General features: G+C 44.8%; 1 long non-coding RNA gene across 2 annotated transcripts; it reads left to right on the top strand.

The window, feature by feature from the left end:
- Positions 1 to 29068: 29068 nt before the first annotated feature.
- On the top strand, positions 29069 to 69931 carry LOC135386962 (uncharacterized). Of its 2 annotated transcripts, XR_010420739.1 has the most exons (4): positions 29069 to 29228; positions 30070 to 30216; positions 69595 to 69712; positions 69767 to 69931. It is a non-coding gene; the product is annotated as an uncharacterized LOC135386962 (long non-coding RNA). The 2 variants fall into 2 exon arrangements; XR_010420738.1 differs by having other exon boundaries at positions 29070 to 29228; positions 69595 to 69931.
- Positions 69932 to 72089: the final 2158 nt, after the last annotated feature.

Below are 72089 nucleotides of genomic sequence, written 5' to 3'. Positions count from 1 at the left end.
AAGCCTCGTTCCCAGGGTTAGATCTGAGCATCTGAGCGTGCTCCGTCTTGAAAATGTGTTCCACCCTGCCGTGCATACCGCGGGGTGGAACACATTTTCAAGATAGGGCACAGTCAGATCTAACCTTGAGAACGAGGCTTAGACGGAAGTGAGCACAGTCTCGAACAACTGCGGGGGGGGGGGGGAAGGATACCCCCTGACCCCCCCCCCGCGTGTAATGTGACCTAACCTAACCTAACCTCACTAAGAAATTTGCAAATTACTAGCGTACGTAAGACTTCCGGTTGGCCTCGTTCCCAGGCTCAAGATGACGGCTTGCCCTCTCTTGAATACGTGTGATTTCCGCATACCGCGAGGCAATCCCACGTGTGCAAACTGGAAAACGAAACAAACGCAATTGGCAACACAAACGAACCTCCACATCCGCATAACAACGAAAGTCCATGAGAATGCGAATAGCGCGCCATAGGTGACACGATCGGCAGCGAACATACGAAAAATTATTTTAGGCCCGTGCTTTGTTACAAAATCTTGCAAAACATACGTAGGTCAACACTGTCACAGAATCACCAAATGTTGACAAGAAACTTACACTTACGCATAGGGTGTACATTGACTGAAACACAACGAGAACTACGCATTGAAAAACATCCAGGTCATGTAAATTCACATTCCGAAAAAAATGCACAACAACGCTCCTTGTACATACTAGGAAGGGAGTTGCCTCAGGACAGAAGCCGCCGATATTTCGAACAGAGACTGTTCTTCTTCTGGCCCAAAAGGAGAACAGCCTCTGTTCTAAATATCGGCGGCTTCTGGTCCAGAAGAAGAACAGTCTCTGTTCGAAATATTGGCGGCTTCTGTCCTGAGGCAACTCCCTTCCTACATCTCTACCGGTTCTGTGGATTTATACCCATCCTTGTATACACAACAGTACAGGTCCCGACAAAAGTTTACGGAACACGCGAGCGATGTATTTTCTCCTCGGTACGACACCCTAGCGCCAAGCGGAAGCTGGCGAAATAAGGCCAGTTCACTGCCTCAGAGGGGTAGACGACTGCGCTCTTAGCGACACACAGCGGTAGTTTCCTTTATGATTATTGTTGTATGTGCCCGCGAAGTGAGTTGATAGCCTCTAACTCTGTGGAAGTCGTGGGCGCCTTCCCATCCGGTGACTATGCCACGGGCAATAAAGACATGGACTTCGACGGAGGTCACGTACCGATGCAGCAGAGCCTTGGACTAAACTGGGACCTGAAGGCACGTTCACCTTCAAAGAGCCCGTAAGAGACGCTCTGAATTCACGACGCAGCGTACTTTCCACTGTGAAAAGCCTATACGACACCCCTAGGATTGACATCCCCAGTGACGGTACGGAGGTAAGCTGTTGCTGAGAGATATTTCTTCAGGATCCTGAGACTGGGATGCCACTCTCGACCTGAATGACAACTGGCGAACGTGGCGAGACTCATTACATCATCTTGAACGGCTCTAGAAACCACTCCAGTACACTGCAATCTCTCTCTCCGGCGCTCGTCGACGGGAAATCTGCGTCTTCTGCGATGCCTCAGAACAGGCAATCGCCGCTGTGGCTTACATCAGAGTCACAGATGCTGATGGAATGCGACACGTGGGTTTTGTGTTCGGAAAAGCAAAGCTAGCACCACGCCCCTAACAGACCATTCCAAGAGTTGAGCTATGTGCCGCACTGCTCGCAGTCGATATCGCTGAGTTTGTCGTAAGCGAAATCGATGCTCACATTAAATTCTACAGGGACAGCAAAGTTGTGCTCGGATACATCTTCAATCAATCGAGGCGTTTCTACGTCTATGTCAGGCAACCGTGTGAACCGCATACGATTATCTACGAAGCCCGAACAATGGCATTACGTTCCCACCGATCAAAACCCTGCAGATCACGCCACTAGAGCTGTCGCTGCAGATGCTTTGGCTAGCACGACTTGGCTGACAGGACCTATAAAGCTGATGCCCCCACCAAGGAAGACGTGGTGAAGAGAGTGAAGGGTCTTCTCTCTGGCCTCAAGGGGGACAAGATAAATGTGGACAAAGTAGCAACTGCCTTCCTGGCGCTACGTCTGAGGGGCTCAGTGGCTGCAGGGAACCCTGCGAGCAGCCAAAGTGAATTCGGAGGCTACAGCCCTGCCACATGAGGGACACCGATCACGGGAGAAGCTGGCCCAGGTGTTGGACGACCGTGGCCTCGGATTTATCTTGCCTCGCCAAACTCTATGGACGGGAGTGCCAGCCATCGCATTGCATTCTAGGATGCTCCCGTCTACCACGTGACCGCTTACGTGACCCTAAGAGCATGCGCATGTCAGCTACCAAAGCAGACTACGGGAGTCGTGGTTGTCCAATAGTGATGTCCTCACTGTTTTATTTCTTGTTTTGAGATTTACTCTTGGTTCCCTCTTCTATTACAAGACCAGCTATAGTCTGCAGGACAAGCACACAGGATTAGAAACATCATTCGTGGCAGGGACGTTTATATGACGACGAGGCCACATTTTGTCCATTTGTTGCTGAAGTGGTAGAGCATCCATTAAAGGGACTGTCTAATGATTTTTTTCTCATTTTCATCAGAAAGAAAACCTTTTTCCGAGTCTAGAACCAAAATTTTACCTTCATCATGCGAGGAATATTCTCAGGAGCGAATTTAAACGGAGCGGAGAAAAGAGGACAGCTGGCGCCGCGCCGTGGCGAGCTGCCGAGACGGAGACAGCGAGCAACTTGACGGGCCCCTGGCCGGCTCGGCGACACGTCATCATGACGTGTTGCCGAGCGGTAGGATCCCGCGTCCCGCCAGGAGCATGCGCCGTAGGACCAGCGTATGCGTTCATCGGGAGTGGAAATCTCCATAACTGCAGCTTCCGCGCGATGGTCGCAGTCCATCGCAGTTGCATCCTGTGGTTTTCGTCGACATGCCGGGACAATGTTGGATAGTTGGTTGCCCTAATTTACGTCAATATTCGCATGGCATCCAATGTCTTATGCTTGCCAGTGACGAGACGGACAGCTTTTGATGCCACGAAGCAATCGGACCGACGTAGGAGAAAGACGATGTGGTGCCATTGACTGCTCGTGTTTGTAGCGGACATTTGCATGATCGAATTTACGAAGGGGTACGCTGAATCTCTCATGCAGTGGAACTGCATGGGATTGCTTCCGAATGTCGATGATGTGCATGACCACCTGGAGGCATACAGGCCAATTGGCGTCTGCCTCCAAGAGACGTATTTGTACTCTGGACACCCAAATCCGTTTCAACAATACCAAATGTTTAGGAGGGATCGCCCGGTGGTTTCGCGATCATCAGGTGCAGTGGTGAGTCTGTTGCTGCAGTTGAGGTGCCGTTGACAACAACATTGGAAGCTGTGGCTGTTCGATTGAATCTCTCTATACCACTTACGCTCTGCTCAATATATCTTCCTCCTGCAGCAGATGTGCAGCGGCAGAATATTCAAGATCTTTTAGACGAGCTGACTGCCCCATTCCTCATTATGAGGGATTTTAATGCACACATTCGTTTGTGGGGATGCTCAGACTTGGACTCGGGGGCAGACTTGTTGAGTATTTACTCCTCAGCCACTCCATCACACTCCTGAACACAACACAACCAACATACTGCAGCACGTCAACACGGACATTCTCGACATTGCACACGGACACATTCTCGACAACACGGACATTGCACAAGATCTGCAGTGGCACGTGATCCAAAACCCCTATGGCAGTGACGATGTGTGACGATGCTGTGCTGTATACGCGAAAACCTCGATGGAGGCTGCAGGACGCTAACTGGGCGGTGTTCAGCGTGCCGCAGCCAAACGCACAATGGAGGAGGCCAAGCGCACCTCATGGAAGGAGAGAGAACTGTTGTTCTGAGGCTGGAACAACATAGAAGGGACAATCATGGTCATCGTGGAAGGAGTTCGTGAGTACATTAAGCTCGCGAACTACAGCCAAAGTTGTGTGGGACCGTATAAATAAGATGTCCGGGAAATACAAATGATTTACTGTGCCTCGCAGGAAGTTGTGAACTTTTTACAGGAGAGCTTAAACACTAATCTAAGTGTTATGTCAATCGATGTAAAGGACCTCTACTATTCTATTCCTACAAGTCCCTTAATGGAATGTGTTGAGGACTGTATTCAAGACTATGGCTTTATTAAGTTCCAGAATGAATGCGGTTTTAGTAGCCAGGACTTGTTGTATTTGCTAGATTTATACCTACAATCACTAAAAGTGAAAGTTGACGACAAAGTGTATACTCAAAAGTCAGGTATTTGTATAGGATCCTGCTTAGCCCACTTATTGTCAGATATTTTCTTGGGATGTGTAGACAATGAAATCTTTCATCTTTTACAAACGTCGGGAGTCAGGAAAGTGTTTAGGTTTGTCGACGATTATCTTTTATTTATTGAGGGTAAGTTGATGAACAGACTATTTTAAATGTATTTTCGTCTCATGCTAAAGGGTTAGAGTTCACCCACGAATTACCGGGGAATGGGAAGCTCCAGTTCCTTGATTTATGCTTGATTCAGGGAACTAGCTACTTATGTTGGCAATATAAACAGAGGTAAAAAAAACCCTTAATGCCATTCTGTTCAAACCATACCAAAACGTAAAGAATGGAATAGGCATATCCTGCATCAGGAAAGCTATAATGAAATCATGCCTTCATCAGGTCCAGGAAAGTGTTTTAACCCAGGTGTCCCGGTTGACTAAGGCTGCGTTTCCTCATCATGTGATAGCTTCAATATTGCTTAGGTTGCAAAAAGAGGTGAAAGGTGTTAAAAAAGACCGGAATAGGCCCTCAGTACGACCAGTAGTTTTGCCATACATACACAAAACATCTCACCATATCAAAAAACTGGCAGACAGGTTTGGCGTACCAGTAGTTTTCAGTTCATTGCCCAAGTTGTCATCATTCATTCCAATGACAAATGGAAAACCAGTGCAGATGTGTGATGTGAGTCGCAAGAACCAGTATGTAAAGTGTGACTCTTAAGTGGTGTATGAAATTCCCTTATCTTGTAAAAAAGTGTATATAGGACAATCGGGAAGATGCATCAATCAACGTCTTAAAGAGCATGACTACAACACCAAAGGCACAGTTAGTGGTACACTTGGGGTGCATATAATGAAGCGTGGTTACTCACCCGATTTCTCAAAAACACAGATAAAGGGTAGGTTCAATACAAAAACTGAAAGGGAGGTGTTTGAAGCCTTTTTAATCGAGAGATTGGGCAAAGGTAATTGTGTCAGCGAACCGTCTGTGGCACTGGCACGTGCAGAATTTAAATATCTAGAAGGCAGATATAGAACATGAAAAGTGACTTGTTTTGTTTTCCCCCTTTCCCCTCGGCAACCCCTATTTAAGGATTACTGCCATTAAAGAATCTGTTGATAGTAAGGAGCAAGTGTCGTCTATGTGTGTTCTTGTCCGTGTTTTGTGCTCCGGTTTTATTCAGTTACTGTGCCTTGTCTTTCACAGAATGGCGCTCCCTGTACGTTCTTGGAGGAACAGGCTAAGCTGCTTGAACACTTTGAAGACGTGTCCTCCTATTACAGCCAGTCTTTCCTGTCACACAAAACCGCTGCTGAAAAACGCACCATTAAACAACCTAAACAAGACCCTTCAACGCACATGAACTTCAGAGAGCCTTACAGGCAAGAAAGAACACTGCACCTGGCCATGACGACATTCACTATGATGTGTTGCGACATTTAACAACCCAGTCGCAACAAATATTGCTCACTCTTCCGTTGTCCTGGAATCTAGCCGAAGTGGTTCTGGTTCTCAAGCCAGGGAAAGACCCGTCTGCTGCCCCAGTTATCGTCCCATCGCATTATCCAGCTGCCTTGGGAAGACTTTTGAGGGGATGGTAAATGCAAGGCTCGTAAATGTTTTGGAAGAGGCAGGAGTCTTTGACAAACACCAAAGTGGTTTCCGTTCCGGCCGAAGCACCCAGGACAACCTACTCCACCTCGAATCACAAATCAGAGAGGCTTTTGTTCGAGGGCAGTTCTGCTTATCCGTGTTTTTGATCTCGAAAAGGCGTACAATACCACATGGCGTTTCGGGATTCTGCAAAATCTACACGTATGTGGTATCACAGGGTCCATGTACAGGTGCATCGAGAATTTCCTCAGGGACAGAAAGTTTCGTGTCCCTCTGGGCTCCACTTTATCTAACATCTTTGTACAAGAGAACGGGGTTCCAAAGGGGTCTGTGCTGAGCGTTACGCTATTCGTTGTGAAAATGAACACGATAGCGAGAACCATCCCATCTGGCGTCCAGTACTCGCTTTACGTAGACGATGTCCAGGTTTCCAGGCACATTTGCTGAGCTCTCGCTGCTCCTCGGTGGCAACACACTACCAGTTTGTGATGACCAAAAATTCTGGGGGTGGTGTTTGACAAAAACCTGTCTTGTGCCACACATAAACTATATAAAACACAAGTGCCTGAAATCCTCCCACGTTTTCTCCCACGATCGTGGGGAGCCGACAAAGTCGCAGTGTTGCGGGTCTACGGCTCGGTTGTGCGATTGGTAATTGAGTACGAGAGTGTTGTGTATGGCTGGCGCGGCCTCCGGCATTGAAGGTGTTGGACCCCATCCACTACGAAGACATCCGATTCGCCACCCGTGCCTTCCGGACGTCCCCCGTGAAGAGTTTGTATGTTGAGGTCAATGAATGGTCGCTCGAGAGACGGAGACAATTTGAACATGTGAAGGCTGCGCTAAAGTACAGACGCCAGGGCGATGACCACTGTAGTTCACTGTAGATGAACCCCGCTCTGGAGCGACTCTTTCCTGCCCTACCCTCGTTTCCGCTTCGTTTGCAGGCGACAATTTCCCGTCTGGCATTCAGTCCCTTTGGCGTTCCCCTGCAGCAGGCAGTCCTCGATGCTGCCGCTCGGCAGAGACACCTAATACAATCCAGCTTAAAAATGAGTTTGACACAGAATCCACTGCATACACTGTCATTCTCCCGGAATTCCAGGAGATTCACGATGACTTCGGGGACCACTATGCTAGCTACGCTAATGGGAGCAAAGTAAGCAATGGTGTGGCGGCCGTTGCCCTTGAAGGTGATTCTATTATGATGGCATGCCTGAACACGAACGCCACAGTTTTCAACGCAGAGCTTCTCCTGGGTGTGCAGCACATTCAACGAAATGACCTTCGAAACTCAGTTGTTTACTCCAATTGCATATAATCTGCCCGCTCACAACTTCGGAACCGGAGGGAACTTCGGAGGATCTGTTATTGTGTTCAGTTCGCAGTTTTGGCGCTCTATGGCCTTTCTGCCATTAAACGCATAATCTCTCTGTTTCTCTCGCAAAGCTCTGTGCGTGCGCTGCTTTCATGCTCTGTCAGCACGAGTCACCTCGTCAAGCGAGTACGGGCGCCTTTGGCTCTGATCCACAGCCACACTGGGATCCCTGGGAATGAACGAACCGACCGTGAGGCTCTGCGAGCGTTGGCACAAGACGAGTCAGCTCTAGGACTACTCTTCCAAGACAGCCTGCCAGTGTGGAGTGTGACATGGAAGAAAATAACAAGCTACACGTCACACGGCCGCGTCGGACCGAACACATCAACAGATCCTCCGAAGTTCTTTACGCGAGATTGAGGATTGGGCACACATGGCTCACGCATCACCACCTACTCAGAGGTCAGGATCCGCCAGCTTGCGTGCACTGCGGTGACAGCTTGACTGTCTTGCACGTACTGGCATCGTGTCCTTACTTCGAACACCAACGACAACAGTAGTTCACCGCACTCTACTGATACCACGTCCCACTCCACCCAACCCTTCTACTGGGTGACACTCCTCTTGTGCCGTTTGATAATGTTATCCAATTTTTGACCATGTGTGGGCTACTTAGTCAGATGTAGATGTTCAGCATTTCTCCGCTTTTAGCCTTTATCACCCGACTCCTCATGTAAAACTCTCATACTGGAGCATCTCATCGCTCACACTTGTAGATAGCTTTTAACTGCCACACTCACTTGTTATCGTCATCCTCCTCTCTCTCTTATCCTGGACCATGTCATCGCTCATACTTTTAAGTACCACGCACACTTGTTATTATTACTTGTTTTATATCTCGCTCTCCCACATCATCTCTCCCATAATCATCTCCCACACACTCACCATAGTTTTGGCACTCTTTGGCCTTTGTGCCATTAAACGCATATTCTCTGTCGCGCGCATTTTTGTGAACGTGTGCCATGTTGCCGGCACCCTTGCCCTCTTGTCACAAAAAGAGCCTCAGACATAAAAAAGCGGGTTGCGAGAGGCACATAAACACTGCTTACATTGCTACCCTGTCTATCACAAGACATGTGGATTGCTAAATTAATTAAAATTTAATCATACAAAATTGAGTCTGAAATACATAATTCCAATAGAAGGGAGAGTAAAGATTGGAATAACAGCGAAATGTAAAGCACTGGAGTGTTTGCATTCTTCTGATGTGTATGATATTCTGTTCTATTTAACCCATGGCATGTATGCATTCAACATCTCGTCTAAGCAACTCGTCTTTACTCGGACACGTGGTACACCATTTTGTTACAAAGATTTGGTATCTCTGCTTGTTGGATATATCAAGCAAATATTGTGGCCAAAATTGTGTTACTTATATGACATGCTGCATCTGCTGAGATATGTTACGGGAGAGAAAGATTCCTGGAGCGATTAAAGGAAGTGCATACGAGTACATATGCTTTGCAAACAAGTTGTTCGAAAGTATAATGATGTTCGTGTTGAATTGGCAAAGCATTCATATCAAAACAAAGTGATGAAAGAAACTAGTGAGAAATGCAAAGCCGCAAGCACTGTTGCATGGCCATGTTCACAATAAGCAATGACGCGTTTCACTTTCCGTACCGCGGACTGACTAGTTATGCGACAAATAAGTGGAAGGTCGCATGCGCCTTAATTTTTTTTGTATAAAGGGACTCTCGCATCCGGAACCATGGTTCCGGTACACTTCCGGTGCACATCCTTTCGGTACACTTGCACGAGCTATTTGCCGAATTTTCTCGTTCCAAAACCGCCCGGGTGATGAGGAATTGAATTTAGAAGATCCGGTTTCGTTTCGATCCTCGAAAGCGCCAGCGCCAACAACATCGCGTTACGCAAGGTGGAATCTGGCTAATCCGCGGTGAAGGACGCTGTCGTCTGCCGCCAAGTCTGGGGCTGCTTTGTTTTTTTCCTGCACGTCGCCCGTATTCGCATGTGACACTTTCTAGTGATGCGAATACTCTATGTGAATCGGGAGAATCTCTACGCTTGCATCCTTCGCGTGAGATGTCGTTTGGAAACCGACGCAGCGTTCCTGACTCCAGGAAAACTTCCTTCGAAAACGTCGATATTTGATTTCGCACGCCTAAGGTACAGCTACAGCCAGACCCCAGAGTGGTAGGTATATCACTTAAATAATGCGCTTACAATTTTTGGACACAGAACAATTCGCAAACTATGAACCCCGATCACTAAAAGGAAGAAATGACGCTGTTTGCGTGCCGGTGTTAGAAACAGGCACTATATACAAGCAGTACCTCTGTCCGTAACATAAGCGTCATAAACCACTTCCCAGTTTCCTTTTATCTCGCTGTTTGCGAACTGTTTGTGTGCTGTAGGGCGGCGGTTTTTGCGGTTGTCGTAGCCAATTTGAGGTGCACTTTTGACGTTCTGTGTTATAGAAGGACCAGGTGCTGCTGATCCAAGTCCCATCCATCCATGAAACGGCATCAAACAATGTACGTGTGTGCACGACAATTTTGCTGAGATACCTGTTTTTGCACTAAGGTCTTTACGACGCCTCTGACAAACTAGGATCTTCCAGAACAGTGCTTTCTTCATCCATGTTCAAGAAGTAAAAAGAATGACTTCATGGCTTCTACTGACATCTCACAGCTACATGCCAAGCCAAAATAACTTGAAAGAAAGAAATGAAAAACAAAGAAAAAAAATGTCCTTTTCAGGTCCACCCAAAATCTGTTGTGCAGAGGCTGACAACAACAACTTTATTGTGAGACGATGAATTATGCTGATGCAGCGTTGAGATTAAGCCCTTGTTTACTTTTTTGCAATGCTATACATTACCGCTGGTTAAATCTAAAATGATGCACCTACCTCCAGACATTAAAGGGGCTACCAGAGATGCAGTGTCAATTCAACAGAAAAGCTGCTTGTTCTATGACGCACTGTCACATAAGCATTGGCCAAATTTGCTGTCCTGTGAGCTTTGATAGGATATGCCGTACGTAGTAATAGGCCTCTTACTGTAAAAGGGAGGTGCATTATTTGAGTAGTGGGGCCTGAGGCATGAGGGTCATTTCCATAACCCTTGCAAAATTTTACACTTGGTTTTGCGCAGAGATCGATCCAGATCCCCCACAGCACCCAGAGTTTTTTTTTTTCTGTGTACCACTGTTAAAATGTAACCGCAGCTTACTTTTTTTTGCAAAATCCCCCCCCCCCCTCAAGCTTGAGGTTCTCGGTGAACTACTGATTGTGCGTTTGGAAAAGGTAAGTGAAGGTGGAACTCGTCTACCCTATGTTAATTACCCGAAGTTCATGAAACCGTCCAGAAATGTAAGGAACACACAATTCTAGATTTTCATTGCAACTGAAGTACTTACGAAGCAGTTTTTTTTTGTGAGACCCCGCTTCAGATCCCGAGGGACATTGCCAGTGTGGTGCACGCTGATAACTGTCTGTGCATGGCAAATAATAAATATCTGTGCATGAAGAGTTGGATGTGGACTTGTGCAATGGCTCTTGAATGGTCAACACTCAGTCAACACAAAGATGTATTCACATTTGCGTAACTTATTGCCTGTCATTATAATAATTATTATAATACATAGACAAGAGGTAATGCTCTGCCAAGGGTCTCTGAAGTTAAAGTCTTGAAAGCTGTTTTCAAAACAGTGGTGCTAAAAAAAATTGGATCAATGACAGGTATCAAAATTTGTTTTGGTGTATCAAGGCAGAACAATCTTCCGTGGGAATGACAAATTGTGGACATTCCCAGACAGATGTATCACTTACTATGATAACGAGGTGTAACTGTACCATTAGTGAGTTATGAACATTACCTGAAATTATTTGACGTGTTATATCACTCACATGCTATGCCAACGACAAGAAGCATTACACTACCATTTAAAGTATAACTGTCACTTATGGCCAGGTAGTTTATTGCTCCTGTATACCGGGTGTTTCAGTTAAATCCCCGGGCTAAATAATTCGCGAACCGGTGCACCAATCGAATAACTTTCTTTTTTACAAGTATCTGTCCAATACCGCCTACAAGATGCGCACCGCGTGAATGAGCGGGAGGCGCTCATTATTTAAATAAAAATTCAAATGAGTTTCGTGAAAAAAAGCTAACTTCTAAAGCAGGGCGCCGTCGGCATTAAAATGGGTACTACCCCTTTTGGGACCTTCAGTGGACACCTTTTAGAGAAAAATCTGCCACCGAAGCGGGTCATTTGTTGCAGTAATTAATTGGTTTCGGTTTACGTATTTTTGTCGCGGCTGGTCGCGGCGAAGCGCAAAAGGACGTAATTCATTGGTGTAATTCATTGGTGTAAGGACGTAATTCATTGATGGATAAGGGAGTGAAAGAGCGTCTTTTTGCGCTTCGCCGCGACCAGCCGCGACAAAAATACGTAAACCGAAACCAATTAATTACTGCAACAAATGACCCGCTTCGGTGGCAGATTTTTCTCTGAAAGGTGTCCACTGAAGGTCCCAAAAGGGGTAGTACCCATTTTAATACCGACAGCGCCCTGCTTTAGAAGTTACGCTTTTTTACGAAACTCATTTGCATTTTTATTTAAATAATGAGCGCCTCCCGCTCATTCACGCGGTGCGCATCTTGTAGGCGGTATTGGACAGATACTTGTAAAAAAGAAAGTTATTCGATTGATGCACCGGTTCGCGAATTATTTAGCCCGGGGATTTAACTGAAACACCCTGTATATCTTTGCACTTCTCGGGATTACTGTGGTAACACAGATACTGTTTCTCACTTCTCAATTGGGAACTACACAAGTCTGTTATGGTGTAGGTGTGAACACGAAATGAGGCACACTAAAGATGACAGACCTGATAAGACCGGCATGGAAAAACGTTGGCGAATCATGCGGGCGACACACCCAGGTATCTGTCGTCTGTTTCTCGGTCCAAGGAATCTCCAAACTCAACTTGTAAACACACAATAAGCAGTGAACCTGACGTAGCTGTAAAAAGAAAGGACACTTTCCTAAACACGTAGCACCATCATTCACGTCACGTCATCCCCCCCCCAATCACGTGACAATCATTCTAATTCTAACCAGGCCCTTGAGTTGCACAGTTGGTCAGAGTCTTTCATGGGGCATTCGTCGTGATTGCAAACAACGACGAGAACTACGAAAATAAGGATGGCTCAACGTGCCTATCTCTCGTGGGTACAGTAGGCGAAGACTGTGATCGTCGCTGCAATACTGCAGTGGATACACCACCAGAAGTTCTGGCCCAGGACAGAGAGCTGGGAACAAAGTGTGATGCGTGCTTACACTGTACGTCGCCGTCATTGCACAGCTCTGCCACTTCACCAGCACTGCAGCATATAGCTACTCATCGGGTTTCTGGGGAGCACAGACGCCGCACAGACACTTGGATTGTTTCCTGCGTCGTAGTGAATGTCACGGGATCAAGTATTGAGCACTCCGATCGTGAACGCACCTAAAGCAGTGGTCCTCAGGCTCGTTCTGTTGCGCTAACGCAGCTGCGGCACGTACATCACAAGCGACTTGCAGAGGAAGCGGATCCGTCGAATATGGGCCGTGATGAAACATGTACATTCGTCACGGGAGCTATTACTAAAGGCATTTGAACAGCACGATTCGCCACTTCCGCGTTCCGAGCCCGCCATCTCCGTATGTGCCTTCGCCTTCGTCTCCCTGACTTTGCTCATGCAAGCTGCAGGCCGCGGGAACTCCTCTGGCTCGCCGCGTTCTTATTGGTCAGATTCCTTCTGACGTTGCTAAAGATTCTCAGCAGGGAGTTTCGCTTGAAGCCCGCATCCGTCGTCTGCTGTAGCGCCGCTTACACTCGAATTATGCAAAAAGTATTCCGTCGATCGAGATGGGACTTTCGGAGTCATGGGCAGTGAAGGACGGGGAATCTCATTTCACTGTGGTTTCGGAATCGATCTGTGGTCGACGCGACTGTCCCTTTAAGGCAGGTCAGGCACCACAGGTTCCTCGGTGTTGTGTTGGACCGCAACCTGTCGTGGGCAAGACACATTGACTATCTCACTTCAAAGGCGCAACGTTGGGAAAATGTGATACGTCACTTTGCCGGCTTGCGCTGGAGATGTACTGAGCGGGCCCTTCTTGCACTCCACAAAGCGCTTGTTCGTGGCTCAGTAGTCTACAGCCTTCCTGTGTTGCATGGGCTATCACGGACGTCTGAACACAAGCTCCGTTGCGTCTTGGCGCGCAGCTTGCGGACCTGTCTTGGCATTCCGCGTTGCGCTGAGACGAGGATGGTGGTAGCCGAAGCCAGGGAACTCCCAATTGGCGTCCACCGCCAGAGAGAAACTTTCCGCCACTATTTGCGATTGCGCGCTCACCATCGCCGTCACCCACTGGTACAGAAACTTCGTAAGCGGAACCACAGCAAAATCGCGCAGTGTGCGCAAGAACTAACGGACCGTATACCTGCCTTCACTGTGTGCCCCAACCGCTTCTTCAGTAGCACCATGGACACTGCCGAAACCATCCATCTCGTCTCACACCCCGGGGATCAAGCGGCCGAAGAGCCAAACCCCTGCTCCAGTCCTCAAGCAGGCTACTCTGGAGTGGATGGACGCTGCATATGGCAACCAAACCGCCGTATATACGGACGGTTCCTCCACTAGTGGCGGCTCATCTGCGGCAGTTGTAATTCGGAGGAGTCAATTGCACGTGGGTTCCGCCTATCGCACCGCACCTCGGCCACCTCTGCGGAGTTGTATGCCATCCTGCTATTCTTAATGTCTATTTTGGATCACCACCCCCCGCCTCTGGGTGGTTTACACAGATTCGCGGGCAGCGCTGCAGTGCATAGACAGCATGGGCATCCGTGGCTCCTTGGCTCCGGTGGTAGTGAACATCCTGACGACGCTCAAGATTTCAGAAGACAGGGGCCACCGGCTCACCCTCCAATGGGTCCCTAGCCACATTGGAATAAGAGGCAATGAAGTAGGGGATCGGGCAGCTGCTACGGCTCACAATCGCCGCTCAGCAGTCCCCATCATACTTTCGAATGGGGATAGACGGATCTTGTCCGCGTTTCGTCGCCTTGGGCCCATCAGGAATGGTGTCATGGCATCAGCCGGTGGTCGCTTCTATATGCTGTTGACTCAACGCTTTTATTTGAAATGCCAGGCGGTTTCCCTCGCCTCTTTACGTCACTCGTGAGTCGTTTACGACTTAGCGTCGCATTCACCCCTGCACGCCCGTATAGGCTGGGCCACAGCAACACGGCGCTCTGTACAACCTGTGGTTTCCCGGCAACAATCCGATACATTCTAGAAGACTGCAGCCAGTACGTACGCGAGCGACGGGCCTTTAAATGTCAACTTGAAATGCTGGGTCAGAGGCCATTCAACATCTGCAAAGTTCTCGGCCCATGGAGTAACCCTGGACATCAGTGCCGTGCACTTGGCGCTTTTCTTTCCTTTTTGAGGGCCACAGGCCTGCTTCACGAACTGCAGGGATTTCCTTCCCTCGTCATACTTTCATCTGAACCTTTTTGGAATGTGGGTAGGGTCCTACACTCAACGCAGGGAAACATCCCACATCATCATCATCATCCATTCATCTATGTTGTTGTTGTTCACCCATTCAGGAGGAGTTGTTAACTCTACTGCAATCATATGGTTTCTGTAATGTAATAAATTCCGCTACACGCATCACGACATCAGCCAGCACTTTGCTCGATCTATTTATAACGAATTACTGTCCAGAAAAGATTATTGCAGGTTGCATCATTGATGATCTGAGTGATCATTTGCCGGTATTTATGGTTTTAAGTGGGAAGAGAGAGAGCACAGAAAATAACCCCCGTCACATTTTCGCTCCATATATTTCACTCGCAAGGATGGAGCAATTTTGTCAACATTTAGCAAATATAAGATGGAATTTTCTAAGCAACTACCCCGATGTTAACGATGCGTATAACCAGTTCATGAGTACCATTATCCCGTTATATAACCGATAGTTCCCATATAAAAAAAAATGTAAACCTAAACGAGCGAGGAAGCCATGGGTCACTATACAATTGTTAACACTGATTATGAAGAAATACGCATTATACAAAGTATTTTTGCGCAGTAGAGATGACTCTTCGAGAAGTGAGTTTAGGAAATTTCGTAATTTCTCGAACTCCGAACTTCGAAAAGCAAAAACGGCTTATTATGAAAAACTTTTCAGCGAATCATGCCTCAAAAACTCGGAAACAACATGGAAACATCTTCGCAAGGTAATGGGTACCACTGAAGAGTCCAGAGGAATCGAAGAACTAATAGTTGACGACGAAATGGTCTCTGGAACGGAACTTGCAGACATGTTTAATGACTATTTTATCAACGTAAGCAGGGACCAAAGGCATGACTGCATGCAAAATTTCACGTGTGATGTTGAACGTAACAGCTCCACGATATTTCTGTCGCCCAGTGATGAAGGTGAGGTTTATGGGACGATAATGAGTCTAAAAACCTCTCAGTTCATTGATGTGGATGGATTACAAATTAAGCAAATTAAGTTTGCTAGCAGTTGCTTAGTTTATCCATTAACTATAATCTGCAATTTAGCCGTACTCTCTGGAGTGTTTCCAGATAAAATGCAGGTTGCTAAAGTAGCAGTACTTCATAAGAGAGGGACTAAAAACGATTTAAAAAACCATCGACCAGTATTTAATTTACCTGTGTTCTCGAATGTACTGGAAAAATTAATCTTAACTCGCTTGACTAATTTTGTAGAGAAGCATGAATTGATTACACCTTCGCAGTTCGGTTTTCGTAAAGGCCGATTCTACGGACGGTTTTCTTAATCAAAAAGTGTGCATTCTTAATAAGATCGAAAATAGGCTACTTACCCTGGGTATATTTTTAGACTTAAGCAAAGCATTTGATTGTATTAACCATAAAATTTTACTGTTAAAACTGGATTTATACGATTTAAGGGGTACTGCCCAGCGGCTGATTAACTCTTACACTCTAAGAAAAAAAAAGGTAGAATTTCCTACCCAAAGTTGCAGCAGGACAGTACTTCTACCATTTCAAGTCAATCCACACGCGACTTCACCCCCACGGGTATAAGCGGCGCCGTCCCTTTCCCTTGCTTCTCTCGCTCGCGGGCTCCTTTCGCAGTTCCTTTCGAGCAGGCTTTATTTAAATTGTTTATTTAAAAACTGGGAGGTCGCCTTTCTCTCCAATTGAAACTGGAGTTCCGCAAGGAAGCAACCTTGGACCTCTGCTTTTTAACCTCTTTATTAATGATGTTGTTTTACTGGACAAGGAAGCAGTTTTCGTCATTTATGCTGATGACATGACAGTCCTTTTGACGAGTTCGCAGGAAGGTGAGTTAATTGCCAAGGGAAATTTTGTCTTTGATAAGATATCGAAATGGGTATCATGAAATTCCCTGCGTGTTAATACTAATAAAACTAAAGCAATAATATTCGAGCCTAAAAATAAGGAAATTAAGTTATCTTACGATTTATTTTGGGGGCACTCAAGAATTGAACTTGTGAATACTGTTAAATCTCTGGGTGTAATCCTTTCTTCAGACATGTCATGGAATGGCCACGTACAATATTTGTTGGGTAAACTCGGCAAAATAAGAGGTATCTTAAATAAGTGTAGGCATATATTACCTTTAACAGTAAAGTTGACACTATATTACGCGCTTTTTTTCTCCCATGTTTCTTATGGGATATTAGTGTGGGGCACAACATCAGCCGCTAATGAACGTAGAATACAAAGATTACGAAATAGAGTGTTTCGAGTTGTACTGAATATTCCCTATAATAGTCATGTTTTTTCCATGTATAGCGTTGTGAGATTCCACCGGTTATATAAGCACTGTTTATTTCGTTATTATGTACATAACAGAAGGACAGGGGCATTTTCATCGAGTCCTTTTCACTGCAAGAAAAACGTGTTTCGTATGTTTTTAGGACTAACGGGCCATGGGCCCTTCCGCCTTGCCGAACAAATTTCTGTTTTCAACGTGTTTCCTATCAACTTCTGCATTTATTGCATCATCTAGTTAACATGAACATTGATGTTACCGCTGCAACATTCTCAAATGTGGTAACACTGTTCTTAAAGGGGCAATAAACAGGTATGCAAGGTGCATTTTTTGTAATGCAGTGTGATTCGTTTCCTACAGTGACGTTTAGCAAAAATTTTTGCCACAAAAAGTAAATAATGGCTCCAAACCAACCGAATATTCACTGCACTCATTCGCGCTCAAGCCCCGCCCTGCGATGCCCTAGCGACAATAGCCACACGTCATTTTGACGTCGCACACCATCAACCATTCAAAATGCGGGGCCCCTATACACTGATTTTGTTTTAATATCGGGTAGTGAGGTCAATTCTAAACATATTTACACGTGTCAAACCCAAGGTAGCCAGATCAAAAGGTACCAAAAGCCCACAATATTCCATTTCATGTGCGCACTATGTTTTCAGCGCTGTATTGCTCCGCGAGGTCACTGCGGTGTTCTCACAACCGGTTCTCCCCGCACGCTGCTGTTTGTGTCAACGAGGCCGTCATTGGCTAGGCGTCCGAAATCTCCCCCATCTCCAGTGACTGGAATTGCTACACGTGCGAGACGTGTGACGTAGGTGCTCTCCGGGTAGGAAGGAGAGACTCACGCGGATTATGCTCTTTGAATGACATTGTTTCGTGGTAAAGGCGCTCGCTAGATGTAAATGAATTTCATAATTGGATATCGTGAGCCACGTTCTTTCATAGAGCATAATAACTGGAGAATATTCCAGGAGCTGTCTAGTGCCCCTTTAACTCTTTGTTTTTCTTTATCACTAGTGCTTGCAAAGTTATGCATACAGCAGTTGACTGATTGATTGATTGATGCATACATATGTTATTCCACGTCATTTGAATTATTACTGTCTCTACCATGTTATGTACGTTATTCTGTTTGCTTGTTTCTTTTTTATTCTATTGATTCCTCTTGTTTTTGTATGTGCTGAAGTCCCTGTTGTCAGTAAGAGGAGCTGAGGCCTAGTCAAGCCTTTCGGCTTTTTTGCCTCTGTTCGTCTCACACCTTCGTGTGAAATAAAACGTATGTATGTATGTATGCCCACCCACCGTGCCTGAGATTGGGGGTAAACCACAGTCACTGAAACACTGCGAACGCACCTGTTGTGAAGCCTTCTGATCGATGTGCGTCTGTCGTCATGTAAGACGGAGTAAATTAAGTTAGCCCAAGTTTGCAAGACTTCCAAGATTTCGAAGACGTCGGTGCGTAACTAACGCTATTCATGCTGTGGCTGTATTGTTGAAATTCGAGCGTGCTCTCCAAACAACCTCGGGGAACGCATCCGTTCAGAAGCCTTCTGTTCGATGTGCACCTGGCGAACGTATCCCTTCAGGTAAGAAGAGTAAAACATGGATGATTTTCATGCTAAATTCTCTTACCGAAATTTCAGTTTTGACGTCCACGATTTAATGAAACTAGCGCTATTCATGTGGCTGTATATTGTTGAACTTCGGGCGGGTTCGTCACACAACCTCGGAGAACACGTCTGTTTTTAAGCCTTCTGTTCGATGAGCACCTGGCGAGCGCATCACACAGTTTTAACGCTAAAATCTTTAACGGAATTTTCTCGTATTTTGACGTCTACGATTAATTGAATGTAAATGCGCAACTAACGCTGTTGACTGCTGATTGTTCGAAATTCGCGCGTGCATCTGTACTGAAGCCTTCTGTTGGGAGACCGTTTCCGGCACCGATTCCAGGTACAGAGAGGGTGAGTAGGCAAGGGGCAGTAGAGAGGGCAGAGAGCGTGGCGTGGGAGAGAGTTTTCTTTCGTTTTTTCTAGCATGCTAGCGAGAGGTGTGGTTTGCGCACATGTACTTCCGGTAGCGTTTCGCAACTTTGGCATATCGGGGGCTGATGAAGAAATCCTGCTTAAGAGAGGGAGAGACCAGGCGATTCAGAGACAGCGAGATGACGAGATGAATTAACGAGATGAAAAATGTAGAGAGTTGACTCGCGGAATGTGAACCAGAACTGCAGCATGGCATGTCCAGGTCGATCGGTCTGACTGTAAGCGGTTCTCCAACAAAGTACTGCTCCAATCAGGGAAAATAAAATAAGAAAACTGGGCCTAAGGCGGAAACCGCATGGAGCACTTTTGCCACCTGAATGGCAGCAGAACTTGAAAGGAACGGTGACCTACTAAGCGAACAATAGACGATGGACCGATGAGCCGGTTTCTGCCAAGGATAGGTACTTAGTCTGAGGAGAGGAAGTGACACCACCCGACGGAACCGTGTGCGCCAATAAAAACACGCTTCACAGGAAAGGCCACAAGCACGTGACAAAGTCACCTGCGACCATGCCTGTGACATGTTTTTTTTTTTTTTTTTCGGTCTTTGCCTTCTTCGCTCTGCCTCCTAGGAGGACACGCAGATGGCCCGTCGCGCGGACTTCGACGTGGATATATTAATATCGGAGGCTTCAAGGAGACCACTCCTTTGGAACGTCAAACTTGTTCAGTATGAGGACATCAACTTAAAATATATCCCTTTGCAGGAGGTGGCAATGTGTGTGCAAGGTGAAGATGACTAAATAAAACATCAAAATATTATTTGTGGCACATGGCAAATCGGAAATGTGTGAGGAGATAACGGTAACAAAAATGCAGTCTGATATTTCCTTAGTTAGCATTGCAGCATTGCTAGAAACACTCATAAGCCAACATTCTCTTTGTATCTCAAAATTTCCTGTAAACACCTGATTTCTAGATATTATTAGCACGTACTTTTTCAAGAACCGCCATAATATCATTTATGTTACTAAACAACACATACAGCAGTTTACTACAGTAAGCATTGCCACACCGCGTGCAACAAGCGGTGGTAAACGCTAGGCCGACGCTTCACCATGACAACATCAACGTGGACATTCTGCTCCATGCGGTTGCATAGCTTCGATACCGTTCCGTTCACGCTGAGTTGGCGCTCCGTTGGCCCGATTCAGTTGGCAAAAGTTGCCGCCTAAGCCTTGCCGATCAAACTTGCTAAAAAGATCGTCACAAAGACAAGAGCACTGGACGTCACGGGGCCGCACGTGATCAAAGGCTACCAAAATGAGACTGACCAACTGTGTCCGTGGTCCAGTAATTTGATGTAACTTTAAATTTCCTAATAAACTTTGTCAACAACTGGCTTTCAGTAATGTCATGTGTATTCCGGTGCAGTGATCTTTTCAGACTGCCGTACACCCCGAAATATTTGGATACATCCCCGAACTTTTCCTCGAGTTTAAATGCCAGGCAAAATAACAGCTGAGCCTTAAAAGGACCTCGAAGTACCATCGAATTTTTGTACCCGAATTCCGTGTGAACCACGACAATTATGACTCCCCACACAATTTTTTCGCAACATCCCCATGCTCGGCATTCCCGATAAAGCACTTCTGCGTACCATTAATTTTACTACTTATTCATACACGTATTGAATATCTCTCACAAAATTGCTTGGTCCCTGCCACATCCATCCCACCAACGCTCTCCCCTCAAAGCTCTCTTCGCCTTTCTGGATACCATAGGACTTCGATCCTTAGTGTGAGGGGGCTCATTATTTCATTCCCGGCATCACCACCATCAATGGGGTAAAGTATCGCCTCTGTCGATGAAACTCCCCAGTCATCATCTTGTAATAGAGTTGTTGTTGTTGTTGAATATCTCACTGTGCTGGTAACAATGTCTTAGAACGAAAATAGGTGAATGTTATAACAACAGTCGCACAAGTTACTTAATTGAAGAAATGTACCGGTGGGGGTGGTTACCGTCTTCGTTAGATTTGCGGTTCCATATATAATGCAATTTAGTTACACAGGCATCTGTATGAAGTCTTGAAATATCACGCCCCCTATTAATAGTTGCGTTACCCGCACTTCATATTATTTACTATTGTGACAGCAATGCACATCCAGCGCCTGCGCTAAATTCCTCGATCGAGTACACGTTACACACAAAATGCAATTTTGTTGCACATATTCGTTTCTGGATGTACTTATGTCCACTAATTGTCTCTTAACAACTCCGAAATACGAACTTTGTAGTTATGGTGATAGGAATGGTGACAGCATTCGCGGGCTGGCACATAGCAGCCGCCGCATACAGCAAGCCAGCAAGCTCACAACGCTTGGGACAGAACGGCAGCCTCGTTTCAATCTCCACTCTCTTCTCTGCCTCATACCCCTCTCTGTGCCCCCTTTGTACTCGAAAACAGTGCCAGAAATGGTCTCCCGCTTCTGTTCGATGTGCTCCTGGTGAACGGATCCCTTCGAAGAGAAGAGTTATAAATTCAGTATCAATGCTAAAATCTTTAACGGAGTTTTGTATTTTATTTTTAATTCGTATTTGTGTTTTATGTATTGAATGCATTTTTGATTTGTATTCGCATTATATTTATTGAATGTAAATGCACAACTAACGCTGTTGATGTTGTGTCTGTATTGTTCAAAATTCCAATGTGTGCATTCTTTTCTCTTGCACCTCCTGCACCAGATCTGAAGTGGGTTATTTGCGTGCTGCACTTTCCTGTTGAAAAGAAAGGCATTACTAATAAAGTCCCTTTTAGCTGGAAAGTGCAGCTCCCGAAAGCCCGTCTTGCGTGGAGTCCAAGGTAGTGCAGTCCAGTGCAAGTGAAAATAATGCGCTTATTTCTTCTTCAGTCAGGAGGGCAGTGCCGCTAGCTACAAAGGGCGTCACACTGTCGTCGTCGTCTATTCTCAAGCCTTCTTTTCGTTGTGCACCTCTCGAACGCATCCCTTCAAGAACATAATTAAATTCGCGGTCTAAATGCAAAATAAACCTTTAACAGGATCTCCTATTTTGACGTCCACGATTTATTGAATGTAAATGCGAAGCTAACGCTATTCATGTTGTGACTGTATTGTTGAAATGCGAGCGGGCTTCTCACAGTGTCGTCGTCGTTTATGCACTCAACCACGGCGTCCGCTACTCTTGCGATGACTTCCCTTCAATGTGCACGTACTCCGTCAAGTCAGAATTGTGAATTCACAATTTTAATGCTAAAATCACTAATAGAATTAGCAAAATTTTCTATTTTTATTATAAGATTTCTTCAGCTTGAAACAGAAGCAGTTCAATTCGTGTGTACAACGTCGTATCCAACCGACTGATAACTTTGATGAAGGTGTTGGAACCTCTCGTGAACCAGCCGTAGACGGTTGCTTTCAGTCTGAATTATACAGGGTGGTGCACCAACCATCCTAAAAATTAAAACGTAGGCAAGGGATTTTTTCTGCCAGGAACATTTGCCGCATATTTGTACCATTTTATTTTCACTTGAATTGATGGAAATTCTGAGATCTCTCAAGTTATCCTAACGTTTTCTTTGCGTTTTCTCGTGGTCATTTCACTTGGCAATGGGTGACCCTGGCGATGAAGCTCCGCATTGAACATCTTAAAAAGAAAGTTGTTATCGGCATAGCAAGTTATATTGACACGCCATACGACGAACTCGCACGGTAAGCACGGGGATGATAACCTTATCAAGAACGAGGTCAGGGAGGCACTGAGGGAAGCGGAATGAAGTGTTCGACCTGGATGGACGGCGGTGAAGGGTTGCAGCTCTATAGGTCCACAAGGCCTCGGACACCATAAACAATGCTTCTGCTGTGTCTGTTGTTCACAGCGGCCAATAACCCAGGCTGATTGTGCCGTGTCAGCGGCTTTTAAAATTTGACAATACTAAACCAATGCCGCTGTCTATGAAATACCAGTGTCCTGTGGGAAGACTGGACGTTGTGTCAATGACAGACTTCGGGAACACACAGGTTAACTTGGTTCAAACACGGGTAGCAATGTGGCCACTTACTGTCGCGACTGCGGATGCTTGCCTTCGTTTGAAGGCACGCGTGTGTTAAGACTGTACCAAGATAGAGAAATATTCCAAGCAGTCCAGATTCACAACCCAGGAGATATGATGAAAGATGAAAGTCACTGGAAAGGTTAGCTAGCTGTAGGGATCGAACCCACATCTTCTGGATTACCACTCCAGGGCTCTACCAATTGAGCTAAGCTAACACGCCTCTCCAGCGACTTTCGGGGTGCGTCATCAGAAGGGACGACAAACCAGCCACTCACTCTCACTCACCCTCCTTTCACTCTTACATTTTTTGCTCACTCATACGCGCATTCATACGACAGAAACCGACGCAAGCGGCACCTGTTGAACATGAGATAAACTGATGTTCTGAGGCTGGAACAACATAGAAGGGACAGATACAAACAAAGCCTCCAATTGCCTAAGAAATCAACGATGAAAGATGAAAGTCACTGAAAAGGTTAGCTAGCTGTAGGGATCCAGAAGATGTGGGTTCGATCCCTACAGCTAGCTAACCTTTTCAGTGACTTTCATCTTTCATCGTTGATTTCTTAGGCAATTTGAGGCTTTGTTTGTATCTGTCCCTTCTATGTTGTTCCAGCCTCAGAACATCAGTTTATCTCATGTTCAACAGGAGATATGATATGTTAATCACTAAACCCTTTCTGGTGTTTCCCTTTTTTCTATTCCCTTCCTGCCAATAAACTTCAGTTGCAGTCAACACTTTGTTTTGTGTGCATCTTGTCCCGCACTTGCGCTATTTTCTTGTGTTGCTCTCTTGAATGCTGCGAAGGGGTGGCATAGACGGATTGAGGAGAAACAAGTGTAGGAACTGCGAGTTGGAAAAAGCGTTAATGGGTAGGGTCTTACGCTCTAACGGCAGAAGAGAAGGGACAGCCCGAAAGAAGGACACAATTAAATTATAAAATAGAGCGGACATATATTCCAAATGTATGAATTAGAGCAGTCCTTCGGAGTCCACAGCAAATGCAACAAAAAGAAAATAGAAAAGTAACTGTTCTTGTAGTACGAGGGATGACCTGTTTAATGTGGGCAGATGGGTAGAAGTGGATATTTCAAGCATAAGATAATGGTAGCGGACCCAGAACGAGATGATAAGGAAAGAACACATTCACATGCACGATGCCATATGCGTATGCCATGTAAACAGAGCTGCAAAGCAGACTGAAGCTGTGGTACGCGGCCGTACGTGCCCATGAAGGCAATGCCATCAGCATATGCAAAGGTAACAATATCAGGATACATTGGAGCGTTTCTTAGCAAGAGGTTGAAGATCAAAGGGGGTGGGGATATCTACCCCTGAGGCACAGTGTGTTGTTCGCCTACTGCCTGGTGGTGGAGGTCTCGCTTGCTTCTTAACCATTCTGCAGCATAAAAAAGAAAAGGAAGCCAAACAATGACCAGTGAAGCTGATGCGCGTGTTACCAGACACTCCGAATACACTGTAAAATTCTGAGCGCCCTTCTCGGTGCAAATGGGGTGTAATTTGGGTGTAAATCGTTTTGCACACCCCTGTTACACCCTTCTGGACAAGAAAAAGTTACAGAGCCTGATCTTGAGGGTGTATGTGCTGCCACTGGTGTGAAAAGGGTGTAACCGAGGGAAATGTTGAGTGGTTAAAATGAGTGGTTGACTGCATAACCGAGGAAATGTTTAACATTGTACTGGAATATCAATGCCAAGTACGCTAAGTCTTAATTTCCCTCATACCAAAACCAGTAAGAAACACAGACGTTATCTTGACGGTGAGTTGATTGATACTCCAAGGAATTCCTCACTTCAGTGTTTTTTGTGCATATAATCAAATTAAACTTAGACACCTCACCCTTCGTTTCGACTGGAAAGCGAGCAGGACAATGAAATCTGCAGACGCGCGCAAGACCAGCAATGTTTTCGCTCAGAAAGGAAATGACTTTCTAAGCGAGCTTTTCGTTCGTTATGCCATTTATGTATGTTACAAATTTATCACTAACTTCAAGAGGGTGCATCCTTATCTGCATACCATACCGTATATTGGTCCAATATGACACCCGTACGGAATAGCTAAATTGGGAGAATATTTGTCCGCAATGCAATACACTCACTATGGAAACAAAGCTGCACACGTTACGCCATTGTTTAAGGGTGTTGATTTACACCTTTTCACCACCTTTTTACATTTACGAAAATGGATTCAGTTAGGGCACCACTCAGTTACACCCCAGATGGTGTCCAATTATAGCACCTCTCCTGGAGGGCTTACTTCCATCTTAAGGTGTTGACTTACAACAAAAAAAGCAATCAGTTATTGCATCATCCAATTACACCCAAGAAGGTGTACAAAATTTAAGAGTGTACGGTGCATACGCTTAGGGTAACAAAATGTTCTGAATCTGGTGGCGGGGACCCACTGTGCTTAATCTTTGAACAGTGTGAAGCATGGAGGAGCGACAAAGGGTGGAGCACAACATCTCTCATGGGACCAGTGCTGTGTACTGGTCAGCATGAAGGGGCAGCTTCACATCCATCGCTCATCCTTGCTGTGTTCCCCAAACATAGTACCTAGGTATGGACAACTCAAAGCCACGCCGAGTACATCCTCGAGGCTAATGTTGCGAACGACACCTTTCAACATGCTCTTGTCGTTGCTTCACATTGCTGCTGCCACTGCTGCTCTGTGCGTTTGGAATCATACAAACGACAAGACAGAGGGGCGTCTGGGTTACCTTCAGCAACCTTGCACCATTTCATGTCCATGAAAACCAATGCCAATTTAATGGGTGTCTCCATTGCAGCGGAAGCTCTCGTGCAGACAACTCCTGGGTCGGTTCGTTGTACCCGAGAGCTTTGAGTGCCGAGAGTCAAGGAAGTGGAGGCAGCACCTTGCACTTCGTTCATCTGCAGTAAGTCCTCAGCGTAGTATAGCGCGTATCACTGCAGTGGCACCCACAAGCAGTTAGCCGTTTCATGCATGCTTTCGAAGCTTTCTGGTAAGCTTTCACTGCTGCGACCAACTGAAAGAGCTTGTAATGCCGAACGTCAGTAAAAAGCCGCACAACAATGAACAAACCACTGCGCAGAATTCATGAGGCCCGCTGATATTTCTCAAATACAAGAGCTGGATATCCTCAGGTATCCCACGAAAACTAACTCACCACCCGCTCATTCAAGTAATGCACGGCACAAACGCAGAGCACCAGCGACAAGCCACTACCACAACGATTCCGCTATACAGATGCGACGGCAACGGCGGCAAGCGATACCTCCGTTTCGACAAGAGAGAATATTAGACCTGGTGGAAGCTTAGGGCAGGGTTCCACACTAGCGACTGTGAAGCAAGCTAACAAAGTCGGGATGGATGAAGAAACCATAAATATCTTGCAGAAGAGCTACTCCGCTTGCGCAGGTGCCTATCGCTGGGGAGACTATACCACCGACTAACTACCCGCTTCAAGACGGGTCTACGGCAGGACTGTCCCCACTCACCAACGGTTTGTTAACATCTACAGGGTGTCCCAGAAAACGTGTCATTGAATTATAGTAAAAAAAAAAAAAAATGCCGCTAGAATCATGAGGTCAACGGCGTATTATCCTGAGCATGAGGTCAACGCCTGATACGACGTTTCCCGGCGTGACTTGAATTTCAATGCTACAAAAAATAAAAAAAGAAAGAAGGAAGAACAAGGAAGAAAAAAGAATAATTGGACTTGAGTGAGGTGTGAGTTCGCTTGGTATGAGTTGTCTTAGTGTAAGTTGTCTTGGTACGAATAGTCCTGGGGTGAGTTGGTCCTGGTATGAGAAAACATGTTATTGAATTATGCATAAAACCTACACCACCTAGAATCATGCGATCAACAGCATTTGTTCTTACCGGGTTTTCGCCACCCCCTGATGTGAATGCCGTGTAACTGAAGTTTAATTACGTAAATTTTGGCGAACTGAACTCTGTAATTTGCCAAGCAAAATTCTCTTTTTTATCCCACCAATGTAATAAGCGTGACTAATTTACTCAAATTAATGATAATTGACAGGGATATTGAGGAGCTATCGTATTGGAAAAAAAAATGCCTCAAATCATGCTCTTCGGAGCTCCCAAAGGACAGCGTGCGACAAATTGTTCAGCGCAATCGTTGTCAGTCCGACGAAAGGAGGTTGGAAACCCAGTCCACACCGGCATCGTATGGCTTATTGCGTCCGGCTTCCGCTGGGGTCGTGCCTTCCCTCTTCCAATTTCAAGGACTGTCACTTTTTTTACTATCACTCTGTGGGCTGTGTTGGCAACCTCCTTTCCAGAGACCGCGAGAGGCTGCGTTAAAAAAATCGCCCTGTGTTCTATTCGAGTGCTTTGAAAAGCATGATGATCGGCTATTTTTACCGACGGGATAATTCCTGAATATCACTGTCAGTTATCGTGAATTTGAGTAAATTCGGCATGCCCTCCATGTTGGTGAGGTAAAAAGTTACCTTTACGTGGCAAATTTCTGAGTTCAGTTCGCAAATGTTTACATAATTAAACTCACGTTACATGGCATTGACATCAGGAGGTGGCAAAAACCTAGTAAGAACAATCAATCGGCACGCTTCTCCAGGAGCTGTGTTCGCGATGCCCTCGCTTGAGGCGCCAGCTATGGCTAGTAATCCATTCTTCATCATGGCGAGAGGAATGGCCAGAGGAACTTAGTAGAACTTGAATAGAACGGCTGGAAGAACTAACCAACATCCTCCACGTCGAGTGAACGATTCTCTCGAACGGCTTCTCGGCCACCTCGATTGGCCGCAATTACTGTAGAAGTGGTTTTATTCGCGCGGAATTAATTTTCGAGTTTTTCGCGCACACCTCCAAAATCGCGAATTTAAGTTCCCGCGAATAACTGTGGCCACATGAGGGCCAAAATCGTTCGGCGTTCGACGATATACCGCGACTACCTGACCCTTTCTACTCCATGTAGCGTAAGCAGTTTAAGCAAGCGCAGAAGATTGTTTTATCCCATCAGCCAAGATGAAAAGAAATGAAAATTCATCATGCTTTTGTTACTCCTACTCCTATAAAAGCTTTGCACTATACATGCAATATACCACTATACCACGAAGCCAGAACATGCCTTTCCCCGCATTCTCAAAGCCAGCTTGAATGATAGTACCACATCTCAACCGAACTGGTCAGTGCCCCGACTGATAATTAATAAGAACTGCTGAAATAAACTAGCTAACTTGCACACGGCCAGTACTATGGCCTCCTACAGGGTCCCTAAAGGCCATTTGACAGGGCCTTTCCTCCCATCTCTCTGAGGAGAAGGAAGGAATAGACCTAGAATGCCGCATTCCACGTGAACAACGGATGTCTTAGTACGTGGCGAAATATGCCCGAGTATTGACGGCGGCACGATATGCAAGAGCAATGCACTCCCGGAAACCTGTGTCGCGAATTTAAGTTCTCGCGAATGAATCCACAAAGCAGCTCTGCTCGAGAACGCGAAAATATTTTCCACGCCGAAAAAAAAAACACTTCTACAGTAATCGAGGGATAAGTCTTCTGTTCTTGAAAGCAGTCAGGCGTATTCTGAGAAACTCAGGAGCGGTTTTAGTGTTCCACAAGAAGACGACAATGTGGGACAATTTCGATTTGCTTTCGTTTGCAAAATTACGCATTTAGTGCACGTTTTAGTGTATATGTCATTTGTGGAATCCTTACATTTCCTTCGGTATAAGTGAAATTCTGACATTTATTGAAATAAACTGAAATAAACTCTGAAAACCCGGAACCCTACATATAATCTACTCAGCGTTTTTCATAGTGTGTTAAATCCTCGTGATGAAGTCAGTGTACCGTGGCCAATTGCCAGTGATCTATGCGCTACTTTTTCGAAGAAGAAGAATCGTAGCAGCGCGAGCGGCATAATCGGCGCTCGTGCAGCCCGAGACGCCCAACACTGGACGATGTTGGAACGGCTACCCCGCGAATGGAAGAGTATGGTAGCCGTTCTGTCGTCGCAGGAGGGTCGTCCTGCTAGTTGACTTTGCTGCAGGTAAGCCGTACGCTATAAGTCATCGTTGTTTTTAGGGCGATGACAGTACAATTTTTGAAGCGTGATGTGGGCAAGCATTGCGCTTGTCCCATGCTACAGTTGTCAATGCAATCGCCTAGGCTTGAAACCGCTTTTCAAATTCTTTGTTGTTGCTTTCACAAGCTCAGTACAGAAATTGGCTGAACTCAAGACGGAGGCGCATGGAATTTGGGGTAACTATGAAAACGAAGGGTACCTTATAGGTAATGATCTGACAGATAACACAGAGCCGATAATGCTGTAAAATATAGTAAACTGAAAGCTCAACGTTCGTTTTCTATCTGCAAATGGAAGCAGGAGCCGTGTGGGTTGATAGAAACTTCCTAATCTGCAATGGCAACTCTTTCTATTCTTGTCTGGATGAATGCGCCCTAAATAATACGTGTAGAACATTTAAAGTTGTGAAAACGAACATAGTTCTCGAGGCATGTAGAAAGGAAGGTTTGTCCTGCCAATATAATGTACTAGAAGAAATCGATAACCGATGACAGTTCATGCTGAATAGAAACTGTAATTCGATAAATAGTTCATGGAAAGTTGACAAATAAATTTAGTCTTGCAAAGCATTTGAATTTTCAAAGTGCCGTCGAAGAATCAAAGGAATTTCAATCCCGATCCACCGGACTAAAAAAAGGCCCGTACACACAGAAGGATATTCTCTTTCTCTTTGTCTCGAAATGTTGCTGACAATCGTGCGCGTTGTAAGCAAAGTTCGTAGTTGCTTGCGCTATTATCAGTGGACAATAATTATAAACCATAAGTGTCAGAATAGTGAACAAACGCGTCATTCCATTTGCTGCAGCAAGGATACACTGTTGAGCCGTGTTTTCGTCAGCGCAGAACTATGCCACGTCAACCTGGCAGGATGAGACAGCGCCTTTAGGAGTTCCAGGATATCGAGATCCGACGACAGATGGTGTTGGATGCACAGCACGTTTTTCCGATGCAGGTAAGTGGATTTCTTTTCACAGCTTTGAGAAACTGCCGTATACAGAATCGATCTGATTTCTTTCGCCGATATGAACGTCAAAAGTACAAGAAACAAAATTGGGATCGCCTCGGGGCTCCCTTGCCTATTAGATGGACTTTCTTTTAGTGCTAATTCTGAGTCCTGAAATTTTAAATATTAAAGAACTTTTTTCTTATCTGGTCAATCGATCAGAATTTATTCCAATCAGCTCCATCGCGACAAAACACGTGGCCCTCCGACGCGAACGCCTTTTCCTGGGTTTGTGCGCGAAAAGTTCGTGGTTTCACTTTCGGCGCATTTGCATAGCAAAATTTGGCGTTTTATATATAACAATGTAAGTGCTCGCTCCAGGATATTGAAGCGACAGGTCGGATTTAATAACGGCCGGCTCCAATTCTGCTATCTGGGACTTAATGAACGTGAGGTAATTAGGCGTCCGGCAGGTATGCACTGTTGGGGACACGGTTAGCCAAATTCGCCTCTCAGTACTTCGCCGTCCCATATTACCTCTGTTGCGATTCGAGTGTTGTCCCAATATTGTGTTTGAAGGTAGAGCATGTGCTGCAGGCGTTTATTACTGGAAAGAAAGTCTTGCAACACCTGGAGATTTCAGATGAGATAAACCACGGAGTGCTGATTATAGACAACCCCACAGTACATACTTTTTTGAAACAGGGTGTCTGGTTGGCGAGAATCCCACCTGAAACATAGTTTTAATGTAAAAATTATGTAAAGGATAAATAAAAACGGTCTGTATAACTCAGGGTGTGTGCAGATAAACCTAAGTGGTATTTGCAGACGTAACTGGTTGTCTACTTACCTGGCGGACTTCCGGTTGCGCACAGTGGCACACTTGTGTGTGTGAACGCTAAAGAACAATCGTAGAAACCATTACTCTGCGTAACAAAATAAAGAGGGCGACCCGGATTCGCTTCAGCGAAGACATCTGCTTCCGTGAATTAGAATCGGGCAACGTGGCCGTCTCAAGAGTTGTGTGCAGGTACTGCAATGGGCGCTGTCGAAATTCGCAGTTCCACAAGGATCGGCAGAAAGAGCAACCTTGTCGAATTCTATTTTCGATTTCTTCGGTTACAAGGCATGCAGTCGCGAAGCACGTGATGCAACATAGCCAATGGTGATTTCGGGTAAATTTGGGTGGTGCGGTCAGAGCAGGAGCCGTGTGTTCGGATGATGCACTACGGAGCAGTTCTGTCGCCCCAAGAGCACTTTTTTGGCTCTTGCTGCGAGAGGTCGAGCCAGAACCGCCCTCAACTCTCTTCTTCCGCTCTCGACGGCGAGCATGCGCATACGCCTCGCGAATGTCGTCTGCTACGTATTGCTCCTGCGGTTGTCTACCCGTAACATGGCCTGTCATGGCGTACACCTTTTTTGTGACACTTATGCTATACATAACTGTCACAAAAACGGCGTACACGCCTCCCGTTTTCAACAAATCAGAGAGATAACCTTATCACTCGAGATGATGGCTGGCTAGGAGCGTATTATGCGGTGAATTTCAATTCTGCAACACCCTTCGTGATTCTGCGAAAGCAGGGGACCAACACCACCAGAGACCAACAGAGGGACTTCGACCGGAGATGTCACCACCCTCAAGACGGTATCGCGTATGTAGGCTCCCTCAACTCTCACAAAGAAACCAGATAGTCAGGGTCAAAAATCGTCAAATTTTTGACCAATATTCAAAGGGTCAACACCTTACGCATAAAAGTATGACGGATAGTAAGCGTAAAAAATCGTCAATTTTTTTACCCCTATTTTAAGCGGTGTTCGATGTCGGTTATTCTATGGGTTGTTTGGCTACCCTTGTGATACCGCTTACTGCACCTAAAAATACCGCATAGTATGCGTCAAATCTGAGCACCGTAGACGTCACGTGACCTCACGGTCCTTGTACAGGCAACGGCTGCAATTCTGAAATGACCCACAATGCGGTTATCCGGCGGCTGTGCAGGAAAAGGGTATGTGGTTCCCGATTGCCAAAAGCATAAGAAAGAAGTTTCCATAGCAGTAGACGGAAAATCGGATTGCTTATCAATTTTGCATTGCAGCTATTGCCTGCCCAAGGGGCGCTGACCACCACGCGGCGCCTAAGGTTCCCAGATATCATGCGTACCGTGATGCATTCTGGGGGCGCAATTCTCTGTGCAAAGACGGCAAACCATGCTAAATTGTTTCATAGGAAAAAAAGAACAGCTGCTACAACAGGATCTCGATTATACGAATCTCACAGGGCATGAAAAAACAGGTGGTATCATCCGAGACTCGTCAGCAGTACCACATAGGTGCACGAAGCATGTATACGGACGGAAGCCCGTTCACTTTTATATGCTATCGCTTAAAAGATATCCATGGTATAGGCATAGCTTGTTGCTCATCCAAAAGACCTGCAAAATCGTATGACACAGACAAACCCATCCATCACGTGAATTACAGATATAAAAGGCACGTTCTTTCGCAAGGCAAGCAATATACACGAGTTGTCGCGACAGTCAAAAGAAAAATAAGAAGCACGAGTGCATCACTTGAACCGGGTTCATCGTCTCACTATAGCCCGCGTACGCCGCTATCTCATTTAAATCAGAACATCTGAATACATGGAATTATTTCCCACAGCGTTAGTAGCACGCATCTAAACCGTAATGCAACAAAAATTCGCCAAATAATTCCACTTTATTGCAGGAAAGAGCCCAGAATAATAGATGCATGCATGTGTTTATCGAACATTGCACCTATGGCATGAGAATGGTGTCTCTTAAGGTGCACGTGACCAAACATTAAAAAATGGGAACAGCATACTAGCCATAAACCAACAGATTACAACACCTGCAATATTTTAGAGAATTATGAAATGACATTTGTGCATCTTCACAACACTTCAACACAACAGAATATAAATTGTAGACTAGCTATATGAGGTAGTTATTGGATTAAATTACGTTTATAATGGAAAAACATTTAATGAGCGTTATATCACAGTATGAGGCACCGAGGTACACAGAATATCAGACATATACAAAAAGAAATCCATAGCAGACAGGTCATAAACTAATACATATTATATATAGGGTGATTCCACGCCGGACCAGGCAGGGTGGTCCGGTCGACCTCTTCAATTTTTTTTTTGTTTCAAACACATATTGAAGCCTTGGCCCTAGGAGGCATATGGGTGCTGAAAGTAGTTGAAAATAATAATTGGAAAAAATAATTGGTGGGTATTTTTAATGCATTATCATTCAGATGTGAGCTTCCTACTCAGCTTGACGCCACGCATCTTCGAACTATTTGACATATTCAGCTTCTCACGTTTTTTTTTTTTTTTTTCTTCACGTATTGCCTGGGGTGGGTAGCATTGAATCCTAAGTTGTGAAGATCCTAAGATCTGCCTTCGAGGAGATAAAAAATAGAAAATTTGCCTCATTTGTAAAATATGGTATGTTTTGGGAACCTCACAACTCGTCCCCCAGTTGTGATACCCGAAAGTAATCTACAGCATTGTGTTCGTCTCGATATGCCGTTTCTTCGCATAGCGAGTACGTCGTATTGTGAATTGGGGCAACGCCCCCAATAGGCTTTTTGTGAGGGATATCTACGGAAAATGCGTAAATTCGACACTGCGCGTCCCATATATTCCTACTCGTAACATCGTTCATTTTGCTCGCAAGCGTTCATCATGACTATTCTTAGTTGCCGTACCCCAGACTAAATGGCAATAGTTTAGGTGAGACATGAACAGTGAACGGTATAGTAGTAGCTTATTCGAAAAGGAAACACGAGTCTATGCCTAGCGGTCATGCCTAATATTTTGCACAGTTTATTCTGAACGTATTCAATGCGAACGTAGCGTGTCTCTCGTGTTTGTCCTCGTTCCTGTTTGGATGCATCGAAGGATCACGTATCGACCTGCCCACCTAGTAACGGACGTATTCATGTGTTCGTCCCATAGCAACTGTTCGTCAAAGATGACACTCAAACATTTGATGCATTTTACAATATCAACAGGACTATTAAGATATACTATCTCTTTATTTAGACTAACAGTCCTGTTTTTGGTCGAAATATGATTGCTTCAGTTTTGCTACTATTAATGCGTGAAGAGTTTAAATTAACCAATTTTTCCAAGTTGCAAAGCATCTCGTTAGCAGTAGTGTGGCTATTACATCAATATCAGAGCCACACGAAAACACGCTTGCATTGTCCGCATACGAAATATATTCACAATTGACATCAATGTGAATTATGTCATTTAGATATCGGGTATCAGATCCGGGTATCTCAACTGGGAGCCGAGTTGTGAGGTTTCCAAAACGTACCATATTTTACAAATGAGGCAAATTTGCGATTTTTTATCTCCCCAAAGGCAAACCTTAGGATCTCCACAACTGCAATGCTACCCACCCCAGACAATATGTAAAAAAAAAAAGTGTTGAACAGTTATGCAGATACGTGGCGTCAAACTGCGTAGGAAACGCAATGGGCGAAATGTCCACATCAGAATGATAATTCATTAAAATAGAACCACCGATTATTTTCAGCTACTTTCAGCGCCAATATGCCTCCTAAGGACGAGGTTTTAATGTATGTTTGAAAGAGAAAAAAATCACCACCGTGCATGATCCGGCGTGAAATCACCGTATAATAACTGAAGTATACAGGGTGTTCAAAATTAAGCATTCACTAGCACTTTATAAATAGGCGAACAAAAGAAAACAGGCTGCTATCTTTCTGTTCCTTGAGTAAGAAACAGGTGCTACATAATTAGCAGCAGCTGTTTTTTACACAAGTAGCGTAACGTTATCATCCCGTTTCCTGTCATCGCTGTGATTGTGTAGCGCTCGTGAAAGCTTAATTTTGAACACCCTATAGTTCAGTGTATTGCAGACGTTGCATTTATCGAGCAATGCATCATTACTCATGAAGCAGTCTCAACTTACAAGTCATCTTTACAGGTGAGTTGTACTGGTTGTACATGCGTGAGGGAGCAGAGTCTTGTGTATTTCTTCCCAGAATGTGTCGCACAGTAGAAATTTTAGGAGCACCACCTAATGCAGCTGAAGGTGCATGCGTGGTGTTATGCAGTCCAGCATGGCTACGAAGAGCATGTCGTGTCCTGTTCCTTGGGATACTGGACATAGAAGTTTATTGTCATGAGCGCAAAATAATGTGCTTGCTGATATTGTCAAATGGCTGCGCATGTCCGTTCAACAGTAGATATCGTATTGCATTTCAATGAGAAAGCTAATCTCGAAAATATGCTAGCGTCATAATACGTGATGCAGATAAGGTCTTCTTCGCCAGACCTGGGTCATCTCCAGAGACCTCCCACATGAAATGGTCACAGGCTGGCAAACATGGCATCCTGAAATCTTTCTCATCCTTTAAGCAGCATTCAACTTAATTTTGTTAGACCCGTAAATTATTTTATCATGTCATTGATGTGATCTGTGGTACTGTCAAATGGGTGCACGTCTCTGTGCAGCAGTATATATCGCGGAACTGATACTGTTTCTAGCGTTTAATGGGAAAGCTAATCTCGTAAATATGGTCACGCCGAAATAAATCATGCCGATGAGGTGCTCTTTGCCAGGCCTGAGTCCATCCCCGCAGAGGCCGCTTACACTAAATAGTCATAAACGTAACATGGACTTCAAAAACCACTTACTATAACTGGAAACACTCTAGTCCTTTAAGATAACAGTTAACTGAATAATGTTAGACGCGTAACTCATTTCAGCTGTCTAAGAAGTGGCGTCACGTGTTTTGCAGCACCACCACAACCACCACCTGCACCACGTTCTCGAAAATCGTGACCATCAGAAAACGGATTTGCTTCATGTCAACACATCATGCTGCGGTACAATCAGCAATAAGCATCCAACATCTATTACAAGAACGGACTGAGGAATCATTAACAAAGATGCTTCAACGGGGTGTAACGCACATCCGAGAAAAACGAGAACGAAAAGAGTCTCACCTAGTGGACAATGGGCGTATGCATACGAATTTGTAGCGCGGAGATAGCGTGGAGAATCACAACTGTTCAAGCAGCGTCGTCCGCGTGCCTTGCCCACATATCGTGCGACGTTGTCTCGTTCGATGCCATCTCTTCCTGTGATAAGTTTGACACAAATGAAATATGAAATTTAAAAAACTACAGACACCCAGAGCAAAATGTGACAACTTACATTTGCTAGACCGTGCATGATGTGAGACCGTGAGACGCCAGAAGCCAGAGTGACCGTGAACGAAGCGAAAGAAAAGACGCTTTCCACACGGAACCATGCACGTGTTCTCAGAAGGCAGGGCCCGTATAACAATTGAAAAACAATATGCGTCAATATAGGCGTAAAAAGCTAATACTCCAACGCAGAGCTTCAGTTTATCCGTCAAGGCTAAATCGTATGCGTCAGGATATAAGAGTAAATCATGTCCTCATCTACGCATAAAGCTCCGCCCTTTACGCTTACAGCGAGCGCGTTTACGGGTACTAGGAATAAAACATAGCTTGACGGATACGGCGTCTGCGATTTTGTCGAACTTTACGCTTAGTAAGGGTAAGATTAGACGTAAGCGTAAATTTATCCGTTTCGTTTCTGAGAGTGTAGGTTCTACAGTTCCGTACTATACAACCGACCGTGAATGTCCACTGCCTTCAGAAACTTCAGCAGAGTTTTCTGTACGCAGCGGCGCGTAGGCGATATGTGTGCACCTTGCGGCGACTGATCTCCGCTCTATTGCGCATGCACCGGTGTTGCCCTTTCTCGAACTCTCACGCGGACAAAATATGTGAGAACACCTAACCTAACTGACCATCGCGCCGGACTCTCGCGCGAACGAAATACGTCAGAACACCTAAGCGGCTGCTACTCTCTTGCTTGGGTGAAGCGAAGGACGTACGCTCCTTCTGTTGCCCAAATCGCCCAACTCCTTTCTTCTTATCGGCAAACATCTCAGCGCGCCCGCCACACCAATCGTCCTCAAATGTGTGTGAGTGCACAGTAGTGCTAGAACTGTACTTTCGGAGCTATGACGTAACTATATCGACACGCGACACTACACTTGGAGCTCTACAGACACTGGGAGCAGTACGTAGTTAGCACTGAGATACCTAGCTAGACGCTGGGAGCAATCACGTAATTCTAGCAACACGTTGTTCTACACTGGGAGCAGTGCGTAGTTAGCAATGACATACCTAGCCAGACGTTGTTAGCAGGACGCTGGGAGCATGCAGTACGTAGTTAGCACTAAGATAGCCAGCCAGACGCTGGGAGCAGTAGACGCTGGGAGCAATCACGTAATTCTAGCAACACGTTGCTCTACGCTGGGGGCGGCGGGCACGGTAGCCAGTACGTAGTTAGCAAATGACATAGCTAGCCAGACGTTGTTAGCAGGACGCTGGGAGCTCTCCAGACGTTGCCTGGGAGCAGTGCGTATTTAGCAGTGACATAACTAGCCAGGCGCTGTTAGCAGTACGCTGAGAGCAAGATAGCCCAGACCAATCTCGCGCCGGCCCCGCCCCGGCTCATGCAAGTGATTGATAACCAAACATATGTCTCGTTTTTATATTTTATTTGAATCAATTTGAACTGCATCACCTGCAACACACAAAGTATTGCAATTACTACACGGTGACACATACGTAAGGATGCGTCACATCTGCTACACAATGCAGCACACAAACTGTCACATAATGATATTTCTAAGAACACACCTTACACAAACATTGTTAAGAACTTTTACGGGAGGGCACACAATGTATGCTCACGCGCAACCATATAGTATATAGAGTTATAACGGACTGACCTTTAGTGGTGAAGGACTCTGAACTGCTGTGCTTCATGCATCAATGTAGTCATCCGATATGCTGTGCCTCATGCATCCATGCATATACGACACAATCCACACAACATCACTGAAAAGAATAGAGACTGTAACAAGATTTGAAGACGACAGTAGGACGCACCACTTTGCCGTCAAAGTGTTCTCCTCAGAACTCCTGCCAATCTTGAGGAAAAGCATACCACATTGTGGTCGCCGGGAAAAAACTTCGCTTAAGTACCCCTTTCGCAAAACAAGTTTTCGGATCAATTATCTTCACTCGTGTATCTCTCTGTTGCGACTTGAGCAAAAAACAGCTTTTCTTTTCTCGCATAACATTACCTTCAGCGAGGATCTGGTGATTTTTTTTGTTGTTGTAAGGTGTGTGTGTAACGTCTGAAGTGGAAAAGTGAAGCTCTTTCAGGGTGACTATCTCTAACCACATCTCTCGAGATTTTCCTCGACTTAGAAAACAAGTGGCACACCAGTTGCATATAAAAGTAGTGCGTGCAACTTAACGTTTACCAGAAAGGAGGAAAATGGCGAGCCAGTTTTATGTAAATCTGCTCTCGAATGCTTCCACTAATGAATTTCCCAATAACACGATGAGCAAGTTTCGTGTTAAGCTCTCTCAACCCATAAGTCTAGATGTTATGTGGGAAGTTGCCCTGACAGAGGTAAATATTCCTTTTGCAATCAAGAATGTCACAGATGATGTTAATGAGATAACAGAGGCAAGCATGTTCGGTGCTACAACTACAAAGGAGAAGATCAAGTTTCAGGCGGGAGAAAACATTCTCCCACCCATCAAACAGTTGCTCGCAAAGCATTACAGGACACAGGCACGAATAATACGTGCAACTGGTCATTATGAAATACAGCTTCCGCTGAATGCCGGCTTGGAATTCAGTTCCACGCTGGCAGCTAAACTTGGCTTTACTCAGAAGATTATTGGTCGCTCGGAGATTGATAAAGGTCGGTCTGTGAAGGTACTCAAGTATCAAGTGGATACCGAAGAGGAAATCACCCTAATTGTTTATCAGTCGCGCACAAAAAAATATGAAATTCCAGAAGGCTACTACAGCTCAGGACAGGATCTCGTAGATGCAATAGATCATGCATATCGGACACAGTTACAGCTACCTCAGGACGCTCGTCTTTTATTCTACAATTCCTACAACAACGTCTGCCAGCTGGAACGTCATAACGATGGCTACACCACCTTTCATCCATATTTAGCTCTAATGTTGGGATTTGGAGCGAGAACAACTTTCTCCAACTTTTCCCGGCACAAAATTACATCTTCGTTTACACAGACATCATCGGGAGCGAAGCTGTAGGAGATATAACTGCACCACTTTTATGTCTACTTCCTTTCAGGGTACAGAATCGTAACGAAGTCATTTCTTATTCTTTTACAAACCTGTACTATAAATATGTAGTAGCAAAGGAATTAACTACCATTCAAATCGAGTTGGCAAACGAGATAGGTGATTTCATTCCATTCATTGCAGGCTCAGGACGTGTCGGGGTCACATTACACTTTAGGAAAGTCTAAGAAAAAAATGCATATATTGCAGCCACCTTGTTGCGTCGCACATTTTGGTGGCGGTAAGCGTGATCTTCCACATTATTCGGGACCGCTTTATCAAGTTGGATCAGGCTTTTTCTCAGACCTGGTGCAGCAGTTCATGCCTATACTAACTAAACAAGTGGCACCATATGTGGGACGAAAACTCCTCGACACGGGACGTCATATAGCTGAAGAAGTTCAACAAGGAACAACATTTGGAGAGGCTGTAAAGTGAGGTGTTGGCCGCACGATCCACTCAACCCATGACGATTTGCTTCGCAAACTTAAAGGAAAAGGAAGAAAAAGCAATAAAAGCAAACGCAAGAGGGTTGGCCGGTCAGTGAAAGTGGTGAAGAAACGAAGAAAGGTTGACTTTTTCACCTGAGAAACATGTCTAGCATTGCTATTGTACACAAGAATTCCTGCCTCTGCACAACAAATCAACTGGAGCTCTTTTCATTGCCTCCAACCAACATTTCCTTGGAGAAGTCAGAATACGTGGAGTTCTTTCCTGTTTCAGCACCAACATCGAGTGGTGTGATTGAGTATAATGTTCCCGGTCTTGGAGGTGCCTTCTTCGATCTACAGTCGAGTTTCTTACACATTCAATGCAAGATTGTTCGCAAAAATGGGGACGTGGCATCCGCCACGGTAGGCACGACTGTGACACCAGACAACGTGATTCCCGTTCAGAGTTTTGCCTCTTCCCTCTTTCAACATGTGCATATTTATCTAAATTCGACACTGATTTCTAATTTCGAGCACTATGCATATCGCTCCTACCTGGATATCATTACCAATGCAAACAATGTTACTCAAACTCACACACTGTCCGCAATGTTATACGAGCCAGATCCAGTGGGAGAGTCAGAAAATTTTGCCGTGCCTGCTGAAGCAAAAGGGATGTTTGCTCGTTACAAACGTACTAAAGGATCTGCACTCTGTGATCTTTATCCACCAATCTTCAGTGACATCTGCCAGCAGGAAAAATTTTTGCTTAATGGAACCGATCTCAGGGTTGTGCTGAGGCAAACGACTGACGAATTTAGACTTCTCTCTGGCCCCGCTGAGAATGAAAAACATACAGTGGAGTTTGCACGCATTGTCCTCTACCTTCGACGAGTGCAGGTATCACCCAGCGTACTTGTCGGCAATGAGCGAAGACTTCAAACGACACCTGCCTCGTATCTCCTCCGAGGTTTCGAAATTAAGTACAGAACGATTGCACCAAACCAGTCTCAAGCGATATTCGGCGACCTCTACAGTGAAAGAGTTCCATCAAAATTGACGCTGTTGATGGTCAAGAGTGTTGCATACCAGGGCAACTTGCAGCGAAACCCTTTCAAACTGGAGCATTTTAAACTAAAGAGAGCAGTGCTCGATGTTGGTGGTCAACAGTACACGGATGACTTTGACTTTCCACGGGATATTTACACAAAGACTGAAGCGCAAAGACATCCCCCTACCTCCAGAGGCCTATCAAAAAGAAAAATTTATGCTCTATTACCACCTCACACCAGACGTGGAGGTGCACTCACTCAGTCCAATAGTGCAAGCCAACGTTCGCCTTACACTGACATTTGCTGCAAACCTTACGGAAGCTGTGACTGTACTTTTTATTTCGGAGACTCCTCGTGTTCTGGATATCAACAAAGACCGGCGAGTGAAATTCGTCTAGAGAAGATGGAAGAGTGGGAGTTCTATGCAACGTTTTCCCGCAACCATTGCACAAGGTCTTGCTTCCATGGGACATTTGCATGTGACGAAATTGCGCAGGAAAAAGCCGAGCCTGGTCTTTACGTGGTGAACACCGCTCCCAGATCTTCACATGGAGAACACTGGACACTATGTCATATTGCCTGGAATGGAAGCATCTCTTATTTCGACAGTTATGGCACCCCTCCAGTGTACAAGGAATTTTACACATTCATTGATCACACGAAATCGTTTCACTATAATCGAAAACGACTCCAGGGATATGAATCTGCAACCTGTGGACTCTACTGTCTCTATGTAGGTGCACTTCTCTGTTGTGGATTTCCACTACAAGAGTGTACTCGAAGGTTCTCACCAACAAATTTCAAGCTCAACGACAGACTTATACCAACTCTTGTGCGTAAACAATTCCAGAAAGGGAAGATGCTGTCATGCTCCAGTGTGCTCTAAGAGACCAATAAAAAACATGTTTGTTGTTTTCCAAACAAACTGATTTTATTTACTTATGCCAACAAAAGGGTATACAATAAAGCATTATTCAGACTCTGACATACACAACATTGTAACAATATTACAAGATAAGCTATGTAAAAAGTTTTGTGTGAGTACAAGAACATTGAGAGTATCGCTCCAAAAGTTACTTTTTTCAGAATAATACAAGACATGCTGCTTACAGACATCTGCTGCCTAAATCAAGTATACAATTTCATTTTAAGACTCTGAGATGCGCGCACAACATTATAACAATATTACAAGATAAGCTACATACAAAACTTTTGTGCGAGTACAAGGACGTTGAGAGCATTACTCCAAAAAGCATTTTTTTCCCGGGAATATTAATACAAGATGGTGCTGCTTATAGTCATCGCTCTCTAAATCAAGCATACAATTATTAGAATAGGGATAACACAACTACAACCATTTGTGAGACACTGGACTTTTAATTACAATTACAAGTACCTGTGGGATACAAAAAAAAGGTTCGTCACTTGTGTTGCTTGAGAAAAGCATTGACTTCCCTTTTTATTATTCAACATGTGAACTCCATAACAAAGTCTACGATACAGTCACCACTCTTTCATTACAGTAGCTAATCACAAGACTGTCATACCAAAAGGTAATGTCTCTACTCCATCCGAGCAAATATATCGCTTTGTGTCCAGAGGGTTGAGAGCTATTTTTCTCACGGTCACGCTTTTGTTTACGTTGTCCTTCTGCACGATGAGGTTCTGTTTAACCCTGTGTATTGTGCCATGTTCAAGAGCATCTGTGTACATGGAAAAGTGAAGTTTTCGTGCTTCACACAGCTTTACACCTTTGGCACGGTTGTACTGTTTCTTGCTACAGAGATCTAGTGCATATAGCTTGGGTTTTAAGCAACAAAAACCAAGTATATGATCACGAGGCATCTCATTCTTAAACTTGCCCAGTACCATTTTGTTTTTCGTCGAATACAAAGGATTCCCTATTGAAAAACCCCATATCGAATAAATACGGGTCCCATATATATGGCATTATTGAACATGGGGTTATGTGTCATATGGACATATGAGTTATATAGACCATACGGGGTCCTCATATGGCCCGTATGAGCCATACCAGAATCTCCATATCCAACAATCCCGTATAAATGTGTCCCATACAATTCTCATGTGACCCATAGACCCACATGATTGTGTGATCCACAACGGAATTATGAGACCGCTTATACGGGGCGCAGAGAGCATAAGGTTATGTACCACGTTGAAGAAGCCGATGGTCGGGTAACGGTCGTATGACGATACGGAGTGAAGATTATACAGGGTTGACACATAGTGAGGAACCAAAATCCACCTACACACAAAGCACCAAAGGGGAGGATACATTGTGAAAGCAGTACAGATCTTAGAAGAATGTAGGTATGATAAGCTGAGTATTTTTACGCGAACATAGTGGCAAAAGAACCAGGAAACTTTTCTCTGTTATCCAGTTTATTTGGCTTGTTACATTCAAGGGCACGGTTTTAAAAGCTTGCACTGCCATGAAGCAGACATTGGAGTTGCATGGGTGAAGTGCACAGCCTACCTGTTTCGCAGGAAACACAACTCAGTAAAAATCTTTGCAATGACCTGTAGCTTAACTTACTTTGTCTTTTAAGATCTCAGCGACGTGTGTGTTCATTTCCTACGTCGGGAGTGCGACAGCCCATTTGTCTTGTGCACAGAAACAAATCTGTCAAAAGCGTCTGAAATTCAAAGATTCCACATTTGTAACAGGCCAATGAAGCATCACATGTCACATCTTCACCCGATGTTAAGTGACGATATCGGTTAACGACTACGGCAACAACGCTGAGCCATAACCAGCGGCAACCACACTGAGTTCAGCATAAGGTAACAGGGCTCAAGAGGGTAGCAATCACACTGAGTGCATAAAGTAATAGGAACCCACACGCTAGGAATGTTACCAAGCAAACCGTGCATGAATCATGGCACAGCAGCCTCACAACTAACCTTCCATTCACGAAACCCAACGGCTTCTGGTCGTATCTTCCAAGGCGTACAAACAGAGAAACATGTCCAGACATCACTAGCAAGGCACAAACACACAGTCAGAACAGTCCAAGCCACCAACGCCACGCCGAAACACCCAGAACAGGAACGACGGCAACACGCGACCGCTCACCTCCGGTGCTCCAATGTCGACTGAGAGCAGTGGCGGCGTCGGGGGCGCCACTGTCGCGGCGCTCTTCGTGCTATATCAAGAGAACGGAATTCGGCGCGAGCACGACAACAAAGCTATCGGAAAGAGGACGTTTTCCCCGTCAAAACAGACCTCATTCACCTTCCTACGCCAAGAAACACCCAATATCGAAAAAAATGCGCTGCGCCCCATGGATAAGGAAGCCGCCGTTCCGCAAGTTCCTACACCTTGCCCGCTTTGAGTACGTGTGCCCGTCAGAGGGAGGTTCGGATCTGCCGTGGGGTTCGAACCCAAACACTGAGACAAATGTCGCGGAACGGGGTCGGCGTCAAGAATTTTCGGAATGACGCCCTAACAGCTGGAAATTGACGGGTGGTCCGAATCGGAAACTTGTAGTGCAGGGTACGGATCATGCACACACAAAATTTCGGGTAAATCGGGCGTTAGGTAAGCAAGTTACAGCACTGAACAGCGGGAAGCGTTTCGGGGCGTCGTCACCCAGACACGCCGGCGTCGAAAAACTACAAAGCCAATATCTTATGTTGGAGAACGAAACTTTGCGGGCCTATAGGACAAACTCGATTGAAAAGAGCACGTCGAGACCTTCAAAACTATGTTACACACGACTATGTAGCTGCAACTGGGGCGGGTTTAGGAAAATGCGGCCGCCCGTCACATGTATTGTGAGCAGTGCAAACACAGAAACCGGTAACTGGAGAACCGCTAAAGTTACAGAGCTGCGGTCAATTTTGTCACGTTTGGTACGTCATGTAGAGTAGGTTACAAAAAAATGAACATCGTTGGACGCGAGCTTCCTTCCTAAGAAAGACCCAAAAGTTTGCAAAAAGAGCGTCGCGAACGCGTCTTCACCCACAATTTCCGAACCGCTAAAGACCGGACCGCGGTGTGATTTGGCCGATCATAGAACTATTCGAGACCTATTTGGACGCAAATTTTGGCGTGAATCCGACAAACGTCGCGGGAGTGACGGCGCTCCGAATGTGTCGTATATAGAGGTGTACGCCGTGGGCAGTTTTTTCGGCGGCGGCGTAGAACACGTTTAAGGCCCGGCGGCAGCGGCGTCAGCGGCGTCACGCCGATGCTGTCATATCGGCGTGCGCCCCGTGGGCTGTCAATATGTTCTCTTCTCCAACGGGGACGCACGAACACCTCAGAGCGGGGGTATTTTCTCCATCATAGTCAACGCGACGGTGGCAGTATTTACTGTACCACCAAACTCGTACTTGCACCAAACAAGTGCGTCAGCACTGGATAGTATTATGAAAGAAAACCGAGCACACAAAGGAACATTAGGAGAAGTAAAGCACTTCAAAAGGTCGCCGCCCAAGAACTTCGACTGGGCGCGTTAAGTGCGCGTTAAGCGCTGGAGAAAACAACATAGCTAGATAATCAGAACGACGAGCCATCCCTTTAATGGCAACTATATGTAACAGTTATAGCGATCAGTGCTGATCGAATGTTCACAGGACGGCGACGCGTGAAAGCTCTGTCCACTGATCCAGTGGCTCTTTTTGGGAAACCATATAAATATGCGAACGTTAGCAAACGATATCACATAAGGCGCACCCACCACGTCATTGAACAGTATTTTTTAACATGAATAAATACTGTAAAATCATTTAATTTCGCAGCCCTAAATTTTCGCGAATCGAGTAGGGATATATTCGCAACAACTAAATTTCGCGCACTCCACGAGTTCCTCGAATTTTCTCGATTCGCAAAATTCGCGAAAATTAAGGTCTCGCGGAATTAAAGGGTTTTACAGTATAAACTTGTCCAGCCCGAGTGGGTTGAGTCTGCCATGCTTCGCGCGCATTATAAGCCCCGCAATCCCGCGATTGAAAACACCCTCTCTGACTGTGTGCTTTTCGCCGGAACACACAAAATGCACTATTTGCTACGCACTTTTCGAGCGCAGAAAGAGCGACGGGCAATCCACGTGAGAGGACCAAGTGCTTTGGAGCGATCGAGCTGATTGGTGTAGGCGCTAATCTGTTGGTCATCTAGATAGGCCGCTTTCCAACCCAGATAAGGCGAAAGTCGCGTCATTTCTGCGCTCGGAAATGGCGTACTTCTTGTTTCGGCTAATTTGCATAGCGACATTCAGCGTCGGATATTTCAACATACGTGCACGTTTAAGAATTTCTTAAACATGGAATGGCTTTCAACGATGAGTATCTTCCGTTCTGCTATCCCGTTTTTGCTAGAAATTCCTTAATTAAAGAATTAATGAATTTGAGGTAATTAATGATTTTATAGTTACATACTTTCTTCGAGATAATATTCGCATGACCAACTCAAAAGCGGCATGTATTTCGTCCCGCTATTTTTTAAACAAAAATTCTGTGACGAATAAAAAACAAAACCCCACGTATATGGATAGTGACCAGTGCTATGGTGTTAGTGGATGACCGGCAAACTACCTGCAAGAATTGAATGATAAGTTTTCCTGGAGTTGTGTGCTTCCAGGGTCGACTATGAAACGAAACTCCAAAGCATAAACAGCATATCAGGAGATGAAATTGTCACTGCTAAAAACACCACAAATGAAGCCTGGAACCTAAGGTGAAAGAAAAACAAACAAAATATTAGGTATGGGAGATATTCGTTTATAGAAAGTGGATCAAAATGGGCACATTACACAGCCGCGCCGATTTTTCAACATCGGCGGCGGCGACGGCGAGGCCCCGACCTCCAGCGGCGGCACTTCGGCGCGGCGGCGCACACCTCTAGTCGTATATGTGCTGATGGAAGTCAAAAATTTCCACATTTGTCGGCTACCGTTAGGATTTCTCAGAAACTTTAGGCGTACTCGTGAAGGGGGAGGAATGTGGAATCCGTCACAACAAATAGCGTCTTGATAGGACCATTTTAGGCCTCTATATTAGACGCACTACCACATCACGCGACACCACCGTCAGTCAAAAGAGACCCACTACTGCCATGAACCACTAGGGTCCCCAAGAGTCTTGAGCAGGCTATCCGTGTACTCCATATAAATACCTGAAGAATCGATACTTTGAGTACGGGAACAGGTTAGAAAGCAGGACAAATCCATGTTAGGGTATAACTAATTGTATTCTCAGCAAAAAGCGACATCATCCAACCTGACCTAACCTATAGTCATGTTTGTCAACTCACGTGTCGTTCGGAGCGTGTATCCTATTTCTGCATCGCTTCCGTCCGTCCGTTACTATTTAGTCCCTAACACAGGAACGTAGCACTGATTTTATTTATCTGCACGTTCCTCCACGGCAGTGACACACATTTGGTTCGCACAATCCATTTTTATAAGGTAAGTGCGTGACGCAATTAAGTGGCCCATTTCAAAAACTAGTTTGGCATAATTGTACCCATAACTATGTGGCAGAATCAACGTTTCGAATTATGTGTCATGTGTGATTCCTGTCCCCCATACTATCCTAATGTGCATCATACGGCCCCATATGTGTACTATTGCTGTCACATACGAAGTCGTATGGAACCCATATTGCTGGCACATCACTTCATATGGGTGAAAGATATGTGATATACGGTCCCATATCACTTCATGCGAGGCCCACATAAGTATCATATTGACTCCATATAGCTCCGTACGGTATCCATAAGAATGCCATATTGCCTACATATGACTTCATACGCGGTCCATATGTATTAATATAGGACCCATACGAATCTGTACGGGAACCATACAAACTGATATAGGAACCATATGAGTCTCATACGGGATTTTTCAATAGGGTTGTCTTGCTCATAGGCTGAGTTGTCCAAGTGATCGTCAGCTAGTTCAAGCAGTGTCTTTTCATCGCTCAGCAATATTTTATAGGAATCTATATCCATGTACAACAGTCTAGTATCGGGAGCTACACGCATCAGATGATTGTGATAGAAGTCAAACATCTTAAGCTTTGAGAGTTCCAGTATTGTGAAACCCAAGTATAGTGGTTGTTTCATCTGAAGGACTGCCTGGGAGAACTGAAACAGGATTACATGAGCACTTAATGCTCGAAACTGTTTGAGATTTGGCTTACGCAAGAGTTCGTCCGTCACTGTGAGGCGACAGTCTACAAATTTCCTCACTTGCATACAAAATCTGCCGAAAACAGCATTTATCATATACTTACTTTTCTGACGCTCGAATGTATTAGTGGCATTTTTTCGCAGTTCGTGATTGAAATCCACATAGTCACGAAGAAAAGGTTTCTGGTTGAATTTTAGAACTCTGTGAACCTTTGTGACTTGCAACCCCAATTGCATGTACAACTGCAAATTGCGATAGTGAAGAAAGTACTTCTCTTTGTTGAACAATGTTAGCAGCAGCTTTGGCTCGATAGCTTTCGATGGAAGCCCAAACTTTTCCATCAACTGTTTCTGGTAGTCTGACAATAGGTCGTAGGGAATGGACATTTTCTCTGGTGCAACTGGAAGATCACTATGACGATCATGAATTTCTTGATCATACAACAGATCCACTTCGAGAAAGTAACCAATAGATGCATCATGTGGAATGCGAGTTACGTCTAGGTTCTCAATTTCTTCCTTTGTCAACCACTGAAACCCTCCATAGGGTAGCGACTCTCGCATTACTGATCCATACAGACCGTTAACGTCAATGTAGTTAATTATTCTTGTCGGTTGTGTTGGATCAAACTGCTCTGTTCCTGGAATATTTGCGGTCGCTTTTCGAAGACAGCATTGTTTTACACCCCCTCGCAAGCCATTCTCAATTAGCAGGTACGCATCAGGGTCGTGAATGAGTTCTAGTTGTATCTCACTCATTTTTAGTGCGCGGGACATGCTTAACCCTGGGAGAGATACGAAATGCAGGGGCTCAATTTTGTGCACATCAAGTGTCCATTTGCGAAAGTTTTGAAACACGTCTGCTAAAAGCAGTGTGTCAGTGAGCAGGTACAAATCTGAATATTCGCCTAGACTTGTCATTTGGAATTTTTCGAAGACATTCTGCGCATGGTTGTAGTCTTCCTCACTTACTTCCACTCCATTGAGTGTATTGAAGAATTTCTCACGAGGTGGTAAACAAGGCTCATCATAGACATCGAAGTCAGTGATATGGCTGTAGCAAAAGACTCCCTTGCGAACGACAAGTCCAAAGTGTTCTTCGTTTGAGAAAAACTGTCGCAGACAATGAAAGTTTTCCACCCCCTTCTCACGCAGATGTTTCACCAACATTTCAAGACTTGCATTTAGGAAACTCCCACCCTGGGAACCACCTCCAAGGTCTGACACCTCTTTGTCAAAATACAAGAAACAAGACAGTGCCTCATCAGTACTTCAACAAGAGTTTGCACACTTGAAAGACAGCTTTGATACCCATACTGAGATTTACACAGATGGGTCCAAGTCTAGTGCAGGAGTGACTTGTGCCATGATTTGTGGCGCGCACACAAGGTCTCATCGTATAAAAACATTTGCATCAATTTTTACTGCCGAGGTTTACGCCATTATCTTGGCTCTCAACTGCATCCTTCAAGATTCCTTCATAAAGTCCTCTGTTATATATACAGACTCCTTGAGTTCCATTAACGCAATTTGTAGTCAGCACTCAACAAAGAACTTTCTTGTGCAGCGAGCAAGATCTTTAGCCAGTTTGGTAAGGACAAAGGGGTACTCCCTTATCTTGTGCTGGGTGCCCAGCCACGTAGGCATCAAAGGCAATGAGTTAGCAGATAAAGCAGCTGCAGCTGCTCTCCCAAATGACATCACACCTTTTGAGATGTCCGTGCAAGACATGAGATCGGCACTCAAGAAATCACTGCACAGAATATGGCAAGCCTTTTGGAACACACAAACAAATAACAAGCTCCACTTAATTAAACATCACATTCAGGATACAGGAGACCGGCTGGAAAACCGCCTGTTGTGCACTGTACGGGCAAGGTTACGTATAGGCCATACGTACCTTACACACGGTTTCTTACTTCGGGGAGAGGAGCCACCTCAGTGTGCGCACTGTGGTCAGCTCCTGTCTGTTGTACACATACTCATCACATGCACACATCATGAAATCCATCGCAAACATCACTTCAAGGAATTTTATAAATACTTCTTACCTCTTCACCCAGCCCTATTGCTTGGTGAGGAGGCTCTCGTCCCTTTTACAAGCGTCTTTGATTTCCTGAGAGACGTTGGCGTTATTAGCCTTTTGTAGTCGCAGAGTAATGTTTTACACGTATACGCTCATCTTTTATTAGTCATCATGTTTACTCTTAAATAACCATAACATCACCACAGTCTCAATCATACCTCAGTTTGTGGCGCATTATGATCTTTGTTGTCAATGCGCCATTAAACTCCAATCATCATCATCATCATCATTTAGGAAACTCAAACTGTCCATGAATCTAAAGGACCCAACGTCAATAGATGTGAATTTTTGACAGCTGCTGGCAATCACTCTTATTTTCGATTTTTTAAGCAAATGCAAATGAGACACAAGGAAACTCATATCATAGTTAGCATTGTGAGCAATGATTGGAATCATCTGAGGTGTTCTGAAATTGAGGTTGCACGATTGACACAAGGATTGTCGAAACGTTCCACTTACATGGTCATGGTTGCGCACTTTCTGTTTCTATGCAAACGACTATTTGCAAAAGTTACAGTGGGCGGCGGCGGCGGCGTGCTGGCGTTCGTTCTCTTCGCTCATTTCCAGAGGTGCAATCTGCTGTATCCACTCCAAAATTTCGTCATGTAATCTGTGCAGTAGACTCATGAACACAGCAACACAATTTGGTCCACGAAAAAGGTGTTTCTGGAGAACATTTGAATCTGACGCTCGTATAACTAAGAGGCAGAAGGAGGAGGGGATATGATCTTCATACACATTTCCTCCATCAAGACACGGTGACAGGACACTCTCAAAGTCATACACACAGTAGAAAGGTACTTCAGCCAAAAGACGCTCACCAGCGAACTCTAAAGTGTCTCCTTTCTTTGGATAAACTGTCTGCCTACTTTCTGAAGTTTGCACATGTTTATATGATTACTCAGGACAGCTTGTGTAGTGAAACCCATGGTACATCGCTTGCAATGGAAACGTCCACGTTTTTGAAACAAACCATTGAAATTTGTGATGACCACAAAATGAGAGTCAATCATGAGTAGATCCACATGTTTTTCGCATTCCTCGTTCACAACTTTTATAGGATAGACAAATTTCTCTTCCCTTTCATATGCATAGACATTAATGGTGATGCCATTTTGCTTTTCAAACATTTCTACATCTTTGGGATACGCGATGGGAAATGACTCTGGGAGCATATACTGAGATAAGTATGACCGATACGAGGATGCTCTATGTCTTCGAAATCGATCAGCAGGATGCAATCCTGCTATCACGGAAAATGCAAAACACATATTTTGCTCACCCTCGTGCAGACCGTAATCCACATTCAGTAGAGACCTATTCTTTCGTTTCAACTCTGCAGGCAGCTCAAAGTCACTACAACCGATTAGTTCAGGCAGTAGACGTCCAACATGGATAATGCATGTGAGAATACGAAAGAGGAAAAAACCAGAGCCTTCGATTTCGAGACTTTCCAAGTTGTGCGCAATTTCGCTGCCTGACTGAATAATAGCGGGTTCTATGTCAACTTCTGACCATACTGTCCTCACCTTGGAAGGCACGAATCGTGTATCAAGTCGTATCTCATCATCATCCACTGTATGTCGTCCAAGTTCTGCTTTGAGAAGGATGTAAAAACGTAATGGGAAACCAAAGTATCGCAACACACTACCAATATACTGCCCGTATAGATGAAAGAACGTTGTCACATCATGTCCAGCCTCATCTCTGTCATGCAAGTGCAGCTCGAAGCGTCTTGTGTAATTTCGAAGTGTGCATAAAGTCTCACAGAATGGGATGCATGGTGTCTCCAGTTGGTGTACGTTTGCCAGATGAATTTGGAGTCCTACCGGTGTTGCGTAGAACTGTCGCTCATGTGGAGCACACAAGTGACAGGTGACCATGATTTCTGAAGTTACTTTTTCTTGCCATTAGTGAAAATGATGTCTGGATACGCCAACTTCTTGCCATTGCGGTATCCATCCTTCTTCTCCATTTGGAGGTTTGGTAACTGTCTCATCTCTTCCAGGTCTTCGTCCGAAAGTCGCTTGAATCTATTCGGAAGGTAGACTTTCACCTTGGTCTCATTGTCTGTCAGTAATTCTACGTAGACAGTGTCTCCATACATTGTCTCAATTCTGCGAATATCCAGAACATCAAATTTTTGATTCTTCGATAACATACTCATCTTTTGAATTTCTCCATCTCCCGACTTTTTCAGTTTGTTGAGTTTCTCCAAAATCGATGACATGCTTTCCTCGGAAAACTGAAAAAACGCATGGGGGAAAAGTTAGTTGACTCAACATGTACTCAGAGGGCGGCATACCTCTTCACACTCAGATTCTCACTGAAGAAAACCCAATGTGCGTGACGGTTTATATACGAAAGACAACTCAACATTTTTTTCGCAAATCATGACCTTGAATGTCTGAACAGTGAACAAACATGCATATAGTCACGTTATATCTTGTCAGGCCTTTTGAAAGTCTGCATCCTCCTCACACCACGTGGTGAACGAACTTGTGTAGACATGTTATATCTTGTTAGTTCTTGAAACATCTTGCATGGACATGTGCTACAGCCTTGAACCTACTGTCTGCATCTTTTTTTTCTAACCTGCATAGACATGTTATGTCTTGCCAGATCTTTAAGACCTTGTATAGTCGTCTGCAAACCCGAACGTAATCTCCACATTTCTTATATTATTTTCTCTTAGGCAGTTGCTGCAACACGATTTCTTTTTTTTTTATTATGTGGAGTCTTTAAAAGAAATATATTTATGAAGTTACGAAAGAGACAGTTATAAAAGCGAGTTTGAAATAGTAAAATGTGCAGTAGCTCTTGACGGTGACACCAGAGTGCCATGGCAAAGGAGAGCTCAAGGTGGTCCGATATTGAAACTCAACCCGGTGATTCGTGGTCCTCATCAGACGGTGATGAAGAAACACCAGACGGGGATGAGTGCGACAAATCAAACAAGTGTCTTTCGTATGCTAGCACCATGTCGCCAGCAGCACAGATCGTGGAAAGAACTTTCCAGGTGTGGTCTAATGGAGACGAAACGAATGTCTTTGGTGGAGGCTTTCAAGATTGTCACCAATATAGTCCTCTTTCAAGAACTCCCCAAAAGTCTTCCAAACATTGGCGTCTGGGAGACTGCCAAAACCATGTATGCGAGTCTCAATAGAGAGCGTTTCGTTTCATACGACACACCATTCGGTTTGTTAACTAACTGGTCACACAAAATCGATGATTTGATGGACTACAAACAACAAATCGATCCTCTGTTGCTTTCAACAGAAAGCCTATGTTTTATCGAAATCGCTGTGAAGTTGGGATACCACTCAACAGCAAAGTTCATCATGCTGTTCGTGATTGACTTTCTCAATTGTCGAATTGAAAACTAATAGCAACTGTCAAATAAATTCAGATTCTATGAAAAAACTTTCTCAGTTGCCTCTAGCAAGTAGATTGGAGCGGTGTCTCTCTCCTACATGCGCTGCGAGTTTCTGAAACTTCACATAACATCATACTGTATAGTATTTCACTGTTGAAAAAAAAAGATGACCGAGGTTGAATCGTACCGCTTCATTACTCCTGCTTCGATAACCATTTCGGGGCAAAGTCAGAGTGGGAAAACAACGCTGGTAACAGGACTTTTGACTCACAGAGCATCCGTTTTTGACAAACCATTTGATCGTATATTTTACATATACTTATACAAGCAACCAATCTTTGACAAATTCCCCGAGGTCACATTTACGCGAGATATACCAGATAACTTGGAGAATGTCAGAAATTCTTTAATCATATTTGACGACTGTCTGGCCGACAAAGGTTGACTTAAAGAAATCTGTTATTTCTACATTGCCGGCTGTCACCATATAAATTGTTCATGTATTTTTATTACACAATATTTATTCGTCAACGAGCCCCTATATCGGTGCATTCAGTTTAATAGCAGCGCTCTGATTTTGTGTCGTTCTGCACGTATAGCGGATCAGATGCAGTTACTTTCACGACAGTTGTTTGGTCGAGGTAAAGGTGATTTGCTGTCCACCATATATAAAGATGCATGCAAGGAACCATATTCATACGTAGTAATCTATTTGTCTCAAAAGTGTCCGGACCACCTACGAGTGTGGACAAATATTTTCCCTGACGACCGACGGCAGATAGTATATAAAACATGAAGCGTGTGCGGAAGAATATTCATTTCCTGCACTTGCTGGCTGAAACAAAGTCACCCGAACAACGTTACCATCTCCTGGAACATGCTACAAAGAATCAGTTAACAGCTATTAGAGAGATTTGTATAAATCTCTGTAAAGGGAACATCCAAGTGACTCCGAGTGTGCGAAAAAAACAAACTTTATGCAACCCCAATTCGAGCATTGGCAAAACGAGACGGTAGCAGTGTACAGAAAGTTCGCAGAGTATTGCAACAAACTGGTGGGTTTTTGCAGTTCCTCTTGCCACCACTACTCGGTCTCATCTCATCGCTAGGAGGCAGAGCGATTGCAAAAGCAATCGGTGTATAACTCATGCAGAAGTACGAGCTTGTTCCATATCGCGAATCTCCTATTCCTGAAATACTGCGCAAGAATGAACCGGATGACATCAAAGCAAAAGAGATAATTCAATATCTTCACTCTTTGCTGCATCCCAATGTGGTGACGGATAGGATTAAGACAGCTACAAGGGGAGAAGAGAGCGCACAGACGACAGAAGATGAGAGAAGTGACTCTGTCGCTGCTTTTATGAGCAGTGGTTATAAGGTCAAAGCCAAACTTTTGCATATACTGCAGCAAACCATTTCCTGGGATCCGAAAACCTATCAGATCATTATTGATGGACAGCCACAAGAGGATACCAATATAATTGACCTCGTTTATTATCTCGTATCCAGAGCTCGTAGTACTCCGAGACCTCCATATCTTGATCGCATGTTACCTCATCTGGAGAAATTGAATTTGCAGTCACTCATTGTACCCTCATCACAACTTCAAAAGGGTGTCACAGTATCGACTTCAAGTAGACGCTCACCAACTCTCGCTACTGAAACATCGCCACCGCTTACACGTGCTGCAAAACGCGCTCGCCATCAACAATGGATTCTCTTCTAGCTCAAGATGAAAACAGTTACTTTGAAGATGCAAATATACTGTCTCACTTCCCCTCAAGACATCATAAAAAGGTATTGGCAATGCTTCAACTAATAATAACTGTACTGGCGTACGACGAGAGTGGAAGAGTTATCTGTCACGGCAGAGTGATTCCCCAATCGTCTATTGTGGAGTTATTGCAGTACGAACTTCACAATAAGCAGCTTGCTTGGATGAGAGGTGACGTTTCAGCTACGATTAATGCATATCTGACTCTCGACGCTCTTCGAGTGCACGGCAGGAAGCGAAAGTGTTGATAGCTGCCTACTACGATCCACAACATGTTGCCAGTTTTGGCGGAATACAGAGACTTGAGCAAGGCATTCGTGTAAAGAAGAGCAAAGTTGTCAAGTTTCTGGAGACGAGTGACCCTTACAGTCTGCACAAAGAGTTCAAGAGACCTTCGGTGTTCCGTAAAATAGTAGCTCTTGGTGTGAAGGAAACCTTCCAAAGCGACCTGAAGGATGTACAGAAACTTAAACATCATAACAGTGGCTTTCGCTATTTGCTATTCTGCATTGACGTTTTTTCTCGCCTTCTTGCAGTTGAGCCCATTCGTAATAAAAGACCTCCTGAGATAGTACGTGCTTTAAAGCTTGCCTTTAGACGAATCGGAACACCCCGTCTTCTGCATACGGATCGCGGGGGCGAGTTCGTCAACAGTTTAGTGCAAACGTTTTTAAAGAAAAAGGGTATTCATTGGTATAGCTCACATAGCCAGTACAAAGCCGCGCACTGCGAGAGGGTTCAAAGAAGTATAATGTCTACACTATATCGTATCTTTACATATCAGGGCCACAAACGATATGTAGACATCCTACCTCTCGTAGTAAAAGCATACAACAATCGAATACATAGATCTCTTTCTGCTAGACCTGTGGATGTAAACAAAGGAAATGAACACATTTTTCGAGCGAGACTCTACCCCACCCCAGCTGGACCACCAAAGAAACCTCGATACAACATTGGAAATATCGTGCGAATTGCTAAATACAGACATCAGTTGGTAAAGAAGTACTCAAGTTCTGCAACAACAGAATTGTTTATTGTGGGTGCTATCAAACTGGGTTATCCCAATACCTACCTATTACGTGACCTGAACAATGAGGATATCATTGGTGGTTTTTATGAGAGCGAACTTGAACGAGTGCGACAAATTCCAACAGTAGAAAAGATTATAAAAAGACGAGTCAAGAATGGTGAGCTTCAGTACTTGATTCACTCTGGTGACAGCTCGAAGTGGGTACCGGGAAATTATCTTTTTGATTGACTGGCTGAATATGGACTGTTCACAGACTTCCGATGTACCTGAGGGACGCAGGACTATCGAATACCTCGATTTTCGAGTGCAAGATCTGTGTGGAAAGCCTCATGCAACGTGGAAAGAAATGGTGGACTGCAGTTTGACAGAGGGATCCGACCCAGTGATAGTGGAAGCCTTTAAAGGGACTATCGCATCCATCTCGGTCGATTCCGAAACTTCAGTACCACAATATTTCTCAGTGACCTCTGACAAGGGCCGCGAAAACCCCAAGTGAATAGGTCGCGTATGTGCTGAGCAATCTAATGAAATACATCGAGAGAGCAGACGACGCATAATGAGGTCCCTCTCCACCGTCTCTCCACAACGCCTTGATAACGTCACGCTCAACAGCGCCAATGAGAGCGCTTCTTCCCGCACAGCTGATCGGTGGGGCCGCGGGGCATCTGGATGCGAGGCGGCCGGCAGACACCAAGCGTAATGTCGGAATCGTCGTAATACGAAAGTGACGTCGCGTCGCTTCTAAGCGATTCTGGGGATTACAGCGTTGAGGAAATTGTGTTAGATTACGGCCCTTACTCCACAGACCATCTGCCACTTGACCCTGCCGCAAGTGAAAGTGCAGGCAGTGAAAACGAACCGTCCGATGGCGACGACACTTTCAGGTAAGCCTATCATATCCGATCGCTCATGATGATTGTGCACTGCTGGACATTTTGACATTTGTCCACTTGGAAATGACAGATGCCTCTGCACTTGCTGTACTCCAGTGGAACCTGACGAACACAGGGTGTCGGTTGCCTCGGAAATTGCAGGGACAGTTGTATCGCCGATCACCTGCTCCCCAATGGCGTTTGTCTGCGGAGGGAGCTCGCTGGTTCACGCACCCATCTTTTGTCGTGATGACCGACGCGTATTTTTGAGCGACTTGACAGTAGGTACAGTGTCAAAACACTTCTCATACGTCGTAAATGGCGTGATTTCATTCCCATTTCATTCCGAGCACATGGACAATGCTTTACTAAAACTTTACTGCTCTTAGTCAAATAAATAATTACTTTTCTTCTTTATTATTGTTTTACACAGGCGCCTCCGATTCATTGCGTATTGTTTCTTCACAAGCTGGATTTATGGGTACCTTGGCATAAGAAACCGAAGGCGGATACCAGGACGCAGGATCAGGACGCTGTACCCATCAACTTCATATAGTGGATCATACGAGCAACATAAGTGTCAAGTGGGCCACTGTATGCAGACCAGGCATATCCATTGTAAGACTTATCGTTATTGTCATTGTTGTTTTTGTATGTTCATAAAAGCTGGTTTCCTATTGAGAAGACGTAACTGTGTGCACTATCAAAACATTATCGATGGTTCCTGCTTTTCATAACCATATGTGGTGAAGAAATGTTGCATTGTGAAGTCACAAATTAGTGAGCAGTTATGCTGGTCATAGTGTTAGTCATATGTGCATGCACTGACCGTTTCGAAAGTTTTAACCTTTGTAACAGTTCAAGAAGCATGTCTCACAAGCAGTGGAGACTTGTAGTCAGATATTGCAAGTACAGTGGAATGTGTAAATAATTTTCATTGCAAATCATTCTGGAGTACAAACCAAGGTTATCACACGACGAGGACAAGCAGTGGTTCTTGTGTAATGCATATTTTGAATACCACCTTTCAGCTTCACCATGGAGAGGTTTCTTTTGTACCACGTTTTGCACCTATGTTGGGGAAAAAAAAAGAAACTGGTGCGTTTTGCCCTGAGCATGGATTTATGCTTCATTTCTAAATGGAGGATAGAGGTTAGTGCCAATGTGTGTATTACCACAGTTTTATCTCCTCCTGTGTACATGGAAGCTTTGTGAACATGATACAAATATTAAATGTGTCAAACAAAAGCTGATTACATTATGTCAGTAGATTTTATTTCCCTCCTCCGTGCTATCTTTTCAGTTGCTGTGCGGAGAGCTGGCATTTAGGTTCATGTTGACAGGGTGGTAACAGGGTCTTTCCTTCTATACAATATACGAGCAGTGCAGATGTGAAGCTTGATGTGCTGAAACAAGAAAAAACTTACTATCATGCACATATCAAAGCCCAATACCACCATATTCTTGAACACTTGGAGTGTCCTCTGTGCACTGTAACTGGAATTGTACTAAAAGTCACAGGTGTGCATATATAGTTCATTAGACGCCGTTCATAGCCAGTTACTAAAATTGCATTTTAAAAAAGTTCATTAGAATCACAAACACAATTCAGAAAAGTGTTTGCAGCTGGACCAAAAACAATAATGTGCATATTGGAGGGTTCATAACGCAGTGTTTGTCTCTGCATAAAACATGTGGTGGCCCTGGAAAGGGTCTTTTTTTTACTTTAGTTTCTCTGGCTCATTCAGTGTGTGACGCAGGGGGAAGCCTCACTACTAGAACCTAAAAATAAAAATTCGCTATATAACAACATCAAGCCTTCACAGTATGTGAGCAATATATATCACTCGTAGAGGCTGATACTCCGCATGAGCTGCCGGTTTCACAACATGAACGTTCACTCTGACTCAGAATTCAATTCATTCACTGTACAACACAGATATTACACTTTCCTAATGAATAGAAGCTTGTGATACTCACCACCTGAAGCAGATTGCTGCTACCATTACGATCAAGCTGCCTCTCTCCATCTGAGATAGAAATTGAGCACTTGATGTTGGACAATATGATGCATAAAAGTATAATGCCGAATGGGGCTATTCTGTTGGAAAGCTGCCTCATTGGCTCTCTCTTGCTCACAAAAATGATGGTGAGTGCATGCTGGGTTACATGAGCAAAGAAAGATGGGATAAACTTTTTCTTAAACTTTAGTATCTTTAATTGATAAATAGATAATTTGATAAACTTTTGAATATTGCAACCGGAAAAGTTAGACGGATGCCGTCAAAAAATTACGTGAGGTGCTAGTGGGGCCTAAGGGGGTCTGGTACATCATTGCCGGCCGCGGTTTATACATATTCCGATGCACATTCGGAAACAACATCTGGAAACAAATGCTTACCTGCTCATCCAGTACGTCGGTGGTGTCCATTTGCTCATGGAACAACGTGGGCACAGCATAGGGCTTTAGCCTCTTGCATTTCGCTGACACTCCCATACGGGATTGCAATAGGTCTGCCTCCACGTACGCTTCGTCGGCAAACTGCGAGGAACAAACGTGCCGAACGTGCAATTCTTCTGCCACAACAAGAAGCCTGCCGGCGATTGCTGCTTCGAACTTTCGTTTGGCGTCCCTGTCCTTGGGTTCGTGAAATGTCATTTCTGGGTTCGCCCCAGACGATTTTTTGCCGTCAGGGAACACCACGACGCGTTCCCGAACTCAACGACATGTTGCAATTTCACCACTGAGCGACATTCACAGCACTTTCGAGGAAATAGGTTGTTTCATACACGTAGCCATGCACGACGCCATCTCCAAAGCAGACGATGTCTCCGACAGAAAATGGGGGAAAGGCGCAGGCGGCGCGCCGCCCTCGCATTGGTCCTGTTGGCTTCTACGTCACAATGATGTCATCGGCGCTTTCGCTGATCGAAAAAGCTCGTTTATTTAAAACGCAAACATTTCTGAGCAGTGAAAATCGGTGACATCGATTGTCGAATGATGCCAAGCATTCTCGTAACCATTTCCTACCCATGTCTCCGGATGCGATAGTCCCTTTAAGGTAGTCACAGACATGGTGCTATTTCAAACGATGCCAGATCCCCCTCCAAGTAGGGATGTTTGGAAGATTGCAAAGAAAATCTATGCTGGAGTCCACAGTGGCTGTTCACTGAGGTCGTCCCCAGGAGGTTTGAAAGTAATCCAAGACTGGGCATGCACAATTGACAGTCTGTGGATGAAGTGGATGCTATACGAATTGCTGAAGAGAGTATGTTTCATGGAGTATGCCGTCCGCTCAAAACTTCATTTTGTGGCAGGCTACATTAGTATGATGACCATTGACCTTCTTAAAAATAGACTGTTGCCTAAAAAAATTCCATGTAGCAAAAGCGAAACAAAAATTCTCTTTAAAGTCTCGTTCTTGTCATTTCACTGTGTGACATGGATAAGTGCGGGTGGTTTGTCACTTCTCTTGGATTCCATATATGTCTAGCAATAGTACTGATATTACAGTTTAAAAAGCCACAATTTTCCACTGTACTTCAACAAGGCAACTGCACCCTGGAGGTAGAACTGGAGGAATACGTTTATGTGCACAGGTGCCCCTCGGACTTGCTCTCCATTAGAATGTGGGATAAAGATGGTCGAGCGAAGCGCTATGGTGTTACACTGACACAAAACGAGACGCGCCAGTTGGATGAATGTCTCCATCGAATCAATGTTAATGAAACATTTCATTACCAGCATGAGTGTTTGCAAGTGTGTTGTCTATGTGATGAACGCACGTTGACACTCCGTCGCTGTCCTGGCAACATGTACTCTCTGAGTCGAATGGTTGGCAGACGACCTTCCGGCTATGGAATTTCCCTGTCGAAAAAAGCCATCACTTCACTGTCCTTATATCTGAATAATAAAAGTGTTATGTCTTGAAAAAGTATGTCTCTAAAGCTTACCATGTTCGTAATCCTCACAGCGTCAGCTGGGAGGGATTTTCATTTTTCCTCCTCAGGAATTTCTTCTTATGTAACCACGCGAGGATCGATTAGTATCGGCCCTCCAGAAAAAAAGAGAAAGATGGTGTGATTCGTGCGCCTTCCCCCTCCCAACGGATAACAAGTCTCAAGGCTGGTTAGCAATCAGGTAGGAATCGCCTGTGAAATGCGTAAGAGGGATTCTGGAGAAAAACAAAGAGAAGCTAATTTACATGAGTTGCATTGCAAGTATGAGGAACACCAATACTGGAGTCACGTTTGGCGAAAAGAAACTATTCACTACTTAAGAAAGACTAAATAAGATTTCATTATCTACACGTACGTCTTCGCAAGTCAATTAAAAAAAACTGTCAAGTGAACGTAATTTATAAAAGATGCAAAGCAGCCAGGTACAGTCGTATGAGGAAAAACCAATGCCAGACACGCATTCGAGATAGCGATCAAGGAGAAAAAGAGGTTATTCGTTGATCAAGTCGCCACGGGGGTTGTTATCTACATCCTCAACAAGATACTTTGTACGAAAACATGCAAAGAGGAACTAATTCATATGGGTTACACGATCAAGAGTGTAAGGAAAAGGCGATATGATTAATTGCTACAAAGAACAACGAAAGAACGAGAGAGATTAGTCAGACATAGTTGACTATATAAGGTTACTTGATAGCCACATGCCGTGTGTCAGTGTAAGTCTTCAGTGACCGCCGGCATGTCTCGTAAGTATTCTTCCTTACGTACTAGTGCCGCCTTTTCGGGTCACTATGACTTGTTAGCATAAGAGAAAATCACTTATGTATATAGCACGAGAAGTATGATATATCGAATAATATATTTGGGAAGCTTTTCGAAAAAATGACTGAAAGAGGGTTCCACTTTCTAGGAAAGACATATCTTTGAGGTCTGACTTGCTCGGAGTTGCTGTGCTTCATGCATCAATGTAGTCTTCTATGAGTAGGTGTTTTGTAGGACCTTTCCAAAAAGTTTTTTCAACTCACTGGAACGCGCACTTTCTAGGAGTATCCCTCCGGTCCAAATAGTCATGTCCATGATTTTGAGTTGCTGTGCAGCTGTGCTTCAGACATCCATGCAGTCCCCTAAGGGTAGGTGTGGTCTTTGCAAAGCTCTCTCGACTCAGTGGAGCGTACACACTTTTTCTAGGATCACCATCCAGGTACATTTTTCGTCAAATTGTTGTGCCCATGCGTCGAGTTTGTGTGCATCAGGAAAGCATGTAGTCTTCCACGGGTATGTGTCTTTGTAGAACAATTCAAATAATTTACTCACCTGAGCATAATTTTTTCTAGGATCATCCCCATGTCCATTCAAAATGTCGTGTCCATGCTTCAAACTGCTGTGCTTCATGCAATCGTCTTACAATGAAAATAAAATATAAAAAACTAGACATATGTTTGGTTATCAATCACTTGCATGAGCCGGGGCGGGGCCGGCGCGAGATTGGTCTGGGCTATCTTGCTCTCAGCGTACTGCTAACAGCGCCTGGCTAGTTATGTCACTGCTAAATACGCACTGCTCCCAGGCAACGTCTGGAGAGCTCCCAGCGTCCTGCTAACAACGTCTGGCTAGCTATGTCATTTGCTAACTACGTACTGGCTACCGTGCCCGCCGCCCCCAGCGTAGAGCAACGTGTTGCTAGAATTACGTGATTGCTCCCAGCGTCTACTGCTCCCAGCGTCTGGCTGGCTATCTTAGTGCTAACTACGTACTGCATGCTCCCAGCGTCCTGCTAACAACGTCTGGCTAGGTATGTCATTGCTAACTACGCACTGCTCCCAGTGTAGAGCAACGTGTTGCTAGAATTACGTGATTGCTCCCAGCGTCTAGCTAGGTATCTCAGTGCTAACTACGTACTGCTCCCAGTGTCTGTAGAGCTCCAAGTGTAGTGTCGCGTGTCGATATAGTTACGTCATAGCTCCGAAAGTACAGTTCTAGCACTACTGTGCACGTGTGAAATCTAGACCCATTACAGGAAGTCAACATGACCACATATAAAAAACTGGTAGTTCTCAGATGAGAATACCATGATATCCGCAAACCCAATGAAACAACAAGTGACATGAATAATGGCAGCTGTCCAGTCTCGTGAAATATGTTCGCGTACATGCCCGACCATGGCCGGCGTTGCCAAGCCCCTAACCGGGCCGGGCCCGGTGGCTGAAACCCGAGCCCGGCCCAGGCCCGCATTAAAAGCGCAAAGCCCGCCCGGCCCGAAATCATATGATGAGCAGACATCATGGTTATGCTCCACATCTTTGACATTACCGTATCTCGCTTAGGGTTTTCGAAGCAACATCCTATCTAAAGTGGACGACTAAACAGTCGCATCCAACCCGCATGGATCTGCAACAGTTCCACACGAGCACACGCCAAAACTGTTAGCGAAAGCAGTTCAGAAACGAAAACGAAACACATTATGATGTAAATGGGAATCACTGAACGTGGATGTTCATGATGTTTTGTGAAATTTTGGAAAAATTCGAAGGTGCTACCCATTTATAACTCGGGTGATAAGCATTGTATTCCAGTTATCGCTCCGCTTCGCTTACCAGCGTCCATATAACATTCTCGAGCATATCATGTTCAGTTCACTCTTGACTCTTCGGTTCCCCCTGGCTCGATTACACGCAAGTTCAGGGTCAGACAACTTAAGGTTAAGGCGAAAGATAATGCGTGCTGGCGAACGCCATACCCTCACCCCCACCCCGAATTTTTTTTCGCAGTTTAGATTTTATAGTGTCCTGTATGGGATAGTTGCACAACTTCGGGTGTTATCTCAGAGTATCAAGGCCCTCCACCGGCTGAGCTCACACCTTGCCAGATAAATGTGACCGTGAGTTCCGTGGCCCAAAATGCCGAGCAATGGGTTACTGTCCTTCTGACGTGGTAACTACCAGTTCGTGCACAAAAACGTATGCGGATATCGATAATAACTGTGGTTTATGTCGCCAGACAACTGCGATCACGAGCGAGGCTATCGAACTAACTCCTGGGTGGTTTTATTTATAATCGCATGATGCCCGCCGGTCACATTTTACATTTCTCTCTCGGGCTTGTGACGAGTTCTCCTAAACCCGCTGCCCAATTGGGGTGCGAAAAAATAAATAAATAAATGCGCGCCCTGTGGGACCAAAATAAGCAAATATTTTATTGCATATCCTGAAAGAGCTGTCTTAGCTATGTTACTACAAAATATCGGAAAAATTTAAGATGTTCTTTTTGGGTAAAAACTGCCGCGAAAATGAGAATTTTCCCCTACAATTCCGTGTTCACGGCATTGTTACGGGATAATGGCTGCAGATTAAGCAATGTATCTAACGTCAAACGAAAGAGCAAAGAATGATATTTCACCTCATGCGAAGAACATCACAGTCGGAGATCCAGGGTATCGGCCATGACCTTGCAAACGTGCGGTAAAGACTATCAGTTGCGTTTTCGAGATTTTTTTTCGTATACTTTTCTCTTGACCATATAAATCCACCATCCACTGTCAGCCAAAAAAAATCGTTCAAATGGGACATCTCTTTCAAGAGATACAAGGTCACAAAGTTGGAAAGCCGCGAAATCGCACTGGTTGCTTCGAAGAGCCGTGGACAGAGAAGAAAATATCGTGGAGACCTGCGATCAGGCACCTTTTGCATCTCTTTGGGGGTGGGATAACATATATTTTTTCGAGAGAAATAAAAAATGTGACCGGTAGGCATCATTCGATTATAAACGGAACTACCCTCACGAGTATTCTCCCAGTAGAATGGCTTCTACTTTTACATGAGAGGACTGATGTTCTGAGGCTGGAACAACATAGACAGGACAATCAAATAAAAGGCCTCAAGTTGCCTAAGAAATTGAAAGGGTTAGGCAGCTGTAGGACTCGAACCCACATCTTCTGGATTTCTTAGGCAACTTGAGGTCTTGAATGTGATTGTCCCTTCTATGTTGTTCCAGCCTCAGAACATCAGTTCTCTCATGTTCAACATTTGCCGCTTGCGTCGATCCCTGTCGTATGAATGTGTGTGAGTGTGCAAAAATGTAAGGGTGAAAGGAGGATGAGTGAGAGATAGTGACTGGTTTGTCCCTTCAGATGACGCACCCTGGAAGTTGCTGACAAGGCGTGTTGGCTTAGCTGAGTTGGTAGAGTCCTGGACCGGTAATCCAGAAAATGTGGGTTCGTGTCCTACAGCTGGCTAATTTTTTCAGTGACATTCATCTTTCTACTTTTAATTACATACAGGGTGTTTAATTTTATCCTTTACATAACTTTTATGAAAATGTAGCACAGATGTTTTTGCAGAGATGTACGGCCAAGCGGACATCCTTTCGAAGGAAGTATATACAGGGTGACAAAACGTGTCATTCGGACTTTACCAAGAAACGGGGCGACAGAGAAATACGAGGTAAACGGCATTTGTGTATCAACTAAATTTCCACCTTGCGAAAAATTTTCATTTGATTTTGATTAAAAGAAATTTCTTTAATTGAACTTCAAAATTCCCCAAGTCAACATAACGTTTTTTTACAGAACGAGAGAGCCCGTAGCGAAGTTAGTCGGATCTACCAAGAAATCCGTTCGATATTGCAAAGGCAGGAGCATGTTCTCCTCTCCGTGCACCTTTGCGACTGATTTGGTGCTCCGTTGAATACCCGAAACTTTGAAGCTTCAAGTTCGGGACCTTTCTTTGTCAGTTCCATTAGCAATATCAAACGGATTTCTTGGTGGATATGACTAAGTTCGCTACTGGCTCTCTAATTCTGTAAAAAAAGTTATGTTGACTTGAAAAATTTTGGAGCTCAATTAAACAAATTCAATTTCTTTTAATCAAAATCAAATGAAAATATATTTCCAAGGTGGCAAATTTAGCTGCTACACAAATGCCGTTTACCTCGTAGTTTTCCTTCGCCCCATTTTTTTATCAAGTCCGAATGACACGTTTTGTGAAAAGCCCTGTATGCTACTACAAGACGATTCACTAATTGAACCTCTGTATGCAATAAGGGGATAACTCGATTTATCCCATTTTTATTATTTTTGCTGTAATGACACATACATACCAGTATGTACCCGCCAAAGAGAATTTACGACCGTATTTCAATTTATTGACCCGCTACAGGACGGTAAAAAACGGGAAATGCATGCATGCCACTGGGACCGCCCGCCAGATCGGGCCCCTTTTCTCGGTTTTGTATTTTTCGACTTTAATTGGAGAACTGGGGTTAAAAGAGATATAGCAGAATTAGACTATCCTCGTTGAAAGCCATTCCACATTTTACAACTTCGGAAACACGCACGAGCATTAAATATACATACAGGGGTTCGGTACGCAAATGAGCCCAAACCGAAACCGCAGCGATGGAGCAAAGCATGGAGCACAGCGCTCATTTCACGTCACGGGGTCACGTGATTTGGTGCGATGGAGATGACTGGAGTAGGTGCCGATCTCCTGTCCAGAAAAACGATTTCCAGCCCAGATAACCCTTCATCGCTGTAGATAATGCGCTTTTTCAGTTTCGGCTCATTTGCGTACCGAAATTCACTGATGGATATTTCACGCGCTCTTTTCTGGATTTTTAAAAGATAGCAGAATGGCATGGCTCGTTCAAAATTATTCTATCTTTTGCCTAAAATTCCTTAATTAAAGAGCTAATTTAGAGGACAGCAGGAAAGAGTGGAGGACAGGAGGATTAGTATGCGCCCTGGGCCGGCTTCATGGGGAACTGTGCCGACATTAGCCTGGAAAGTGATCGGGAAACCCAGGAGAAACCTCAGACAGCACTGCCGGTGACAGGATTCGAGCCCGTGTCACCTCCCAGTCTCTGCGTAGAAAGCGATCATCCTAACCACTATGCCACCGGAGCTCGTCAACTCACGATTCCGAATTCTTTCCATAAAAGTAAGCAACAATCAAGACCAAAACCACGTTAATTTTAAACTTGTAATATGAGTTCCTCTCTCAACACATCCATATCCAGGGCAACGTACATAAAGAAGAGAACACCCGTCGGCCAATGAGGCTTTCGGCGGGATTTGTCTTCAGTAACGCAAGTCGCTAATTAGTAGATTAATTAGCAGATCACAACAAGTTGACCCGAAGCCCCAACCCAAGTCAGAAAAGGCAGCCGCGGTATAGGTACCAGACTCAAGTAGGACAATCTATGCAGGAGAGAGACACTAGATTTATTATTGGAAGCCATACCGCGAGTGTTTCGAGATATTTCGGGCAACACTGTGCAGAAGTAGACACGAAATTCACATTGCCCTTGAAGTACGGCGTCAAAATTACATTGGGTGTGCATAACATTCGGTCTAAAGTATGCAACGTCTACGGCTCGCAGTATGGAAACCAAAATCACAACGAATAAATGCTGGCTGGACACATGAGCGCAGACGTGTACAGTGACTTGAGTAGGGTATTTCAGTTACGTATCCCAAATACTTTCGCGTGTAATTTGCTATCTTGCAAATTCTTTCAAAGGACCTAGTAAGATTTGTTTCAATATCTGTTTTCCAAGTTACTTTGAAGGCATGTAGTTCCTTGTGCGTAACACGGACGAGCGAAAAATTTGCTTTAGTTTCGGTAATGCGCTTTGTGCTGTACATAAACATGTACATTCGGGCATCCACCTCACTTTTGGGAAGGGGGCAGGGTGCAGCACCTTGGGTTTGGGAGCGTGCATGAGACAATGTGCTGTCCTGAAGGGTATGCTGGTATACCATGGAGAACCCTAGAAGCAGGACACAAGACTCGTGCAGAAAGACGTTGCTAGAGCGGGCATGTAAAATATTTCTGAGAATAAAGCAACGATAAGAAGAGAGTTTCTCGTTTCTCGAGAGCGTTTCTTCGCATCTGCATGTAGAGCACCTGTCCAGTATTGGCGGAATGTGTTAAGAGAAATAAATAAATAAAACGAGGTAGGCTCTCACATATTAATTTGGAAACTCAGATCCTGCGACCCAGTCATCGGCACGGCCTATCTTATCGGAATTTTGAGAATATATTCATGTACTTTAAAGCAGGGGTCTCAAACACGCGGCCCGGGGGCAGCATGTGACCCACCTGTGGCCCGAAGGCCCTTGACTACCAAAGAGAAGGACTCCCTCCTAACGGTTATCCTATTAAAGAATTTAATCATAGAACAACAAAAACACCCGCAGACAACTGCAAGTCACTGAAAAGGTTAGCCAGCTGTAGGGATCGAACCCAGAAGTAATCCGGAAGATGTGGGTTCGATCCCTACAGCTGGCTAACCTTTTCAGTGACTTTCATCTTTCACCGTTGATCCTCTTGTAGTTGCTATTGGAGAGGATTCTAGTAGAGTGCGGGACAGCTTGTCATTGCTGGTTCCGGGAAGGTCTGCCGAACAACCGGAACAGCCCTCCAGTTGCATTTTAATGATGATTGTGGAGTTTCATCTACCCCATTGCTGGCGGTGGTGTAGTGAAATATAACGTGTCGTCTTCCAAATCCAATCAAGAATTATCAATAGGAAACCAGATTTTTAGGAATTAGTCATGTCTCGCTTATCCGGAGTTCAGATATCCGAAAAACTGGTCATCCGGACTACATTTCCAGGAGCAGCTACCATTCCCAGGACTGTTACCATTGAACTTCGTCTCAGTTATACGGAATTCGTTATTTGTATCCGAACAGCGAGTACGGGGAACAATCTTCCAGAACCTAGGTCATTCTGACTCGCGTATCCGGAAAAGTGAACGTCCTCTGTTGCTGGCATGTGTTATTCGCAGCGTTCCGGAAAAGGGTCACCAGGCCATTCTGTACTGTTCGATTCCCCACGTCAAAAGCGTGCAGCCCTATATTGCAGTGACTTCCCAGCACAGCAAAACTAAGTTTGCTTTTACACTTTTCTACAGAATCGCTAAAGGACTACTTAAAGCGACAGTCGCTGCTGCCCTCATCAGTTCCGAAACTGTAGTGGTATTTTATTCCTCATTGATTACGGGTAATAGTTCCGCGGGTCTTATGGTTTGATAAGGCTGAGACGCTTGTGTGACGGCGGTCTGAGACATGCGAAGCAAACGAGCTCAGAACGAATCGCATGCGAAAACCGTCGTCCCAACGATGTTTTTTTTTCCTGCTGGGGCCGGCTCTGCCGCAATTGTAAGTGGTTCGGGAGAGAAAATTGGCGAAACGAGACTGTCGAGCACGAGAAAATACTGTAATACTTGTTTGATATGGACGTTTCCAGGACATGAGAGCCACCAACACCCTTGGGGCTATGACATAGCGGATTGGAACGGCGCCAGAAGAGCCACGGAGTCTAGGAGTCCCTAATATAGTGGACATGACCATAGCCATGCGTGCTTACTGTCATCGACCTAATTGGTACGATCGGTTTCCATTCAGGCAAGAACACTGCCGAAAATATCAGGACCAGCCCGCGATGTCGTCTTCAAACACCAGCTGCACACTCCACTGAGGTACAGGGACTAACAAGGACAGGGACAGGCAGCAGAAGTACAAGGTGACTGTGAACACCTTTTGGTGCGTCTACTAAGCAGCCACGTGCACTATGCAGCGAATTCGAGCGCCAGCAGTGCTGAAACCTCCGGCGCTGGAAGCCAACGGAACTCTCGCACAACAGCCACGCAAGTTATAGAAGAGGATGGCGCCTAGCTGATGTGTTGGTAGGCTTGATATGAAAGTCCAGAATAAATTGTGATGCATGCCACACACACATATACACACGCAAGAAAAGTGTACTAGCACACATTGTGTTGTCTTGGTAGCTCAGGGACCATACCTGCAGCATGCGACGAGAAACAGCCCTCGATCCAGTCTTTCTCGCCTCTTGCATTTTGAAAGCTGTTTTCGTACAAGTAACATGTTTTGATCACAAGGAATGTCTCTGGGTTATGTGACGTACCCATTCGCGGTCATCCTCCCGTCGGCGCGCTCCACTGCTATACCGAACTGCTTTGCGGGTAGCGACGCTACCGGACGTGCACACCAGCAAATGAACAGCAAAATTCAATAACATTTATAAGATGTCATCGTCTAACGAGTAAGAACACCATATAAAGAACTCATGGAGTCAGTAGCAGAATATAAATCTAGTGCACCCAAGTCAAATGAATTTTGTTGCATTACGTCTATGGAGATTACGTCGATTTCTGCACGGGGCCCATTTTTGGACCATGATTTTTTGACAATTTTTTGAATTTTTGAAATGTCATCGCCTAATTTGAGTCAGTACGTCGTCCAGGCCGTATATCAACCACCGCACAACGTGTGAATGTTATCCCTAATGCACCCAGCTCCTTCAAAGATGCGTCCCAGACGAGGCTCCCTTCTTCCACTGTTATCGTAATACGCGTGCGTCGAAACCGCGGCCGAAAATCTGACAAAAGAGTTCGAAAGGCGAAAGGACATTTGATATCAAGTGTTATTGCGGACCAAGATGTCTGCTCTGACGGCCGGCAGGACGCGGATTTGAGCAAAGTCACCGACTAGGGGTGCAACACTGGAACGAGATCCGGGTTCGATACTTTGGCATATTAAATAATTAGATTATGACATCTCAATTTTATGTTCGATGTTATTGCTTAATTAAAGTTGAACAAAACGTGATTTTGGCAGGAGCTGGCAAGCTAGCTGGTGTTGAATTGATATTAACATTGCCTTGAGTTTGAGGGAAAAGACACAGGACGAGATGAAGCTTTAATACAGAGAGGGCAAGGGAGACGGGGTAAAAAGAAAGTACACTCCGGCGTCTCGGCGTAGGTGAATATGAGGCACAAAGGAACGTGTGTGATCGCAAAAACTGTAAAGGTATTCCAAAGCAGTACATATTGCAAAAAGGACTAAAAAAATAAAATAAGAAAATATATGAAAATGTAAATATACAAGCGAAACTGAATAAGGTACGGAATAAAATGTGCGAGTGTCTCCCATGGGATTAGTCAAGATTAAAGAAGCTATCCGGGACTAAGGAGAGCGACAAAGCCTTCTGGGATGACAATGCTAGGTTGGCTCACACATCCTTTTGTACAAGAGATTTTGATTTGATTTGATTCGGGTTTTATGGGCGCATCAGCTACAAAGGCCATAATGCGCCAAATACCACTGAAGACTAGTTAGTTAAAAGGTACGTGTGTAGGACTAAAATGTGAGTAACTGTGCATTAGTATTTAAAATCACTTTAAACCCAGCTTTAAACACCCAGTATCTTTAAAAAACCTTTATACGTTTTCAAAAGGAACAAAGCTGTCATCACCCAGCAGAAGCATTGGGTGGAGGGGCAAGAAGGTTCTATAAAAAGGAGCAAAATGATGTTGACGAAGATGTTGGTGCGCTGGACACGTAATGAGGATGTGAATGATTGAAAGCTGTTTCCCACAGTGGTTGCATTCCGGTGGGTCTTCTCCTCGAAGAAGATACCCATGCGTCAAGTGTGTGTGTCCCAAACGAAGGCGAGAGGATAGCACTTCATATAGTCGACTGGACATACCAGGTGAACTGGAGCCTACATAGGGCTTGATACTGTGTAATTTATTATCGGTTTGCTGGTCCCAAGATGTCTGCCAGTCGTTATTGATGCATCTTTTTAGACATAGTTTGAGGTCTTGATATGGAATTTCGAAAGGGTATATGTCACTTGTTAGCGCAGCCGTAGCAGCATGATCAGCTCGCTCATTGCCAGGTATCCCAACATGACTGGGTACCCAGCAGAAGAGTAGCTGATAGGCCCTATTAGCTATAGTGCTTGCCAGGCTCCTTGCACGAGCAACTACCAGGTTTTTAGTGGGGTGTATGTTACAAATAGCCTGCAGAGAACAGAGAATCTGTGTATATTACTGAGGATCTTATGTGATTTTGTAGGATGTAGTTGAGGGCTAAAA

The sequence above is a fragment of the Ornithodoros turicata genome, chromosome 3 (assembly GCF_037126465.1).
Source record: "Ornithodoros turicata isolate Travis chromosome 3, ASM3712646v1, whole genome shotgun sequence".
In the NCBI taxonomy this organism is placed as follows: domain Eukaryota; kingdom Metazoa; phylum Arthropoda; class Arachnida; order Ixodida; family Argasidae; genus Ornithodoros; species Ornithodoros turicata.
The sequence above is the reverse complement of the archived record's forward strand: the minus strand, read 5'-3'. Positions and strand labels throughout refer to the sequence as shown.